Source organism: Psittacula echo, assembly GCF_963264785.1.
Source record: "Psittacula echo genome assembly, chromosome: 5".
Classification (NCBI taxonomy): Eukaryota; Metazoa; Chordata; class Aves; order Psittaciformes; family Psittacidae; genus Psittacula; species Psittacula echo.
Genome location: NC_137739.1, coordinates 26,399,625 through 26,471,713, shown reverse-complemented (window position 1 = coordinate 26,471,713; position 72,089 = coordinate 26,399,625). Strand labels below are relative to the sequence as shown.

At 40.6% G+C, this 72,089-nt stretch overlaps 1 protein-coding gene across 1 annotated transcript; it reads right to left on the bottom strand.

Annotated features, from left to right (window-relative positions):
• Positions 1-33,859: 33,859 nt before the first annotated feature.
• On the bottom strand, positions 33,860-49,793 carry RCN1 (reticulocalbin 1; the record flags this gene model as incomplete). The annotated part of the gene is made up of 6 exons (XM_080617400.1): positions 48,415-49,793; positions 39,513-39,706; positions 37,893-38,071; positions 37,306-37,366; positions 34,840-35,039; positions 33,860-33,967 (listed from the first exon to the last, which is right to left on the bottom strand). The coding sequence occupies exons 1-6, from the start codon at positions 48,621-48,623 to the stop codon at positions 33,860-33,862; spliced, it is 951 nt and encodes a 316-aa protein (XP_080473526.1). The 5' UTR covers positions 48,624-49,793.
• Between the last annotated feature and the right edge of the window lie 22,296 nt (positions 49,794-72,089).

The window sequence follows — 72,089 nt, the reverse complement described above, 5'->3', positions numbered from 1 at the left end:
CAGGACACCATGGTGTGGGGGAACACCCATGTGTGACAGCGTGATCCAAAATCTGCTGAAGTTGCTGAGAATTTCTCTTTCTCTTCCAGTATTACTTAAGCTAGGTTCTCCAGGCTGTGATTTTTGTTTGGCTTGCCAGTTGTATGTGTTTAAAATATCACCTCTTTTATTCACCTTTGCCTTGTCTGTTTGGCGCCTTTCCTAATCCTCTTATTTCTGAAAAAGTAGTTGGCATGGGCAATACTTTGAAGCACAGGAAGAAGCTTTGAGCTGTTTGTTCTCTTTCTAAAACAAATGACACAGTGGAAAAACAACATCAAGACATGAAAGGGAAGGAGGGGAGGAGGATAAGAAGGCGGTGGTAGGCAAGGGCAAAGGGAAGAAGGGGAGGGTGAGGGCCTGATGCTTGCCAGGTTCCTTGCTCCAGCCTTACCCTCCTGAAGCAGGGACCTGGGGACTTGCTCTGCTCCTGTTTTCTTCCATTTGCTGGCCTCTTGGCTCAGGATGTTTTGTCTTCTCTATATTTCAAAGCTTTGTGGTAAATAATCAATTCAAACCAGCACCAAGTCTCTCCTTCTGTAATTCTGAGAACCCATTAAATTATATTGTTGGGGGAAAACAATAGTTGTGCTAATCATGCTCTGTGCATGTGCATCTTAATTTCCCTAGAGACCTGAATATGAATTTTTACTAACATGTTAATTTTGTGTGTTAATCAGTAGCTGTAGGCCGAATGAATGGATTGACTATGTAAAACTGTTTGATATTGAAACAACTCCTTTTGACCCACTCAAATTGGCTCCATTCCCCTAAAGACGGTTAAAGTTAATTAAGCACTCAATAGGTTTATGGTGTTTAAATTAAAATATATCATTCCTCATTGTGTAGTCATCAAGCGAGGCCGGCTCCTTTTCCTTCCCCTTCCCCCGCCCCCCCGCCTGGTTAATGGCCTCACCATAGCGCGCCGCTCCGCGCCCCTCCGCGGAACGCGCAGAGCGCCGCCAGGGGGCGCCGTAGTGCCGCGCTCGCCACGCAGGGGCGGGGTCAGAGCGGCCGCGCCTCCGAAGGTGTAACACCCCTCCCCACCTTCCAACGGCCCCCCTCCTTTTGCATTCAATTCCTCTCTGCAATTAACCCTCTGTGATGAAATGCTAGAGCCCTGGGATATATGTTTACTGAGAAATAACTGAAATTATGCATGAAAAATATATAAAATAACACTTAACTCTTCCTTTTAAAAAGATGCCTTGAAAGCTGTAACAATTGATGGGCTGGCTTTCCCTCTGGGCCCTTTGAAAGGGCTGGTGGTGGCTGGGAGTTGCGATTGCTGCTTTTCAGAAGCCATGACAGTTATGTTAAGATCTCTGAAAATAATTGTATAATAGGTAGAGTGCAAAAAAATGAGATAATGGTAATTCTCCAAGGAATACACGCTTTAAATTAAAAAGCCACAGTGCTGCTGATGTGAGCATTATAGTAATGCATGTATGACACAATCCTCAAAGCTCTTTCTTCTTCCTTAAGCTATTACTTCACCTTAAGCTATATACTTCACCCTTGCAAGTGAGGGCTTTGCGGTGCCCTGCCAAGGCTGGTACAGTGCACATGGATTCCCTGTTTACTCAGAAAACAAAGAAAACGAAAATCCACAGTGCCTTTGGCAGGTTTAATTAGAAGCTGGGTGCTTGTAGCTAAATAGAGCTATTTTCATTAATATAAAAAAAGGGGGGGACGTGTGTTAAAAAAAACCCTGAATAAAAAGCCAAACAAATCAAAACAAAACAAAACAAAACAAAACAAAACAAAACAAAACAAAAAAAAAAAAAAAAAAACCAAAAAAAAAAAAACCCCAAAAAACCCCAAAACCCAAACTCTAACCTCAAAACCACCACAGCACCAAAGCAAACACAAACCAAAAAAAATCCCCAACAAACAAAGCATACTCATCCTCAACATTTCAACTGTAGTAGCATGCTTGTATGCAAGAGTTTAGAGACAGAAGCAGTACGTGTTATAGTTGTAGATATTTGATATTCTCTGAAACAGTCAAGCTTTTGTAGGACACTTTTCATAAATAATCTGCCATTTCTACGTGGGCGAAAAGACCATTTTGAGTTTGGGAAGGCTTTATATAGCTGTGCCCTTGGTGTCTGAAGCCCTGGGCATCTGCAGCAGCAGTGAAGTGCCCTTGCTACTGTGCTGCAGCCGTCTCTCAGGTGGGAATGAAGACCGCTCAGTCCTTCCTGCCCAGTTCACCACTGATGACAGCTCATCTTTTATAATACTTTGGTAAAGCTCAGGCTGTAAACCTTCTCCATGCCTGGCTTAACTGTTAGTGCTTCATGTTTAAGCAACAGAATTACACGTTGCTCTAACTGCCCTGTCATTGTTACAGAGAGGCTTGTCAAAAGCCACCCCATTTGTCAGATGCCCTTTGTAAACATAGAGGCTAAAAATGATTGTCTTCATGCTGGTCCTCCTTACCTAGAAAACATTTCTGCATTCTTCAAAAACTAGAAATGCTGTATGAAGATAGAGGAGTGATCTATCCTCTATCTAGGAGGCTAGAGAAATTATCAGCAGCTTAAATTCCCAAAGTAGCATGCCATCATAAAAGAAATTAATTGCCCTGAAGGGGAAGGAAGCATTGTCACTTGTGTCGGTCAAGTATAATACTTGCTTTCAAAATACATATTAGCTGTGTAAGAACCCACATTTGTCTATATTTTATAAATGGTAAACATGGTAATGAAAGCCTATAACATGCCTTTGTAACAATTCAGATTGATTTATCAGTCTGGGAGCCTCATGTTCTTCTCTTTACTTTTCCAAAACAGCTAACATTGTACCTTTTGTGCATGTTGGTGGATGTGCAAGAAACTCCCTAATCTTGGATGGCTCGTGTGTATATAATTTCATAAGATGAGCAGAGTGACATACTCTTGTCTGTCCCTAATCCTCTCCTCTGTGCAGAACTGTGGAGGGGAGCATTAACAGAATGTCAAAGACCGCTTTTGCGAGGCCACACCTACCAAGTACCATCTCTGTTGCAGCATATTTCTACCTTTCTGCAGTAAACTGATTCTTAGTGTTTCTTAAATATACTCCTGTTTCCCCATCTGCGCAAGCTAGGTCTGTTGAATCACTGCTGGGCAAATGAGCCAGAGGCAGGGCTATTGCAACTGCATTTTCCACTGTGAAAGCCAAGAGATGACTTCTTGCCTTCTGTACCCTTTTACAGAGAGCAGTCTGCTCCATTAAATGCTGGTGACAGGAGAGGAGGAGGTCTGTGAAATGTTACTTCCTGTTGCAACTCTATAGTTCACATTTACAGCTGTCACCACAAAAGGCAAATGACATTTTTACATGGTAAGCTTCTGCAGAAGTGCTCAGAGGGCTGATAGGTGTGCTTTACAATTCTGAATGAGGTTAGACTGACTCTGCAAGAAGAACCTAGTGTAGTGGACAAACAAAGTGGTTTTGTTTCTTAGATATCTTCAGATATGATTTTATCTACAGTGGGGATTTTATCCAGCAGGGTAGCTATGCAACTGATGCAAGTACCTGATAAACAGGGGTAAATATTCCTACAAAATGTAATCTTTCTTTTTTTTAACCTTACTATTGTACTGCTTGAAATCAGGACTAGAGCACTGGCACAGATGACATTACACAGATGCTTTATTTCTCAAGGAGTTGGTGTTCTGCAGCTCTGCCCACCATAACCTAGCTGTGAGGTCAAAAAACTTGCATCATTTTTCTTTTCTTTCCTTCATGTCTCTTCAATAGCACCAGCCCAGTTACAGTTGTTCTGCAAGCCTATATTCAGTGTCATGTTTTTCATGTAGCAAGAGTTCACCCAGATAGGAAATCTACTTTGCAGCAGCAAAATCTGCTTACCAAATTCAATAAGTGAAACTAGGGATTTCCGGAATCTCTTGAGAGCAGCTTTGTAATGTAAATGAGTTTGATTGCCACTGATAGTCGTTTGCCAGAAGACCTTGAGCATTTTGGAGATGGCACCTAAATACTATTTGGAAGGTTCACTGGCTGCAGAATCATGCCTCGCTGTTTTTCCCATGCTGAAGGACAGCTGTCTCCAGGGTACCTGCATGTGCATGGAGACATGAGCAGCTGAGTGGGCTCTGACTGGCAGAAGTCAACATGGCTCAGCAGGGACACGAGTTGTTACCTGTTGTTTCTTGCCTGCAGTTAGTCACCGTGTGAGAACCTGACACATAACTGTTGGTTAGGGGGTTTCAAAGAGAAACAATTGACTTAATAGCCTGAGGAGCACTCTGGCCAGCGGGAATAGGAGAAAGCTATGTTTTTTCTTTTTCTTGTGTTTGTTTTGTTTTGTTTTGTTTTTAAATTATTATTATTAAATTATCTTGAATCATAGTATTTAAAAGGAAATGGACTATTCTGATTTTATTGAGTATAAGCATTTTTTTTCTCTCCTTCTTTAACTTTGTGTCTAACTTGATTAAAGGGCAGTGCAACGAAGAGTTGGAGTATCACATGCAGATTTAGCCAAGGCATAGTGTAGAAACCTCATTTGCAGAGCTTGCTCTAGAGTTGACTTGGATTTACTCAGCTAATCTGCCTCTTCCTAGTGTACATCCCTGTTAAGAAGGCGTATATATATTAAGTATGCATGATATGCTGGTAGGGTCTTGTCTGCTTCAGAAATCAAACATGTAAAAATCGTAATAGCTGCGTCTGTTGTTTTAATCATGGGTTAATTAATACAGAGAAAAAGAAGATTCCTTTTTTTTTTTTTTTTCCAGCACGTCATGCAAGATGTTTTCAGAGGGGTGCCAAGCATGTTCTCATTTCTATTCAGTTCTTGTGTGAAGGTATTCTAGACGAGAGCAATCAGCATCACAGATGATACAAAAGTAGCCCTGTATTTTCTGCCTAAGAATTTTAAAAGAGCTTCCCACTGGAGGTATGCATTTAAGTTACTACAAGTGTACATATGGCCTTGAGAACATGTCATGATGCTTGCATACAGGTCTTTAACTACTACTATTTCATCCAAGAAATGTCTGCAAACTTGCTTTGATGCATGAAATACTTTCCAGATTTGGACCATTCTGGGACCCTACTCTGTGTTTTCACACATTTGTCAAGGAACAATAATATATTTGATGGATGCTGGGTGTTAACACATGTTGAGGGAAACTTTCCTCTAGCCAGAACATTTTGAATTCTGTTGTCATCGTTCTGTTCCTTCTGGATTGATGTTAATTTCCTGTGATGCTGCTGGGGCTAGAACTCAACTTTCGGTTCTTATGTAGCAAGTGAAGGAAACAACCTTGCTTATTTTGAAGTCATGCTGCCATATCATTCCAGATGACCATGAACAATCTGAGCAATTCACCACTTTTTAACTTTTATTTTCCATCTTATTTGAATATTTGTTTAAAATGTTGAGAAAGAGCAGATGATGATTGGCAACCCCCAAGGGAAAGAGGGCATCTGTAATTCAACAACAGATGATTTTTTGTTGTTTTTTCTTGTTTTCTTGCATTGTGTAACCTGTCTGTGATAACTTTTTATCTCATGGGGTTTGAATGTGTTTCTGTTGGCTTCCTCATGTCCTCTGGCATACTCTGTTCTGATAAAACATGACTTGTAATTTAGAGAAAAATTATGTAAATGAAGATGTTAAGTTCTTACCAGGGCATTGTAAACTTCAGTTTTAAAGGTCAACTTGAAGAAAACATAATCTGCTTAATGTTATACTTTTGGCATGATTTTAAGTGGCAGAATGGACAACGGTGGCACATGCATGATGATGATATTTAGCAGATAACAACAGCTTAAGCTATGTTGAGTAAAAGTGGACAATAAATTCCTCAAACACTATTAGTTTCTACTCTAAATTTGAATCTCAATATAAGCTAATTTAGCATGGTGTGAAACTAATCAGTTTAGTACCTATTGTATTACTTTATATACTGTTTCACACAAAGTGTAGTCTAGAAAGAGCTATGGCCAGCAAGGAGCATGTGATACCTCTAGTCCTGTGGTAAAATGTGTTCTCTTAGTGTGATCTTAATGAGGACTTTTTTGCTAGGAGTTTCATATTGTTGCTGAGGATCAAGCTGGCACTTTTGATATCCATGTAGAGAAGCAAAATGTGGTGTTGGTGTTGTGGTTGTCTCTTCCTGTTGCATCTCTGCTGGTGGTACCCAAGCACTAATCTGTGTCGATGTACATTTGCTTTTAGTAAGTGTAGATGTTTTATCTTTATCATTATTTTTCAAGGCTGAGAAATTTCACTGCTAGGATATTAAGGATTTTTTGGGTAGCTGGGGTCCCCCTTGAAAGCTGTGTGGAATTGTAGTTTTTTTGGATAGAGTTGCCTTGAAAGATTGTCTCTAACACCACTCTTTGCTGCCTGCCATCTGCTCTAAGGGCTGTTTCTTTTTTCAGCTATGAAATGCAGCCAATTTGGCTGCCATTCCTCAGGGTGTTGGGAGGAAGAGCTTCTCCTCAGCTGTTGCTGAGGGGAATTCCCTGCAACTCCTTAATGTCCCAGAAAGGGGTGAAAGCAGAATGAAGCCTGACAACGGACATTGCCAGGCAGAACTGTGCTCAGTGAACTCTGCCCAGTTTGGGTCAGAGTGTCTGTCAGTTCTGGGCTGAGCTATGCAGCTGAAGAAGTTGGTCTTGCGTGTGAGAGAGACACTTAGAGCTTTCTGTGTATTTCCCTTCCCCAGTTCTGGCAGAGCAGTGTTTGTTATACAGAGAAACCAGGAGCCGAGTCTCAGGTTAGATTTGAATGCCTGGATTTAGCTGTGATCTTACCATTCTATGTGAATTCTTTCAGATCCACACCAAAAGTGACAGCAAGACCTTGTAAATGAATTATTTTTCTTCTGACTTGCACTTTTCACTTAATCTGCTGTTCCTTTTTATTGCTGCATCTCAGTTGTAGGGTGTTTAGTCAGATATTCCTCCAGCTCTTTAATGGACTACTTCATCATACAGAAACTTGGAGGTGATAGCTTTTGAACTGTCCCAAGTCTGTGTCTGCACCACTCACCCACACCTCCCCTCTGCTTAGTTTACCACCTTTGAAAGGCAGAGGTACTTGTTTGAGTGACAGGACGTCTTTCCATGCTGCTGCTATTATCCCATCTTTAGTCACTGCTTGCATTCTTAAATGGTGTCTGAACGGACAAGTCATTTCCTAGAGTTTTATCTGGCTACCATTTCAACTCCAACATGGAAATTAAATAAACAAACTTGATATTTGATGATCTAATAATCAGGGTCTGACTCAGAAGTGCTCTGCCCCCAGGACTGTCTAGCCTGGAGGGAGGAAAGCAGGAATAAGTGCCAACACCATATATCCCTGTCCTGGGTTCAGCAGCAGCAGTCATTTTTTCTCCTTCTTAGTAGCTGTTGCAGCACTGTGTTTTTGACTTTCAGCCTGGGAACAGAGCTGATAACACTGACGTTTAGACTGACCAAGGACTTTGTGAATCTCATGCTCTGCCAGGGAGGAGGGGAAGCCGGGAGGAAGCAGGGACAGGACGCCTGACCCAAACTAGCCAAAGAGGTATTCCATACCACAGCACGTCATGCCCAGGATGTAGAATTGAGAGTGCCCGGAAGGGCTGGATCACTGCGGGGTGGGGGCGAGGTACCAGTTGGTGAGCGGTTGTATTCTCTTCCTTGTTATTTCCTTTATCATTATTACTATTAGTGGTAGCAGTAGTGATTTGTATTATACCTTAGTTATTAAACTGTTCTTATCTCAACCCGTGGGAGTTGCATTCTTTCAATTCTCCTCCCCACCCCTCCAGGAGCGGGGGGAGTAAGGGGGGGATTGAGAGAGAAGCTGTGTGGCTGGGCTTAAACTATGACAATCCCAGATATGTTCCCTTTGTATAATGTTATCATGATGGGAGCATGAAGGTCTTCTGCTTGAATACTAACAGATGCTAGCTGTAGTTCTGCTGACAGTACCTAACGGTATTTTACAAATACAAAATCTTTTGGTTTTTACCTGTGTCATAGTTGAACCCCAGGTGGCAACTAAGCACCATGCAGCAGCTTGTGTCAGGATGGGGGAGACAATCAGAAGAGTGAAAGTGAGAAAATATGTGGATTGAGATAAAGCCAATATAAGTGAAGAAAAAGCCATGCACAGTAGCAAACCAAACCAAGGAATTCATTCCCCACTTCCCATGGGCAGGCAGGTGTTCAGCCATCTCCAGGAGAGCAGGGCTCCATCATGTGTAACTGTTACTGGGGAAGACAAATGCCATCACTCCAAGCATGCTCCCTCATCTTCTTTCTTCCCCAAGCTCTATATGCTTAGCATGGTGCTATATAGTCTGGAACATCCCTTGGGTCAGCATGAATATACAAGTCCAAAAGCAAATCATTATAGTGGTCCTGACTGAGAAATAATGACGATGTATCTGAAGAAATACATAGAATGTTTTATGAACACAAATCTCAGAAATTTATATGGGTATATATAAAATACATCATAATCATTAAAAAGTATGTAATTATAATAAAAAATTAAGTTCTAATGAAATCTCCTGAAAATAAACCAAAAGGAATGGTGCTGCCAGGAAAAAAGAAAAATGTTCTTTGATAAAAACCAGAATGTGCAACTGACCTTAATCCTATAACTTTACACATAACAAAGTTAAAATTAGTTTGCATTGCACTGAAAAAAATAAGAGGAAGGGAGGAATGTAGCAAAGTTTCCTAAAGTGGGTTTAGATTACTAGAGTAGTAAACCCAGTGTTTATTGCTGTATGTTTGTATCGCAAGGTGGAAGCAACGTGCTTGCCATATGCTGTTCGTTTTGTAGTTTGGATTATTGCCCTTTTTCTCCCTTTGCTGGATTTTGAATTAAATTAAGAAATAGTTTTATTGTAGAGATATTCTTGATGCTGATGCTCTGTTTCTTTCTGTGTATGTACATTTACTGCTGTAACAGGTCTGACAGGGTTGTTTGAATGCTGCTGCAGTGATTAATACAAATAGCTGCTGGGAGATTATTGCAGCAAAGGCAGCACCAGCTTACACAGACAAGCGCAGTAATAGCATCCAGAAATTCCTGAGCTTTCAGCTCAGACCAGCTACCAGCTCTCCTCAAGTAAATTGCATCACATCTTGTTGCTCTTATCTTCTTTACTTAAAGAAAATAATAGTTTGTCAGTATAGTGTAAGACAGCTGCAGATGATAACCTCTACAAGCCTTTATATGGAAGAGACTATTATTATTGAACAGCTTTTTCACTATTGTGCACATCTACGTTAAGTCTTATTTGCTGAAAAAATTTCACATGACTTGAGAAATGGCTCTTATTGTCTGTTGCAAGAATTAGACTGGTATTGTTTTAGCATTAGGCTGACATTAATAACCTGGAGTGTGGCTTATACAGGGGAGCTACTGCAGACAGTGTGTAAATACGAAATAGTGGAAATAGAGCAATCCCACTATGATCAGGCGATAATCAGTGGGAACTAAAGAACAGTATATCCTGAATAGTACATCCACTATTCTGCTCATACGACAAACAATAAATCAAATATATTCCGGTCAGCTGCAGAGCAGCACAAACATCCTTTCCCAACTCCCTTTCCTTCAGCCCCCAAAATTATTTTGTACTACTACTAAATTGTATATTGTGAATCTGAACAAATACATAGTTATTCTTTTGCAAAGATGTGCAGTTTCTAATTAAATTATTTTAACCATTTCATTTCAATCAACCTACATAAATGTCAAAGATTAAAAAGGAATCTGTTCCTTCACTGTCTCTACAGAATTGTTCTTAGCAATGTAAATGATGTTTGTTCTCCTGTTACTGCATCTCCAGATAATGAGCAGTTTTATTATAGTTGAAGCATTATCCCAGCATGTATTTGAAAGAAGCATATGACAACGGAAGTAATTTTTCATTATTTTTCTTAATATCTTTAGACCATCTGATAAATATTTATACTCAGCTTTGTATAGAAATATATTCCTTTTTTCTAAATTACCCTCCACTGCAGTTGCTCTATGACTTTTTTCTTTTTATCCATCAGAAAGCTATTTTTAAGGTCATCTCAGTATTTTGCATGAACACTTTTTCTTCCTTATATTTATTAGGAATGTGTGGTATGGACAAAGGAAGCATTATTTAGTTTAGGTAATTGTAAGTTTTACTTTAGATCTATTACAGATTACAGGATTTTTTTTTTTTTTTCTTGTAATACATATCTTTGTTACTGCTGAAATTATAATTATACTCCTAGAAGCACTACTTAATGGTCTTGTTTTCAAGTAGACTGTATCAGAAAAAGAAATATCATGAGATATTTGAAAGTATTCTGTTTCTGACAAGATTTGTCACTTTTTAATTTGAGTATCCCCCCCAGCGTACAGGGTTTGTTACAATTAACTATAGAAAAAATCTTCGTTGTATTTACACATGGACTTATGATGTAGCTACCAAAAGGGCGTGAAATTTAAAAATCTCTATTTGATGATAACGTTTTCTGCAAAGAGAAACTCTGAAGCAGCAAGTTTGGCTGATCTGGGAGAGTGACTGCATCAAAATATTTTGTGCAAGTAGTAGTGTCTGCATCATTTTCAGGGGTAAGAAACGGAGAAGGAAAGATCTGAGTGCCAAACAGATGGGTGGGGGTCTCCTGTTTGACCTTATTTTTTTACACTGTCTCCTGTTTCACAACAAATTTCTAAAGATGGGACCCGTTCTCCTGATGTTGGCATTGCTTTCTTCTGCTGTTACATTTATATTGGTGATTATTAGGTGGACAACACACATGAAATACACTCTCCCCATTTTAATTTCAGACTTATCTAAAAATAGAGACTATAGTAGAAAAGCATCATGGAAGATAATGGGATGATATGCAGAAAGGAAATATCAAGCAGCAAGAGAAAGACCAGCTATATTCCGTCCACAAAATCTTCTCTCTATGTAGCACTTAGCAGTAATTATGAGGAGATAGACATTGCCCTCTAAAATCTTTACAGCTAAAATCCAGCTGTTTGTTGCTGCATCTTAATCCTTTTTGCTTTATCGGTTTCTGCAGTGACAGTATTTTAATTTAATGGGTGTTCAGTGAATTTATTTTCAGAATTGTGAATCTCCCTGTCACAGATCTTATTAATGCAAATTAAGCACGAGGATCATCTTAGTGACCAGGAAAGGGCACACTGCCGTCTGTTTCTTGTTTGTCCCTTGTTCCATGCAAAGGAGGAGTCACAAGTGATCTGGGAGATACAGAACACACATGCAGATGCATCTGGGTTTTTTCTAATTTAAGAAAGTTAAGACGTGTGTCTTCATCAATGACAATTTAAACTGTGAGGAAGATGTGCACATTTTATATATTTGTGATATTTTTCCGTATTTTCTATTCATATACCATTGATGTTTGGATAGTTTTCGAGTATTTTTGTTATCTGTTCTTCTCAAGTGGATATTAAACGTGGTCTTGCACAACTCTTGATACGTTAAAGGTAGTAAAGGTAAATACTGCCAGTTAGACCGTATTGTTGTTATTTGCAGGCATGCATTGTATCAAAGGATTGCATTATAATGAGTCATTTTTCATTTTATCATCTCTTTTCCTCTGCCAAAGTGGGCTAAATTAATACTACTGATCACTTAATGAGGATTTGAACCTCTGTTTTATTGCCAGTGATGTCAGGATTCACTTGAAGGAATTAATACGAACCCTTTCATATACTTAGTGGAAAAAAATAGTGCAATGAAAGCTACCTGGTTTTATGGTCATCTTGGTATTGAGAAGAATCTGTTATGCCTCATAACTTCTCATTTTATTGTATAGTATCCATGAGTTTGACGCGTTTGGCAAGTGTAAGAATGAATGCGGAAATGTTTCAACAGATGTCACAATTCTGCGTAGATTTGTATTTCTGCTGTTTCCTAATACTTTGTGCTCTTAACAGGACCCTTGTCCTGCCAGGAGAAAAAAATAAGTTCTGTGTGTGTGCCTCAGTGTTCACCAACATGGTGCAAGGCAGCTTTGACCTTACAGAGTGCACTTCATACCTGCAGCACACCAGGAGCTCTGTAGCAGCTGTAGACATACACAGCATGCCAAAGCCTGGATTTAAAATTCCCAACAGCTGGAACAGAACTTATTACGTTTGCCAGTGTATTTCAATGCCCTTTAACTACTGTAAAAAAACCTCCTTTTGTTGCTGTTTTCAAACAGAACACGACATCTGCTAAAGAGGTAACTATGCAAGAAAAATGAGAAAGGAGACTATTAGGCAGAAGTTTAGTGGTATAGCAACTGTAAGTCGAAGAAAGCAATCATGGTAAAAGATGGTAGAATAACTTAGCATGTATATGGATGATACTGAGTCCTGTATGAGTTATAGAAAGCAGTTAACAAATCAGTAATTTCCATGTTTACCAAAGCATGTACTTCTAGTTTGCTTCAGTGTTGCATTAAAATGATGGAAGTTTGGTAAGAGTTGTCACTTAGTTAAGTTTAAGAGAATTAGTTCTAGCAGAATTATACTGTCTCAGAAATTTGGAGATGTTGAGGTCATGTTTTGTGTGTCATGAAACTGGGGAGTTTTAGTTTGTGGGGTTTGGGGTTTTTTTTTGTTTGTTTGTTTTTGGTTTTGTTTGTTTGTTTGTTTTTCTTTTTTACAAGCAGAAAGACTTAATTTATGTTTGTTTGTGTGTGTGTTAGTTTGGTTTTGTCTTTTTTTCTTTACTGAAGTACCTAACTATAAGCTGGTGGTTCTAAGCAGTTGTATTTTGTCTACAAATTAATGCTACAAAAAGTTATTCCTTAAGACTAGAAAAGAGACTTCCGGATGCTTTTCAAAATGTGTTCATCCTCCTATTTGTGGTTAGAGGTGAAAATGGCTTTGAAAGTGCACACTTCTTAAAGGTGTATTTTTATATGTGCTTTTACTTTTGGTTGTAGGGCTGGCTGGCTTTTACCTGTACAGATTAATGGAAAAATACATGGTCAATATTCATCCAGAATTTTGATTGCAGCATATAAACTCATAAACTTCAAAATTTCAAGTAGGGATATAGATACTGGTGAATAATTTGATGCTGAAATGGTACTGTTGCACTAATGTCATATCGCTTTCCTGTCGTTGTGTGCATAAAATTTCCTTGAATAGCTGGGTATGCTTTTGATGCCTTACTGCAGCACTGTTGTATCCTGTGCCTTTTATTGCGTATTAACGTAGCCTTTGCCTCATCCAGTTGTCTGCACTTTTGGTTTTTTCAGGCCAATGTGTCTGACTCCAGAGCAAACGCTTAAGTTCTGAAATTAGTTGTAATGATCAATATTTCTCTCTTCCCTCAGTAGTTCTTAAAGAACTTTGAAAAACAAAAATAACTCCCAAAGGTGATTGAAACTTTTATTTCTTCTTGCTCAACATGAAGTTCTATAATCCTCCAGCACATTACATGGTTGTCCTGTGGCATTAGGGTATTAATACTAATGGAAAGACATAGTTATTACAAACAATTCCAAATTTCACGGTGTGTATCTTAATAGCAGAAAGGGATTTTCTCATGATTAAAAAGAAAAATGGGTGGCAAAATAAGGAAGAAATGCTTGTTACATAGGATGATCCCCTGGAGGCTTAATTACTGAAAATACAAATATGAGGTAAATGTTCAAGATGTTTACAGGTTAAACATTCCTAAGTATCTTTTAAATAAGAGTATCTGCAGCCTTGAAGCAGCTAATTGCTCAAGCATCACAGCCATTTATCCTGCCTCATTTTCCCCTGGGACCGACACTCACAACAGGATAATTCTTACCCTGATGTAAGTGTCACAGTAGGGACTCAGTGTAATTTGCTGATATGATATCAAAAATAGCATTAAGGTAATTACATTTTGCACTTGTAATGTTTCACGGGCAATAATACAACTGAAAATTACACCCTTTTTTTTTTGTTGTAGTAACCTGGCTGTCCCCCACAAGAACCGCTTCTCTTTTCCTTTTAAGGAATGGCAGAGAAGGTACTTGAAAGCTTGGGGGTGTTTTAGTGTCCTCAATGCAGAAGTGTACTCAATAATCAGAGGTAAAGAACAAACTGGAGTTAAGTATTACACTGTTTGACTTGTGGGGTGTCCTCTAAACTAAGCTGATCCATTGTATGATTTGTCTTCAGTACTGTTCTACAGCAGTTTAAATTGAAACCTTTGGTCCTCTCATTTTCTGGAGTAGGTTATTTCTTGTTGTTTGGGTGTATTTCTATTGATAAAGTTAAATCTTGTGTTGAAAAAATCTAACAGTTGCTTGAACTGTAAATTATACAGCCTTATAAGGAAGCTCAGTATTTGCAACTCTTAGGATGACCTGATGGTACTTCTGTTCTTACAGTCCAGGGTGATGAGAGTTCAGTGAAGAAGTGACAACACCAAGAAAACCAGGCATTAGTTTGTTGGGAATTGGCATCAAAATTCGGTTTTAAATTGAGCTCCTCTAGTTTACACCAGGCGACAGAATGACCCAAGTGTTCCTCAGTTCCAGGGACAAAGGAATTATCTTTTAGACTCAGGATGACCAGAGAACTTGTAAAGCTTTGTAGTAACCTGGTGGTGTATCTTGCAAATTGTTTATCTGGGAAATGCCCCAAAAGACCTGAGAAGCACTTTATTTACATGTGATATCTGATTTAGATGATATCTGATCATCTTTATAGATAATTTACAATAGATTTACCACTTTAGTCTTGCAGAAAGGATGATTGCTCATTGAATCTGTGTCCAAACAAGCAAAGAGACTGCAGAGATAGCAAATATGTGGGACTAGACCTTAAATGTGAAAAGGCACATTCGAGTATAATTTTTATTTTGCCATTGAACAGTGCTAGGGACCCTTTTTGCAGACAGACAAATGCTTGCCATTACTTTATGCTCAAAGGCAACATTGAAAGTGACCTGGAACAGGCAGGAATTGACTTTTTTCTACTAATATGATATGAAAGTTTTATCGTATTAGGAATTTTCTGTCATGGTGGATTAGTATCAGGTCATATTAATGTTCATTTTTACTAACTTACAATGAAATGTGTTAACGTGACTACACTTTGCTATCACCCAAGAAAAAAGCAAAATGATTTTATATTAATGTGATACCATAGACAGATTTCAATACCTCTGTCCCATGACAAGTAGGAAGTGCTTAAAAATAAAATAAAATATACAATGGCTGGGGAAAAGAATGTTGTGATTTTTTGATTTATTTTTTTTGTTCCCCCCCAGGGATGAACCCCCTTCCTCTGCCTTCCCAACCCCCCAGCACTATGTTCATAATTTTTAAGAGTTCCTGGCTTTTTGAAGTGATGACTTTTGAAACAATTTGGGCCTGATTTAGTAATTATGATTACTCTTGCATTTGTAGCTAAAAGTCGTTGGGAGCTGCAAATAGTGAGTAGTATGCAAAACAGCCCAAGGTGTTCCAGGCTGATTATCCCTTGACTTTCAGCAAAGCAAGTGCTGACTTCTCAAAATGGTGACCTAGAAGCCAAATAAAAAAATAAAAAAAAAAAAAATAAAAAAAAAAAAGAGGGGAAGAAAAGCCATCGTATTGTGTCCATGCTCCATTATGCACAGAATGCTGTGGCCAGAAATAATTAACAGGCACGAAGGGCGGCAGTTAGTCATTTGGCTGTATGAGTGTACCTGCAAGGTTTCTTTCATCTGGAGCCAAAATCTGATCAAAATGGCTAATATCAGAAAAGTTCAATCTTATCTGAATTATGACCAGAAAAAATGAAAAAGCTTGGTTTTAATCCTGGCTCCAAGTTTAATACAGGACAAAGTAGGTGAGTTTGGCTCCCAGATTTGAATTCAAGTAGGCTCTAATTCTGAAAGTTTGTGCTGTGGCATTCAGTTTTAACTTCTGACACAGCTAACATTCCTAAAAGCTTTGGTTTGAAATAAAAGGGGACAAAACTCTTCAAAAACTTCAGAGAGGTGATAAATTAAAATGTACTTATTTTCTGAAGTGCAGGATTTCCTCATTACATGAGATCCATGACTAAGACTGTTTCCTGCTAGAAGGTGATGAAACATGGTTACATTAGGTCAGAGGACATGTGTACTCTTTTTGGTATAGACTCTTGGTAAGTAAGGGGAGGAGAAACCCCCACCCCCTTTTTTCAGTGTGAAGGTAAAATGTGTCTTGTTCAGGTGCTATTCTAAGTAATAGAAGCGCCCTTGTGGCTGGTCTGGAATCAGTTGTCCTTTTGCTGTTTGTCATACTTGCCCTGTGTGAGTTGTGCAGGGGTGATTCTAGGACTGTGGAGCTGCAGGGCAGGGCTGGAGGTGTTGTGTGAGTTCTTGTGTTTTAACACCTGCAAATGAGAGAGGCCTTTGTGCTCCAAAGGATGGGAAGGGCAGGCAGGCACAGTGGGCTGTCAGCCAGTGTCCCAGGACTGGGCACGCTCTCTGTGGATTGAACCTCAGCGCTGCTGTCAAAGTGGGGCACAAGTTTCCCTCTGATCCAGGTTTTTCCAAATGCTTTTATGAGTAGGTCATGGCATGATTGAGCTGATCGGCGCTCAGAGGTATAAGAAAGGTGGACTCACTCCACCCAGGGAATTTGGAACCTGAAATGCTCTGCATCATTCAAAATGCTGACTTGAGTCTCCTAATCCTTGGCTCAGCACAGGGGTGATAGCCAGCTGGTAATGAATACTGGGGAGGAGGTGTGGAAAGCCAAACTGAGCTTGGTCTGCCTGAGAAAAACTCTGAAGTTTTAATGTCAGTATATTGGCAATGTGTTTACAGTCATTTAAAAACCGTCAGGTTTGACACCCTAGCCTCTTCATCCTAATGCTGGCTCCATGAGGTTCAGAAGCTTCTCATCAGAATGGCCTTGATTAAAATGGCAGCACCACTAACTGTAGATTTGGGCTTTCCATCACTAATGTCATGTTATCTCTCTCTTCAGACTTTCAGACCGATTTTTAATTTTTAAGTTTGCAAATATAAGTGATTTATAGGAAAATTCATTGCACAACCTGTCCAGGGTCATTAAATTCACCTAGGTTGAATAGCCTGACATTCACCTGGAAATAACCAAATCAGTGACATTATCTTACTGAATTTTCAGCTGCTTTGAAGTATAGAGCTTATCTTTTCTTTCTGTCTTTTTTTATTTTTTTCCTCTCAAGTATAGTGGTTAGTGGGGGGGAGACAATTTTAATTCATAAGAGGTAATTAACCAAGTCTGAAGGGTGTGCACTAATTACAGAATGCTGTATATCTCGTGTAGCTGATTGCAGCACAGGTTTCTGAATGGTAGCTATGATTTTTTCCAAACACTATTCAGTAATTTGAAATGTTATTAGGGGATTAACTTTCCATACGAAAAGCTAAACTAATACTTATTATACAGATTATAACAGCAAGTGGCCTAAGAAGCTGTGGAGGCCATTATTTTTTCAGGCTGTAGTCACTGCCAAAGTTGGAGGAGAGTGCAGGATAACCAGCCCAACTAGGGGAATATGCAGAGCACCATCCTCTGCTATTTCTCACCCCTCCCACCTATGCCAACAAGAGTCAAGCTATGGGCTCCATTTATGAACATGACTCTTCGCATAAGAGGCAGAGGAGAAGAGGTGTAGGGTTTGATGTGTGTTATATTGTTTTGCTACATTTGCAGCTATGTTCCATCTTATTGAATTTTTAGCTGTTTTGGAATGTGGTTGGCAGAAGATAACCTTTCGGAAAAGGCTAGATCGGTTTACTGTTTTGAAAAAACAGTAGTATATCTTTAAATTTTTATTTCTGTTTGATTGATACTGGATAAAGTTAGTTTTCGCAGACACTATTTTAAAACCCATTAAATTCCTTGTTTTGATTTACTCTTTATGGCGGTGTTAGCTGTTGTTTATTCTCTCTCCTTCCTCCCCAGCTTTTATGTTCCTATAGGGCCATATAGGTCTCTTTATGTGACCTCTGGTATTTGTTCAACACATGGGAAATCAAACTGGATTCTTCCAAGTATGAGGCTTCTAAAGCATATGAGACTGCCTCCAAGCTAAAAGCATGAGGCTGCAGCTAGAGCTAAGGGCTTGTAGTTACAGTAAAAACCTCCCATCCCCGGTGAAAGAGGTAACAGCCAGTGCAGACCTAATTTTAAATGAAGGCCATACCAGCTAAGAACATGGACAGTGGATGTGGGAATATGTGTACCAGTGGTGATGGAGATGGAAGCTCTTAGATTTCTCTGCTGAATAAGTTGGCACTTAAGTGTGAGGATCAGAGTGGGGGCTACAAAATGCACATTAATCGGTGGATGGAAACTCACTGTGTCCAGTTTGAGCTTCTAGGGGAAATGTAACCCTGTTTTGGAAAAGAAAGGACTAAATGATAAAGCTTGCTCATCTTTTTTTATTCAGTACCCTGGATTATTGTTCAATTCCAATACCACCTTCACACACAGCACCCTTCATCCTTCCGGAAAAGTCAAATAACCCTGCCATCCTTGTTAAAAGAAATCTTATGAAAAATGTACAAATTAAATAATATTATTTACACTGAGTTGTATTGTTTGTCTTGGAAAGTGCTTGGTCAGTCCAAGCATAATTTTGGTTAATAATTTAAAGCAGTTTTCCTTATGACATTTTTTCTCTATTTTTTTGCCCTCATTTTGGATTCTTTGATGGATCACTTAGCAGATCTCTTCCTCAGAGGACTTGCATCTTGTTTTTAACAAGTGTCCATATTATTCTATGAAAAATAAATTATCTGTTCCCCCCACCCACCTTATTCATAATTTTCCTTGCATTTCAGTGCTATTTCTGTTTGTAAAATTATTAGCCTAACACAGAGTTTGTACTGATATATGATGAAATAGCTTATTGAATGCATTTTGCACAAACTTCTCAAATACATTTGTTGTCCTAAAATTTTAATGCACGTAGTTCCCAATATGAAACTTTGGGAAATGATTCTGAACATCTCCACATCAGGCTCCTGTTGCCTCCGTTTATCTATCCTAGATGTAGGATACTTGGAGAATTTTTCCTCTAGCCACCTCTGAAACCCTTACTTGAAACACTAGTGTGCTTGTTTAAAGTGTTACCCTCGCTTGTTTTTTTAAATGATTTTTAAGCTTTCCCTACATACATTTTCAGTTTTCCCAGCTTTCCCTTGACTAATGGCATTATGATGGTCTCTTGTCCTTAAGGATGATCCTGAATTGCATGAACTTGTAAAGTGTCAGTGAAGACTTCTGTCGATTTCTCATCTTGCTTTTTTTTCTCTCTTGGGTATCTGATGTCTAGTCTGTGGGTCTCCTTTGGGCTCAGTTATAAGTAGCTGTGTATTCTTTTGCAAGAGAAGAAAGCGGCGTAAGTCACTCCCTTACTCCCTTGAATGGGCTGTTCAGGTAGGAGGGAAAATTCAAAGAAGCAGTTGCTACTGCCACTGAGCTGATAGGGAAAATGTGTTGTACCAGAAAGAAGCTGGTACACGTTAGGTCACGTTACCAGTGGATCAAGCAGTAAATTATTTTGACTGGTTATATCAGGATATGCCAATGCAGTGCTTGCATCTTTAGTTTTGTTGTCTAATCAAAATTAGAAAGCTGAGACTAAAATAGTCATGAAGTCTTTTAGGATAGAGCTCTGGCTTACATGTAAAGCCAAAGTTATGGGAAGCCTTGCAGAAAGGGTTAAGAAAGATCTATAGAACACCTAGCATATTGGTAATTTTAGATTGTTCATCTCAAACGGTTACTTTGATTAAGACAAATTGTATTGTCTAATATCTTCGATTAGACAAATTATATGAAAAACAACGATATAATAGGACTTTCAATTCAGTAGAGTTCAGTTACCATGAAAATCTTCACCTTTCATTTTTTGCATAATGGCAGAATAAGGATTCAGGTAGGTCTGTGAAAGCCACTTTGCCCCATAACCAGCCGCAAAGCAGTCATGGTGAAAGGCTGGCATGGTCTGTGCCAATTACAAGTAACATGCTGGGAGCACTCTGGAGCTGAGATGGGGAAGGACAGTGTGTGTGCAATGAGTTACAGCCCATTCTGTATCCCCTGTATCCTGGGCTGCATCAAAAGGAGCATGACCAGCAGGTCGAAGGAGGTGATCCTGCCCCTCTGCTCTGCTCTCATGAGACCTCACTTGGAGTATTGTGTGCAGTTGTGGTGTCCTCAACATAAAAAGGACATGGAACTGTTGGAACAAGTCCAGAGGAGGGCCACGAGGATGATCAGGGGCCTGGAGCACCTCCCGTATGAAGACAGGCTGAGAAAGCTGGGGCTGTTCAGCCTGGAGAAGAGAAGGCTGCATGGAGACCTCATAGCAGCCTTTCAGTATCTGAAGGGGGCCTACAGGGATGCTGGGGATGGACTCTTCATCAGGGACTGTAGTGACAGGACAAGGGGTAACGGGTTCAAACTTAAACAGCGGAAGTTTAGATTGGATCTAAGGAAGAAATTCTTTACTGTGAGGGTGGTGAGGCACTGGAATGGGTTGCTCCATCCCTGGCAGTGTTCAAGGCTGGGTTGGATGAGGCCTTGGGTGACATGGTTTAGTGTGAGGTGTCCCTGCCCATGGCAGGGAGGTTGGAACTAGATGATCTTAAGGTCTTTTCCAACCCTAACTATTCTATGATTCTATGATTCTCCATCAAAGCTCTGGAAAGACCTTAACCGCGAAATGCATACAGCTCCCAGTCATTATGCACCCACAGCTAGAATCTGTGAGAAAGGCTGTTACCTTCGCTCATGCTGAATGAAGACATGGTGCAATAACTGCACAAACCAAGTTAAGGAATTGCCCCTTAAATGTCCGCTAGTGCAGAGGTGAGGTTGGTCATGTACTGATGGCACTTCACTCAGTGATCACCTCAACTCTTTATTCAGTTTGTCTGAATGGGAGTCAAAGTATTTGCCCTTGGTGAGTGCTGTCAGTGCATAATTTACATTGATGTAAGAAAGTAATAAAAGCTAGAAAAAAGCCTTAAACCCGCCTATAGGAATATTCAGGTGTGTTACACCAGATACAGTTTTATCTTAGATTAGTTGCAAATTAATTCTTTAAATATTCCAGGTAGTCATTGTGTTTTAATTTGATGTATTTCAGTCTCATTCTGGAAAGTGAATTCTTAATTCTTGGCTTTGTCCTGATCTAAAAAAAAAAAATAATAAAGAAGGAAATTTAAAGAACTTAAACCAGGAAAAAATCTTCTCATACTGAGAGATTTTGAACTATATGATTCACTTTTGTGTTTCATTTGGTTTAGCCTTTTTCTTTTAATACTTAATCAAATCTTTCACTTTTCATATTCTATGGATGGGTTCAAAAGACATTTTGTTTATCTTACATATTGTTCCACATATCAGTCTCAAGCCATGCTGGCTTCTCTTGTCATTTTGACACTGATTTACTGGAATGAACTTATATTTTAAACTCCGTTACCATTCTTTAAATGCCTTCCATTCCACATTAACATTTCTCAACAATAGTTAGTTCTAATTAGTTTTTTCCAGCCTGTTTGCACATCTAGCACAATGCCTTCTGAATATAAACTTACTGAAGAATATCAGACATTATAAGATGTCTGATGACATCTTATAATGAGCAAGTGAGCAAGTGACTTTGCTGCTGGTAGCTCATCTATGTTCTGTGTTTGTATTCAAGTATATATGTAGCAAATAATCATTTAAAACTAATCATTTTAAAATCATAATTTTAAATTAACCATTTAAAATCTGAAGAAAAAAGGTTTAATTCTATTAGGAAATCTGCTCCAGAAACTCGGATTTTTCTTTTCAGTGACCTATAATAAGTAGAGCTTCAAAGGCTTTTGAGTGAGTAGGTCATGGATTTCTATAAGGATGTTCCAAAAGAACCTTTGTATTCTGTTGTGGTTTAACCCTAGCCGACAGCGAAGCAACACAGAGATGCTTGTTCGCTCTCCCCTGGTGGGATAAGAGAACTGGAAAGGTAAAAGTGCAAAAACTCATGAGCTGGGACAAAGGCAGTGTAATAGGTAAAGCAAAAGCCATGCACACAAGCAAAGCAAAACAAGGAATTCATTCCCCGCTTCCCATGGGCAGGCAGATGTTCAGCCATCTCCAGGAGAGCAGGGCTTCATCACACATAATGATTACTCCGGAAGACAGACACCATCACTCCCAGCATTTCCCCTTCCTTCCTCCTTCTCCTAGGTCTATATGCTAAGCATGACATCATATGGCATGGGACATCCCTTGGATCAGTTGTGGTCAGCTGTCCTGCTTGTGTCCCCTCATAGCTCCTTGTGCACCTCCAGCCTGCTCGCTGGTGGGGTGGGTGAGAGGCAGAAAAGGCCTTGGCTCTGTGTAAGCACTCCTCAGCAGGAACTGAAACATCCTTCTATGATCAACACTGTTCTCAGCACAAATCCAAAACATATCCCCATAATGATACTGTGGAAAATACAGTCAATACCAGCACACATTCCTATTGACATGTTTTGACGGCATTCTCACTGCCCTTTGATAGGTGTGTACATATTCTTGCCTTGATCATCTTGAATAGGTTTTAAATTCTTCTAGAAACAATGAAAATCTACAGTTCCAGGATATCTTTCTAGGCCTCAGTGAAAGAAATGTGCATGTATGTTAACATTTTAATTCTGCTTTAATCCAAACAGCAGAATAATTTGCTTCCTCACCTCTTTCATGTGCTACTGCACACACATTTGTTGCATGTCTTCTATAGCAGCAAAAAAAATGTACAGGGATGCTTGTTGGGTTTTTTTTTCTATCTAGGAGGATTGTTTACAGCTGAATTTATTTTAAACAGTGCCTTTGGATGTAAACGAGCATAGGTACTTTGAAAAAGAGAGAGAAAATATGTTTTTTGAGCCATACTAATTAATACTAGCTGAGTGTCGATGCATTTGCAGTATGCTGTTCTGATCTGTGTGACTGTTTTCTCTCTCCCTTTTATGCTACTTCTTTATGATTTGGTGGTCTTGAGGTATGAATTTTAGTCAAAGTTACAAGTTATAATACAACCAGTTTTGGTACAGTAACTCTTAGAAATCCAGGTTATGAGACACAGTTTCACTGTCCTAAACACGGTACCAGTGCTGAACCAAAAGATATTGCTAAAGAATTTACAGAATAAGGAAAGGAAAAGCACATGAGTGGAGGCACCACTCTGAAAAGTCAATTGGTCTATTAGAGACTTTTCTTTTCTTCTCTCTGTTTTGTCTTGCTGATAGTCACTTGGAGTTTTGTGGAGTGGAGTGTCAGCTCTGCTTTGCAGTAGTGCTTTGAGCTGAGCATGTGCAGGGGCAAGTCTGTTGTCAGGGAAAAGATATTGTAGTATTAAAGTTATGAGTAATGAGTGACTACCCAGTTAAAAGGTTTAGCTGTGTGCATAGACAGGAGAAGCCTTGTATAAAACGTAATCTGCAAGACTTCAAAGACCGCATTCCAAGAAAGGGGTTTGGATGGATGTCTAAGGGAAGTGTAACTGCAACTTGATCAAAGCAAAGTCTTACACTTTGCCTCAGTAGGTATTTACAGTAAACTTAGCACTAGTGTTCTTCATCTTTCTCAAACTTTCAAGGAGAGCAGAGCACAGAAAGCAAAACAGACTTCATCTGTGCAAATGCAAGTTTTCCAGGTGTGTTTGGAAGCAGTCGGATAGGTAAAATTCCTTTGCAGTAATATTGCTGCCTGTGTATCCCCATCTTTGTGCCTACTTATTCTACCTTAAGCCTTGATGCCAACTTCATAGCACTTAGGTGACCTAACTCCATTGTTTGTCTTCTTTTGTATCCACTAGAAGTTTAGTGAGATATGAGGATAATACATCAATAAGCATACCGTTGAAAGAAGAGGACCTTTGGATAAAAGAGCTGTGCAATCTCAGCAAGAAAACTGTCTTGCTCCATTTCTCTGTGTTATTCCATGGTATCAAAGAAATGCTTGACACTACTGTCAAATTACCTTTCTTCCCAAATAACCTGCTGGACCTGCAATTTAGGCAAAGCACTTGCATTAAAGAATCAAGCAAGGCACCATACAGTGCTCCTTAAGTGGCTACATGAATTCTGTCCATTCGTGTCCACATCCTGCAGCCTCATCCATGTGTCTTGTTATGGCTTCATTGTGCTCCTTCATGGCTGTAAGAAATACAGAGCTGCCTCTGCTGAGTGGAACTGAGCAGGCAGGTCTGTGAATCACCCATGAATAGGGACAGAATGAGTGTGGTTCTTGTGATTTGGGGCTGGTTGTTTTTATCTGAGATTGTTCCAAGTTTTACCAGGAGCAAGGTGGGATTGGGCAGAACTGAAGAGGGCACAGGAAATCTAAGGCTTTGCTTGCCCTCCCTGAGCCTGTGCAGTGGTTAGGCTGTAGCTTGCCCCTTGATTAAACTGCAAAAGTGCAAGGCTTTGCTCACAACATGGATTAAATGTGTTTTTAAATTTCTTTTTAAAACATGTCTTTGGAGATGGCATAACTGTATCTACAAAGCACATCTGAAAATCCAGCATTCAAATAAATGTAAAACATCTGATTTGCTGCTGTTCTAATCAGTGCTTGTTGACAGTGTAGCATACAGGTAGGGAAAATATAAAAATATGATGTAATACAGTGGAATGTGAAAGTATCTTCAGTTCTATTCTGAGAAGGCAGCAAAAATAGCCTGATGTCAAATACTATTTGAATATCCTTTCTTAATGTGTCTTATACACTTATTCTTTGTGAGCCCACTGATATCTTGCTTATGGCACAGAAATCTAAAAATATCTATTTTAATTTTTTTTTTTTTTTTCCCTCTAGGTGTACTGAATTAGTTTCTTCATTTTATTTTCCACTCCTTATGGTTTATGCAATGACTGATGGATGTCATTTATAGCATTACGTTGTATAAGAGAATTTGATAGCTCTGACTTAGTAGCTCACTATACTGTTTACTATATCCCTTATCTCTGCAGGAGAATAAATTCTACATAGTTTCACTTTTTGCTATTACTATCTTGCCAAATTGAGAGAAGGTGGCTGGAATAAAATCTTGCACTGGTATATCTGATCCGATAGCAATACAGGACAAGAAGCAGCACTAAGAAAGCCTTATAAAAAGCTTCTCTGTAAACCCTGACAGACTCCGCAGTGGTGAAGGCAATACTGTGTGAGGCTGAATTTTGTCACTATCATTATGCAGTAATCGTAAAGCAAGTAGACAAATAGGAGGAAAAGGCATTAGATGTCCTGCATATATGAAAATTAAGCAGCATTTTTAGCTAGATTAGTTGATCTGTACATTATAGTAGAACTGTCTTGCTATATTGTCTACAACCTTTAGCCACATCTTGGATTGCAGGCTTGAGTTACGTACTGACAATAACCACATTGTTTCCTTGACTTATTTTGACAGTTTATGTCCGGTTACTTTCAGTGATTTGCAAAGCTGACATTTCTCTTTAGTGAATCTGAAACTCTTCTGCTGTATTGCCCAGATATTTTTAACATACAAGCCAATAATGAAAAGCAGAAAAAAGATGGCTTCATTCTCACTGAGCCCAGGGAGTGGGTCTTATGGCAAACCTGAGGGGTGAAAGGAGCTGTAGTATAAATGAATATGTTTGGCCTAAGATAAGTACATTGGGCCTAAGAGAGGTATATTTATGGTCAGAGACATATTTTAATGAATTTCTCATGCTATAAATTTCACACCACTGTTTTTTACCTTAGTGGGTATTCTTCTAATATGGCAATATTATCTTTCCTTATGGTAAAGTATATCTGATTGAGTCAATTTATACTGACAGCTTTCCTAAGTTAACTTCTCTGTGAATTCCCAGTTCATTTAATATTTTTTCCCTCCTGCTTCCCACATTTGAGCTACCTTTGTTCTGTGTCTGAAAGATAGGAAGCTGATAGTTATTTTATATTTATATTTCAAGGCTACTTAATGTTTAATGAGGCTGAATATGTTGTAAAAAGCTTCAGAACACTCAGACTGGTTAATATTTCATGCTGATCTACAGAGACAGCTATATTGATCTTTCAAGCATCTGCTAAACAAGACAAGGAATAAATTAGATTTTGGTCAGTTTGATTTGGCTGGCGAGTTAAATAGCTTTTAAAACATTATCACCTTTTAAAATGTTTTGTTTCCAGTTGAATAAAGGGAATTTCAAAGGCAGTATTTCATCATGTCCTTTCTCGTTGCTCTTCATCTTGCCTGCTTTATTTCAATTGTGTCTGTGTATGTTATAAAGGGACGCAGAAATATAAATGGAGGATATTTGCGCTGCTGCTTCGTGCACCCATAATTATATCTTCTGAACTCAGAGAGCCCTTCTTGTCTCTGCATTTTGCACCTAGGTTCCCATGAATAAGCTAATGTTTATTTACATCACAATTACAAGTCTATAAAATTCTCTGAATAAGCTACAAAGCTGCACCACTAAATACAGTCTGATTTACAGTAAAACCTACTTTATACCCAGGTTATCCCAGAAGACCCAATTTAACATCTTGTATGCAAGTTTGCTTCCCTTTTACAAGCTTTGGGGAAGCAAATTTGGAAAATTGATTTCCTTGCAAAATGAGGGAAAATATCAAAATACTCATTCAGATGTCCACATAACTGTTCTGTAAACCTAATGCTAGTTCATAGCAAGGCTTTTGAAAGGTCCTTCTTATACTGAAATAATTACATAACCTTTTTGCAATGATTCAAAGTTTCCAAACTTTGCACCCAGCACATGCAGCAATTGTAGAGTTGATACAAGAGAGAAATTAAGAAGCTGAGTAGGCAGCCTTGGAATAAAGTCATGTGATTTGACTATTAGCTCAAGGTATCCTAGAACTTTAGTGGTCATGCAACTACGCTGAAGACAGAGTCATGCAGGAAACGTTTGCTAGTTTAACCAGACTCAGGTATAAATTACTGCCTTTATTGTCTCTAGGAAAACAGTACTCTGTATTTCTGCCTACCAGAAGTATACAAATACTTTTCTTGTACAGAGTTCACTTTTAAATGTTTTGGTAGTAAATTAGAATATTCTAACTCAGTACAACCCTAAATCTATCTGTTCCAGGTTAGACATATTTTTCTTTTACTAATATAGCTGGGAATAATGGAATAATACTCCTTTTAATCACTTGCATTTAGTTTCTTTGTTTAACTATACTTTGCTGCATCCAGTTTAGAGCAGACATAATAGTTTTGAAAACTTCCTTTCTTCAGCATAAAGCATTTCAAAGTTATCAGGGACTTGGGGAGGTTTGGGGGTTCCTAGAAATGTTGTGTCGGTACTGCTAATGGAATTTAAAACTTAAGGACAAAGAAAGAATACGAGATTCAGGCAAAAGAATTAATGCAAAAATCACTTAAGTGAAGAGCAGGAATAAAGAAGAGAAGCTTTTGGTTTTGTTAGATTCTTAGGATACCTCTCCAGCCACTCTCTTCGTTTCTACTGCCTGTGGGATTCACTTGCAAATTCACCTCTTAAAAAAAAACCAAAACCAACCCTCCCTGTGATTTTAAGATGTTTCACCTAAATCTTACTAACTAAAGGATTCAGGAATTCTTTTGCACTTCATTTGATGCATTCCCAGCTAGCATTCCTTTCTTTTCTGTGTCCCAGCAACCCAGGCCCTGTGAGATGCAGTGAAAGCCATGTCAGCAGAACTTCAGTTTAGCTAAATATAAAGTTGGGGGGGAGGCACTGGGAGTAATTTAGGGGGGATGTATCTACCCTGCCAATCTAGCCAATACTATTTGTGGTATGTCTGCATTATCTTACTGTTGATCTAATGGTAAAAGCCCCCCCCCGCTTTTCTTTTTTGTTTTTCCTTCCTGAACATTAAACTTACTGGCTTTTATCCATACAGAAGATATGTCCTGAAGAGTCCTGAGGAAGCCATGTTCTTGGCAGTTCAGTAATTGAAAATTAGAATGATTTTATTTTTTGTCTATGTGGCCTTGATACCAACTTAACTTGAATGGTAGTGGTGGGATTCATTGTGAACAACACAACATTCACCGTCATGCATCCAGTAACTTCCTCAGAATGCAACAACAGCCTCAGTTGGGAGAATATAGTACATGCTGGAGCAGCCTATTGAATAGCCTTTTTTTTTTTTTTTTTGCACTTTATTTTTACCTAAATCTCAGCAGTCTGCTAAGTACAAATGCAGCATCTTCAGTGACAACAGTTTCCTGGGCAGCGCTGTACTGAAACTGCTTTGAGACTGGCATTATCAACTCATCTTTCTGTGATACCATCCCACCATCCTCAAAAGCACCAAAGAGCTTTACTGGAGATTAAGGTATGTCATCAAAAGCCATATTAATTTTTCATTAGGTTTTTGTACCCCCACCGCTCCAGTAGACTTTCATTTTAAAGTTTGTCAGGCTATTCCTATGTAAAGAAAACATTTCCCACTTCATTGTGAAAGTGCCTTGATGGGTATCTAAAATCTTGTTGATATGATGAAAAATTGTCATTTTTAAGGTACATGTCTCTCATAATTACTATTCAGTATCATGCCATGACTTGTTCTATATAGCTGTTCTGGAATTTCAGGTATGTCAGGGTTTAGGACCACGAATGTGAGACCAACTACAAAACACTTAGGCAAATACTAAAACCTCAAATGGTAGCCAACCAGATCATATTTGGGCACTTTGCGATTATGAAATAAATTCTTCCACAATGACAAACATGCAGTATATGAAACTGAGCTCTAGAACTCTGTTGCCCTTACCAGAGCCAACACTTGTGCTGAAGATGAATAACCTTTAATTATCAGTAGAAACAATAATGCATATATATAATAATTGTATTCTTGCCAGAGGCTGTTGTGGTTTAGCCCCAGCTGGCAACGAAGCAACACAGAGCTGCTTGTTCACTCTTCCCTGGTGGGATAGGGGAGAAAAACAGAAGAGTAAAAGAAGGAAAACTCATGAGCTGAGATAAATACAGTTTAATAGGAAAAGCAAAAGCACACAGAAGCAAAGCAAAACAAGGAATTCATTCCCCGCTTCCCATGGCCAGGCAGGCAGTCATCTCCAGGAGAGCAGGGCTCCATCACATGCAATTTGATTACTTGGGAAGACAAATGCCATTCTTTCCCATGTCCCCACCTTTCCTCAGCTGTATATGTTGAGCATGACACTGTATTGTCTGGGACATCCGTTGGGTCAGCTGTCCTGCCTGTGTCCCCTTCCCAGCACCTTGTGCACCCCCAGCCTGCTCGCTGGTGGGGTGGGTGAGAGGCAGAAAAGGCCTTGGCTCTGTGTAAGCACTGCTCAGCAGGAACTGAAACATCCTTCTATGATCAACACTGTTCCCAGCACAAATCCAAAACACAGCCCTGCACCAGCTACTATGACAGAAATTAACTCCATCCCAGCCAAAATCAGCACATTGGTATAGTGAAGAGACACCCCTGTCAGAGATATTTTACCTTATCCTGTGGAGATAAGAGAATGCAGGTGTGAAATTGCCTGCTGTGTCATATATGTCCCCTGCACACTATTTCACACTATGGGAAAGCTGGTAACTTTTTTCTGAGGCTGCTTTGAAATCATGTTTGGAATAATCTGTCCAGCACTTGAGTTTGAGGGACATCAGTCTTACTGGTGCCTGAAAGTTACGTGGAAAATCATGCTAAGTTCTACCTTTCTAATTAGTAAATATAGTTAATATGCTTCTTGCTGGACATATTAAATGGAATATAGCACACACGAAATTGAAGTGATGAACAGAAAGGTACAGCTTATTAGTGGTGGATGTTTCCAAGTATCTGACTCCAAGCAAGTCAGGTTTTGCAAGATCTTTGGCTTCGAAATGTTTTCTGTGGCTCCTCCTCTCACCCTGTAAAACCAGCTCCATTTGCTGACGGCAACTTGCTGTCCAGGAGTGATGCAACCATAATTCAATAAAATCGCAAAGTTTATTTGAACAGACCAGTAAAACATTAGATACTGTCTTCCATGAACTAGACTTATGCGCTGTCTTTCATGAGTATGAATCAGTCTAAATTCGTAAAAAACTGATATTCAGTCATTGTAAGGAGATCAGGATCTGATAGTAGGAAGGTCATTTCTAACCTCAGACTCACCATCCTATTGTCTTGCTTGCCTCCAGGTGGCCAAGGCCTTAGTCTCTCTACATAGAGACTAGTTCTGCCATTAACTTCACTGGGATAAGGATCAACTTCTGCACTGCAAATAATAAAGCAATATACAACTATTGTACAATACTTGTGTAAGTATAATTAGATCAGGATGGGTTGTGTTCTCCTTTCCTCAGTATGTGAAGCACCTTGATTGGAACAGGAGACAAGACTTAACCTGATTGAATCATTAAATGGAAATATAAGAACAAACATGAGCCACTTAGTTCATTTCATAAATTCTAATAATTAAAACTGCATGTGCAATAATAATGGCTATTCCAGATATCCAAGTAAGAAAAATGCACCTTTGATATGTTGTGGCATAGGCATAATGAAAACATTGACTTAATGGAGGATCTATGTAATAGGAGATACCATACAGAACCTGCAGTTGGAAATATATAAACACGCTTCCCAACAGAATTTCACTACGTCACAATTCATTAAGAAAATAGGCAATAACTGACAAGATAGGCACAAAATGGATTTTCATGTTGCTGGGATGAAGTATGGCTCCCAGCAATTAATGGGTTTAGTCACATTAAGCAGATAAATAATGCTATCTGACATTACAGTATTTCACATTACACTAAAATTTTGTAACATTTGCTCATAATATGACTTGAAATATGTTACCTAGGAAAAAAATGTTATCTCTGGAACAGTCAAACCCCATTAGAAACCTTAAGCTTGAAAAATCACAATGTTAACAGTCATATCCCCTAGCAAAGGTTTGCTTTCCTTAAATAGTGTTAAATTTAAGCCCAGAAGCTCTAGTCTCTTTTGGAGTTACTCTTCCTTAGTGCATAGAGCTTGAAAGGAAAATTTAATGCACAGAATGTACTGTGCATTACTGAATGCTGGTAAGTGAAACACTATGAAGAGCTGTAGGAAGAAGAGGGTAGCATTTAGAGTGAAATCACATCAGTGATATGGATGTTCTCTAAAAATATATTTCTATATTGTGCTTTTAAAAAAAATCTCCTAATCTTATGACCCCACTACCCATTATTAATAAATAATTTAATTATTTTAAACCTCATTTTAATTGTCATTTTTGCCTTTTTCATAGCTGGATATAGTCAGAGTACCACTCTTCTTGTGTAAGAAAAGATTTTACTGTAAAATACTACAGGTTTAAATTTCCAGTTCCTGCTTTCATCAATAATTCTTCTGATTTCAGCTTTCTTATTCATGTAAGTATAGTTTAATACTGGAAAATGCCAAATATGTTCCAAACATTAGTAAAAATTGAGAACAAACACAGGAACATGATTTCTCTCACATAATGCTAATTCTATTCCAAATTGAGTGACATGGAAGAAAATGTGATTACTTGTCAAAGCTCAGATGCAATTTTGTGTTGGGACAGTATATGCAGTGGATTTGGAAGTGTCATGTTTAGCTGAAGGCAACACTTAGCGTCTCAACACCCACCTCCTACTGAATTTCAACAAGAGTTAGCAAACAACCTTCCCTTGGGCTTCAGTGAAAATCCTTCTCTTAGTATCCAGTCTGAGCTGCGGTTTTATTTGCCGGAAACAAGCTTTATTTTGAGGTTTTCTAAGGTATTGTTTCCTGGAACAGCAGATCTGAGTGCAAAGAGAGTACTGCAGTTCTGTTACTAAAATATGAAAATGTATGAAATTTCTGTATGAAAGAAATACTTAAAAAAAACCAAGACAACAAACTCCTCTCAGAATTGTTAGGATTATTGGATACAATCAACACTTCAAAATCCAAGTCATAAACAAACCACATAATCTTTTACTTGTGCCAAGATACAATTTTATTGCTTCTCGGACAACACTGCATTTAGGCATTTAACTTGAGGGTACTGGAAAAGCAAAAACAGTTCACTTATGACATTTGTCCTACTGTATGTTAATGGAAGAGGTAGGGACTTTTTGGAGACATTGATGGCAATGTCATAAGAAGTACACACCAAAGGCTTAGTAATTGTGCTATCAAGAACATGTAATCTCTGCCAGACCATAGTATCTAATTATCTTCAATTGGAAGATGTAAAATATTTCGCCACAGCTCATATATAACCTTATAAAAACGACACTGTTTATGGGTCACAGTTCTGCATTGTCTCATGATGATTTTCAAAAACTTGCTAAATTGCTGAAGTGTATCACAACCTGGGAGTCTCAAAGCTCCCCTCTGGATGGTTGTGCGATAACCAGTGTGCAATTCTGTACACCAGACTTTGATGGAACCTCTAAGTGAACACTGTTGTGGAACCCTCATCTCCCAGTATTAGTGTTCAGAACAAATTATAGTGATAGCAATAGCAAGTATGTATATTCAACTTTTTTCTAACTTTTTCTTAATGAGGTGAAGAAGAAATGGTGCTGCTGTCCAGCAGCTGTTTGCAGATGACCACCCAGTGCTGCAGAAGCTGCCAGTGACCCAGAGCTTGGGAAGTACTGGCTCTAAAGGCTTGGTGTGTGCTTTCACATCAACTCTCTATGCTACTCTGTGTTAGTGTTATTGCACCTTAATAGTATCAAAAAGAAGTACTTGTTTTATTGTGCTTGTTTCAAAACCAGTACATTTAAAACCAACCAAACTTATCTAAGTTGGGTATATAAAAATATATATGTAACCGCTCACATTATACAGTAAAAAACAAAGCACCTGTGTGGAAAGCTTACCCCTTTCTTTGGGAGGAAAGCTGTCTTCATGTAGTTGCTTCAGTAACACATACTCATACGTATATAAATATAAACCCAGAAGTTTAGCCACATAAATATGTCCTCTTATGTGGCAGAGGAGACAGAAGGCCCAGAGGGGTGATTATGTCTCATTCTTTCTCCATCACAGAACTGCTGCCATTCACACTGTGAACAAGAGTATGGCTTGGGTAAAGCGCAAAAAGCGTGAGATAAATCATGCTTCATGTAGCATAATTCCTCCCAGGAAACAGCAGACCAACAACCCACAAACAATTGCATGTTATTCTGTAGTCAGAAGGAGCAGCTGTCACTCTAAGCTCTACAACCCTTGCTGAAGAATGCTGGCACAGGTTGTTCGGTTGCATGTGCTGTCTCTGCACTTTGATGGGCGTTAGAGAAAAGGGCCAGTTGTATACATTGCACTTGTGAAGCTATGAACCAGAGAGCTGCTTGGATACCTTCTGCAGCATCTCTGACCCAAAACCAGGAGAGAAAAACTGTGGAGAAAAAGGTTGCGGCTCACGCAGGTCAAAGTATAGCTCTGAATTGTTACATGTTATAAAAAAAAGACAACTAAATAATTTAGTCTGTTTAAACATTGGGTTTCTTTCTAATCCTAGCTGCATTTCACTACAGTAACAGTGGGTATTTGAAGAAAATATATCACTATTAGAGATCCTTGCAATTATGTTTTTAGAAGTGCCTCTTCCAGCTCAGAATCTAATATAAAGAAAAGTTACCTCTTTTTTTTTATCCCAAATTAAACTGCAGTAATTAGATACAGTATTTAACCATGTGAAAAGAGTAAAAAGTTATTTCTACGCAGTTTCTGAGGTAATAAGCTGGCATGTTAAAAATATATTAATGCAAGTAATTTGTTTTTGAGTGTGTCCTTTGCCCATCTTTCCCAAAAAGAGTGGATGGACGTGCTGATTTCAGTAAAGCGGAGAAAAGGTCTGTGGCATACTGGTTGGTATACTGTATCATAGTTCATCATGGTTTCTTGTGAGGTCCTCCCCGTAATTGGTAGCTTGACTTCCAACGAACATGTTCCAGTTGTCTAGAACCTCCTCTTTTGTTAGTTTTTGATCCTGGTGGGAGGAAAATAAAATCTCTGTAAGGATATTTTCAAAGCTAAGTAAAAGACACACCAGCACAGACTTAACAAGAGCCCTGGGAAATACTGCTTCAAAGCAGCAGAATGCAGGTTCAGGAACTGTGGTGAGTGAAATTTGAACAGCAGTGGAAGAAAGAAGTCCCGCTGGCTTCACTTGGGTCAAACTGCTAATTGCGGTTCTTCGTTATTAACTTGACACCAAACAGTATATGGGTTTTCTGGTATACAGTTTTGCTCTGAGCTTTGGGTTTGCCTTCCTGACACTAAAAATGAAAATCCTCCTGTGTACTTTGCTGAAGATGGGTGCTTATATCAGCAATTTACACGCTGTCTGTGTAAGAGTGTTTTGGCTTTTCAGGTGGAGGAAGTGAATGTATTAAGCCAGTCTTTAAGCCAAAGATCTATGTTTGATTATAGAAATGGTTTGGGGGTTGGTTTTGCTATGGCCTATGTAATGTACCTTTTATTTTTCTCTTGCAGTCTAGATTAGCATAAAAAAAACCAAGACCACTCTTAAGAGTTTTTTTTACTGTGCTAAAACTTCCAAGTTTGAGATGATAAATAATTTATCTAATCCAACGGACTTCCAGAACTGATAAACTGTATTTTACTACTTTGAGATTCTAACCCTACCAACTGAAAGTGGCATTGATATATTAATGCACTAGCAATTCTAGCCTCTAAAAATGCATTTAAAGTGTATCATTAACAAAATTTATTAATAAATTCCTGCAAGCTGGTATGGTAAAAAAAAAAAAAAATCACAAAAAAAACCAAAACCAAACAAAAACCAAAACCGTAACAACTTATATATCTTTTTTTAAAGTATACTAGAACTCTAAGTACCTTGTCTACATCTGATTCATAGACCAAGTGCCTGGCTTCAGCCAGTGCATGATCATAGTCTTGTGGGAGAATCCAGTGCTGAATTTCCTCTTTGTCCATCTTTCCATCCTTGTTGATGTCACGAAAATCTGCAAACTGTTCACGCTCTGTAATCACCCAGTCAGGCTCTGGTCCACCTTCTTCATTTGCAAACATATCAGCTGGAGAGCAAATAAAAGGTCTTGCTCAAGTCATATTTAATTTGCAAATTATTCACAAACTAAAGGTATTTACACAGTGTTCCTCAGAATACTAAACTTTTTCACTCTTTGCACAATGTTTCTTTGCACAGAAAATGAAATGTGGGTCTAAATAGATTAGCTGTGTTTATCTTCTCTCAGGCAGGTTTCTTCACTGCTTTTGTCCTGTTTTTAGAGAGATCTTTGTAAGAGAAATTAATTTTGAGTAGATGAGTCCTCTTTTAAAACATGCTGCAGTATACCCTAGTAGAAGGTATTCTACTGAAAAAGACCTGGAGAAGTCACAAATCAGTGGTGCGTTCTGTGTCGTGGACTGGTACCTTGGGATGGTGGTGTACCATCTGTGACACAGGATGCAGAGGTTACATGAGCTGCTCTGATCAGTCCTATGCTGTATCTTGTGCTCAGTCTGTGAGGCATTAAGCTGTGGCAACAGTGAGCTCTGTGGCTGAGTGCTGGATTGAGGTGTACAGGGGGCTCCTGGAGCTAGAGAAACCACAGGAAAAGCACAAGGCCCCGCCAGGCAGCTCTCACTAGAGAGGCTGATGCAGCTTGGGCATCGTCATGACCAGTCACGGGAGATTTCAACTGGCCTGGGGTTATGAGCAGGGTGTACAAACAGGTATCGAGAGGGCACCACACTTGGTGCAGAAGGGCACATGAAAAGGGCCATGCACCCTGCTTGTGTATGTCCACAACCCAGGGAAGTGCTCTAGGTCTCTGGCATCATGGTGTTAAAACTAGAGTTTATGCAGAGAAAGCCTCTGAGGTGTCTGATGCTCCACCCAGGTGAAGATATTTACCAAAGAAGAGATTTAGTTTTCTCTTTGTTTTTTAACCCCAACTTCATCAAAAAAGATTACATCTGAAAAGGGGAAGTAGGAGTATCTAAAGCATTGAATTCCTCAATTCATGACGAAAACTTCAGACAACATATTCACTTTCTTTTTTCATTTTTTAAAGTGCAAATTATATTGTTTATTTGAAGCAACTGACATGTCCTGTCAATTTGATTTTTATCATCCTTGCCAGTGTGGGGTGATCGTGACTAGAACATTCTATGTTCCTATCTATAGAAGACATGAAAAAACTGCATTCACATGGTAACAAATGTTGACAACTACCTTATAATTATATGTAGGTAATGTCACTGAATGAACTGAAATTACTGAGGAAATTATGCTGCTCTGTTATTTCAGTCATAAATGAATAGCATTCACATTCTGAGGCTAAATATAATTTACAAGGAATAGAACCCCCTGCCATTAATTAACGTGTGTATATTGTTCCTGATTATATGGGAAATGATCTTTATAGCACCATCAGAAACAGACTCACCTTGAGTTTGCATTCATGCTTTCCTAGTGCTACCTTCTTCATTTAAAACCCACCAAAATGAGTGCAGTGGGAGAAGGTAGCTTCTGGTATCAGCATAATGATTCAAAAATGATAAAACATATTCTGTACTGCTGATATCTAGTCCTGCTTCTGTTCTGCCTTCATACATCCAAGTGCAAGAGAGCAGTTGACTGTCTCCTGTGACTGAGGTTTGCGCAAATTAACTGTGACTGATCTGCTGTTGATGTTTCCAATTTTGTGCTCCTTCTGCCACTGAAGTAATGCATAGCCAACTTTCACACACTTCACAACTTCTCTAAGAATCTTAAATCTTGGTGCTGGTTTTGCACAGTTCATTTTGAATGCATCTTCTATTTCCCTAAGAAACATAATGGCATCACTGCTAGAGGAGTATTAGGTTTTGCTTACAATTACACTAGGAAAACAACTAGTAGAAAAAAGGTCAATTTTGTGTTCTGCAATGTGTGCTTCCAAGCTATTTTGCATAGTCAGGTACCATTCAAACTGGGAAGAGATTAACTCACTCTCTGATCCTCCTGCATTTCTAAACAATGCCTTCAAAAAGCTGTCAATATGGTCATGTGTACAGAGAATATTCCCGTCATGAAAAGTATTGTATTCCAGAGCCTCTTAGCCAAATTACACAATAGTAAGAGGAGAATTTTATGCTGTAATGTGTGAGCAACCTTTTGCTGGTGACACGGCTATCTCCCTAAAATAAAGTTAAAACTTTCTGGGTTGGATGGTTGGTTTAAAACAACTGAACTGAAGCACAGAAACGTATATCTTTGTGTAATACTGCTGTACATTGGAGAGAAGATGGACAAAGGGACTGGAGATTATATAAGAAACAAATCTTAACACTTACCAATGTACTCATCTTGATCCACAAAACCATCCTCATTTTTGTCTATGTCTTCTAAGGTTTCCTGGAAAACAGTTTTGCACCAACATAATTAAGAGAATTTAGAATTCTGGCTACTCGTGCCTTCGATCATTTAATGTTTTGAGGCCTTGACCTGCCCTTGTACAGAGGCAAATGTACTCTTTCTGACTGCAGTGTGACTGTTGTTTATGCAATGAATATACAAATACTCTTTCATGCTGAAAAAATTTCCTGCACGAATGAACTGGACACTATGCTTAACTTTAAGTTAAATGCAGATACAAGCATCAAACACTTTGCTGCCGCATTTCAGCAAAGCCTTCCTTTTATTCTGGTTTAAGTTGGTGCTGTTTCTTGAATCCATTTAGGAGCTATTTAAGGGCATTTAACAAGTCCTACTGAGAGCTCTAAATCAAGTGAATTTGAGGAAAGGCATCCCTTTCTGTTCCACACTTAGCTGTTACGTGTGTGTCCCTTTCTGAACCCTGTATGGAAAGATTAGATAAAGACTTCATAGCTCATCCAAAAAATAAAAGCAAAAATAATGGTATTTGTTTTGTTCTGCTTACTAAGACAACAATGTTTTTCATATGCTCAAACTCTTCTGGGTGAAGGAAAGCTGTGAATTCTTCACGAGTTGCAGCTAAGTCTCCATCCAGATCTGCAGTTTTGAATCGTCTTTCATCTCTGGGCAGCATTTTCTTAAAGCTGTGCTGATCAGTTGCATCTTGGAATTCTTCTGGATTTTCTGCAAATTCATCAAGACAATCTCAAAAGTGTGTTCCTTTTAAAACATATTACCACAGTGAAGCACACAATTTGCTGTTAAAGTCTAGAAATACAAAGGTTTGTTGTCAGAATAGCTGCCATGTTAAAATGGAACATCTCTTTCCTGTGAAGTTTTAAATTCAGGAGCTGAGTACCTGGTTTGATTTCTAAAGGTGATTTAGTAGAATAGGTAAATCCTTGACTGTCTTCTGCTGCAATCCAGGATAATGGATTTTGCAGTATTGTATATTGCCCTTCATAGATTTGGGTGGTTTTTTTTCTTTCTAATCTGCTTTTATAAGTACTGCTTAGGCAGTATTTGGGGCAGATTTCATTCATACAAGCTTTATTCTTCTTAAAAGTTGGTATGATCTAAACAACTTTTCAGTTTCAAAAAGCAAGCAAACTAAAGAAAAGTGGTTTCACAAGGTGGAAGACTTTATAGTTTTTTTTAAATAGGATCACTAAACTGATTTTAAACATGAAAAGGACTCATAACAATTTCACAATTCACATGTTGGAAGACAAATGTAGTTGAAAAAGACTAGGCCAGGAATTACAACTGGAATTTTAAGTGTGCATAAAACACAAGCCCATAATGTAGTAGCTGATCTCCAAATCTTGGGGATTATAGAGAGCAAAGACAAAGGGCTGAGAAGGGCTCCCAGGCATACTGCCACAGGGATCACGCATTAAATATTTCATGAATGTAATAAGCTCCTCTTTAAGGTAGTCTTTGGAACTACTACTGCTACTGGAAGCTTATTCCAGAAACTGACTCTATGGTAAATAGATATTTTCTTCTATTTCCAGTAAGTATAAATGGTCAATTAATACTTATTTGTTTTTCTGTCAGCACTGCCCTTTAGTGATCTCTTCTCCTCCTTCATTAACTTACAAAAAGCAAAGGGAACATATGGGGGGTGAACAAAAGATTCAGGTACATTTTTAATGTGCTTCTTTTGCCTGATTTGTTAAGGATTTTCATTTGCAGTCTTAAGTACGTTATTCTGCAAGAACTATGTTAATCGATAACTTTGCTATAGCTTAGACCCAGCCTAAATTTTTAGCATCTAGACTCTTTAAGAAAGACTGAATTAACAAATACTGATTAATTACACAATGTATTATTTTAAATTATCATCTTTAATATTAAAAAGTAATATATTTCTAATTGGAGGAGACTTTAATTCAGCTTTGTCAGTACATTTAATAATCCCTCTACAAAACCTTCCACGTACTGGTGACTCGTGGAAATGGCTGCAACAACTAGGAAGTGCTTTTGACCTCTATCTATAATATTTAATGCAATGTTAAAAAGTCCTAAATGTGACACCAAACTCCTGTTGACTGTAAGGCATGAAATCATGCTTTATGATCTCAACAGTCTTCGAGCATATAATCTGAAAACATTATTTTACCTAGATAATAACCGTATGTAGCTTGTTTGTATTCTTCCCAGGCAATTTTATCGTCCTTATTGAGATCGTAGTCTTTCCAAACTTTAGCCACATTTTCATAGATATATCGTTTCTGTACCCGTTTAATCCAGTTCTTTAATTCCTCTGTTGTGAGATAGCCATCTTTGTTGTCATCTATTCTATCCACAATCTTCCTGTAAAAAAAAGACCAGCATCCTTAACCATTGACAGAACAACAAACTGCAGGTCAGCCCAATTTTACTAATCTTTAGCTGGCCCCAATTTTCTACAAAAAAAGAAAGGAGTGCCCCAAACTTATAAAGCTGCCCTACCGGCTAAGACTTTTTTGCATTTTACAGATTATCTTAAGGGACATGTCTCTATTCTTTATTCAATATTGCTATGAATAATTGAAATGGAACTTGCATGATCAAAGTTAGTGAACAAAGTACCTCACATAATACTTGGATTTAGGTTGTATCTACTAACTTAAGGGGATCTGCTCTTAACTGTCAGTAGGGACTGGCCATGCTGGGCTCAGAGTAGGAGACAACAACTTCATCTCTGCAGAAAGCCTGTATTTGAGCTTGCTGGAGGCAATTAGGGCAAAAATCTAGGATTTTTAGGACATTTGCAGTTTCTCCTGTGGCTTGACAGCAGATTGACACTAGAGTGGAGTGAGTTACATGACTGTATAATGAGCCATTGTCCTGTGTAAAGCTGCTAGCCTCAAGTCCTGTTGAAATCAGTAGGAGTGAAAGGTACTGGTGTACTCCCAAGGAAACTTCCACAGTTTCTGAAAAAAGTCTGCACAAAGCTGCAGGTAAAACAGACAAGGAAAAGCTATGTTAACAAACAGTCAGCATTCTCCTCTAACATTTAGGTTCTCTGCAATGAATCTCTCAAGGGCTGCTTGTAATTGCTAACTACCACCAGTTTGGGTTTGAGCATGTAACTGGCTTCTCTTCCAGCTACAGTGGTAGACTAGGTGATAAAAACTTTGTCTAAAACAGGAATACAGCTTTAATCCCACAACTTGCAGACAAACTTGTCATAGTGTTACTATATTCTGGGCACTGGCCTGTGGGAAGCTATGTATGCTGCTCTTGGATCTGGGGCAGATTTCCGGCAATTCAACAGAAGCAGGAGCTGACTTCTCTGAATCCTGACTTGAGAGTCACATGTGAGCTCCCTAAACCTCCAGGCAGCCACAGGACACAGGGAGAAGTTCTGCACTTTTAAGAATTTATTACAATTCAATGCCTTGGTTCTCCACAAAGAAATCAACCCTGGCCAACTGGAACTGCTCAACTAGTGAAAAGATGTCTTTCCAAAGCCTTAGTTATGACAGTGGCAAGTAGAATCAATTAACAACCGTAGTTTCTGCTGAACTTCCAGCAATCACGTGTGAGTCTAACAGAATCAGACTGAATTCATAACTATGCTATTTCTGAGCTAAAAGGGGAAAAAGGGGCTGCTGAATTTGCTTTCTGAAGTAGTAAAGTATGAATCAACTGACTGGGAAACCTATATTGGGCAAGTCTCATGGGGAATTGACTGCCAAGGGTCACTTTCACTGAACAATGGACTGTATTTGTCAATATATTTGCCCAACAATGAATTTAATTGGTTTTGCTGATATTTCTATTGCTAAATGTATTACTTATAATAAATTATTCTGTTAGTAGCTCTTTGGTATTTTTAAAGTTAAAGAAGTCAGGACTGTTTACCAAAAAATGTCTCATATATCTTCCTTTTCACCCGTTTTTATAGGTCTGTGTGAAGTATTTCACTCTGCTTTCCAGTTGAAGATGGAGACCAAAAATTAGTCTTGCCTACAGGTATATCCATACTATTGATAATATTGCTGAGGTGAGTATCTCGAGAGAAGACACCTTCAACACCTGAGCGGGGGGAAGCTCAGCGTCCAGGAGCCTCTACCCAGAGCGGCGACAGCCACCGAGGGAGCCTCAAGTCCTCGGCAGGCCTTGCCCAGGAGCCGGCAGCTCAGCTGACGCGAGCAGGGACTCACAGGGGGCGGAGCCAGGAGGAGCGGCACCAGCCCTGACTGGGTAAAAACCTGCCCAGGGAGCGCGGCGAACAGGGCGGGTCGAGGCAGTTTGCGCGGGCGGGCGAGCGGGATGGTTCGCACTCGCCGTATGACCAGGGCCCGGTCTGGGAGCTCTGCTCCGGCTGCCTCGGCGGTGGCCAGCGTAGGCACCCAGACAGAGCCGATGAGAGGGGAGGCTGCAGTGCAGAGCTCGGAGTGTAGAGAGTGCCTGCACTGGTCTGGTGAGGGAACGGTGCCCAATGGGCAGGGCTGCACTCGGTGCTCCCTGGTGGAGGTCCTCCTGCAGCAGGGGCTGAGCTGCGGGATGCTGTCAATAGGCTGCAAGATGTCAGGGAAGCTGAGAGGAAGCAGGACTGCCTCCTCCAGGCCCAAACTGTCCAGGGGCCTCAAGCACCCATCGTAGCTCATGGAGGGAAGAAGGAGGCCGTTAATCCAGGAAGCTGGGAAACAGCAACAAAAAGAAACCACAAAAAAAGGAGGAAGAGGACAATTAAAAGCAAGGGGCTTCCACCTAAATCTGCTGTCCCCACCCAGAACCGCTTTGCTGTCCTGCAGGGGCTGATGAGGAAACACACTCACACCAGAAACAACGGGCTGGGGCACTGCTAAAGAAGATCTCTGCTGGTGCTGCCAGGAAAAAGAGACAGGTCATAGTGGTAGGGGACTGTACTTTGAAAGGGACAGAGGCACTCATCTGTCGGCCTGACCCAGTCTCAAGGGCGGTGTGTTGCCTACCAGGGGCACAGATCAGGGATGCTGCAGAGAGGCTGCCTGCTCTAGTGAGACCCACGGACTATTCACCACTTCTGGTGATCCATGTGGGTGCTAGTGATGTTGATAGCAGTAGCCTGGAGAACATAAAGAAGGACTACAGAGCCCTGGGAGAGGTGGTTAGGGGCTCTGGAGCTCAGATTGTCTGTTCATCAATTCTCCAGGATACAGGGGAGGACCCCAAAAAGGCTAGGAGGATTGGCCAGGTTAATAAATGGTTAAAAGGGTGGTGCCATAGTCAGGGGTTTGAGTGTTTTGAATACGGGACCCAAGTTTGTAGGCCAGGTCTACTGGGGGCTGGTGGAGCTGCTCTGATAAAGAAGGGGAAGAGTGGTTTTGGTAGGAGGCTTGCCAGGCTGGTCAAGGATGCTTTAAACTAAAAGTGTTGGGGGAGGGGGGCATCGTTCCATCCCAACACACCCAGTCAGTTGCCAGCACCTACAATAAATGCTCAGAGCGATGCAGAGATATTCCAGCCACTCCAGCCAATGAGCCGGCTTCATTTGGAGCTCGGCTCAGATGCCTCTATACAAATGCCCATACCACGGGGAACAAACAAGAGGAATTAGAGATATGTGCACATCTACGGGGGTATGATATAATAGGCATCACAGAAACATGGTGGGATGGCTCCTACGACTGGAGTGTTGGAATGGTAGGTTACAGGCTCTTTAGAAAAGACAGGTCTGGCAGGCGAGGAGGGAGAGTTGCTATTTATGTTAGGGATAGGCTGGAGAGTATGGAACTCTGTCTGAGGACAGGTAATCAGTTAACAGAGAGTTTGTGGGTCAGGGTTAAAGGGAGAACAGCTACAGGGGACATTATTGTGGGGATCTGCTACAGACCACCTGATCAAGAGGATCTGTGGATGAAGCACTCTATAGACAGATAGGAACAGCCTCATGCTCGCAGGCCCTTGTTCTCATGGGGGACTTCAACCACCCTCACATCTGTTGGAGCGACAGTACGGCCGGGCACAAGCAATCCAGGAGGTTCCTTGATTGTGTGGAAGACAACTTCCTTCTGCAAGTAATAGAGAAGCCGACAGGGAGAGGTGCCATGCTTGACCTCGTGCTCACCAACAGGGAAGGGCTGGTTGGAAATGTGATGCTCCAGGGCAGCCTTGGTTGTAGCAATCATGAGGTGGTCAAGTTCGAGATCCTCAGGACAGTGAGAAGAGTGTGCAGCAAGCTCACTGCCCTGGACTTCAAGAGAGCAAACTGGCCTCTTCAGGAACCTGCTTAGTAAGGTTCCATGGGTTATAGCCCTAGAGGGCAGGGGGGCCCAAGAATGTTGGTTGATATTCAAGGATCACCTGCTGCAAGCTCACTGCCCTGGACTTCAAGAGAGCAAACTGGCCTCTTCAGGAACCTGCTTAGTAAGGTTCCATGGGTTATAGCCCTAGAGGGCAGGGGGGCCCAAGAATGTTGGTTGATATTCAAGGATCACCTGCTACAAGCTCAGGAGTGTTGCATCCCAACTAGAAGGAAGTGCAGCAGGAGGGCCAGGAGACCTCCTTGGATGGATAAGCAGCTGCTGAGGAAAATTCAAAGGAAAAAGGAGGCTTATAAAAGGTGGAAGTAGGGACAGGTGACCTGGGAAGAATACAGAGATGTTGTCCGGGAAGCTTGGGACCAAGTGAGGAAGGCTAAGGCCCAGTTAGAATTGAACTTGGCTAGGGATGTGAAAGATAACAGGAAGGGATTTTATAGGTACATTGCGAATAAAAGACAGACTAGGGACAACGTGGACCCTCTCCGGAAGCTATCAGGAGAACTGGCTACCCTGGATTTGGAGAAGGCTGAGGTTCTTAATGACTTCTTTGCCTCGGTCTTCACTGGCAAATGATCTGACCACATCACCCAAGTCTTAGAAGGCAGATGCAGGGACTGTGAGAATGAAGACCTTGGGCCCACTGTACGAGGGGATCTGGTTCAAGACCATCTTAAGAACCTGAATGTGGACAAGTCCATGGGACCTAATGAAATCCATCTGCGGGTCCTGAAGGAGCTGGCGAATGAAGTTGCTAAGCCACTGGCCATCATATTTGAAAAATCATGGCAGTCAGGTGAAGTTCCCGACAACTGGAAAAAGGGAAATATAACCCCCATTTTCAAGAAGGGGAAAATGGATGACCCGTGGAATTACAGACCAGTCAGTCTCACCTCTGTGCCTGGCAAGATCTTGAAGCAGATTCTCCCGGAAGGCATGCTAAGGCACATGAAAAACAACAAGGTGTTTGGTGATAGCCAGCATGGCTTCACTAAGGGGAAATCCTGCCTGACCAATTTGGTGGCCTTCTATGATGGGGCTACAGAACTGATGGATAGGGGTAGAGCAGTTGATGTCATCTACCTGGACTTGTGCAAAGCCTTTGACACTGTCCCACATGACATCCTTGTCTCTAAATTGGAGAGACATCAATTTGATGGGTGGGCCACTTGGTAGACAAAGAACTGGCTGGATGGCCACATACAAAGAGTTGTGGTCAATGGCTCAGTGTCTGGCTGGAGACCAGTAACGAGTGGTGTCCCTCAGGGATCGCTGTTGGGACCGGTCTTGTTCAACATCTTTGTCGGTGACATGGACAGTGGGATTGAGTGCGCCCTCAGCAAGTTTGCTGATGACACCAAGCTGTGTGGTTTAGTTGATACGCTGGAGGGAAGGGATGCCATCCAGAGGGACCTTGACATGCTTGTGAGGTGGGCAGATGCCAACCTTATGAAGTTTAACCATGCCAAGTGCAAGGTCCTACACCTGGGTCGGAGCAATCCCAGGCACAGCTACAGGTTGGGTATTGGACTTGGGGGTGTTGGTTGATGAGAAAATGAACATGAGCTGGCAGTGTGTGCTCGCAGCCCAGAAAGCCAACCATATCTTGAGCTGCATCAAAAGGAGCATGACCAGCAGGTCAAAGGAGGTGATCCTGCCCCTCTTCTCTCGTGAGACCTCACTTGGAGTATTGTGCGCAGTTGTGGTGTCCTCAACATAAAAAGGACATGGAACTGTTGGAACAAGTCCAGAGGAGGGCCACGAGGATGATCAGGAGACTGGAGCACCTCCCGTATGAAGACAGGCTGAGAAAGTTGAGGCTGTTCAGCCTGGAGAAGAGAAGGCTGCGTGGAGACCTCATAGCAGCCTTCCAGTATCTGAAAGAGGGCTATACAGATGCTGGGGATGGACTCTTCATTGAGGACTGTAGTGACAGGACAAGGGGTAACAGGTTCAAACTTAAACAGCGGAAGTTTAGATTGGATATAAGGAGGAAGTTCTTTACTGAGAGGGTGGTGAGGCACTGGAATGGGTTGCCCATGGAAGCTGTGAATGCTCCATCCCTGGTGGTGTTCAAGGCCAGGTTGGACAGAGCCTTAGGTGACATGGTTTAGTGTGAGGTGTCCCTGCCCATGGCAGGGGGGTTGGAACTGGATGATCTTAAGGTCCTTTCCAACCCTAACTATTCTATGATTCTATGATAAGATGATATTTGGACTGTGGACTTCGCTTTTTATACTGATAGTCACCTGTAAAATAGCTCAGGCTTATTCTAAGCTTTGTAGTGGAGCTCATGTGCATTGATCAGACTGAAAAGCCTTAGTGCTTTTTTTTTAAATAGTTAATTCTTGAATACAGCAAAAATTCAAGGAGCATGTTAACAGATATAAAATTCCAGCTCATACATAGGAATTGACATGCTCAAGTGTGTAATACCTGCAAGCTTACTTTCTCCCTTTAAATGAGGTGGGGTTACAGTCAGTATTAGTATCCAAATCATAATAAAGAAGCTAGAGGGTAGGCACATGCAACAGGTACATGCAACTGCTGCTACAGAGATTGCAGCTGCCAGACTGCAAAGACCTCTGGTGATGAAAGACAGCTGGGGCAAGGAAATCATTGCTACAAAGTGGCTAGAAAAGGAAGGCTTCTCCTTTGCACCTGATGTGAGTACAGCTGCCTGTTAATTATAAACTCTGGCCTTAGCCTGTGTACAAACCAGAGACATTTATATTTACGTATCACATATTTATATCGTGAGGATCTGTAACAATCTTGTATTCTCTGAAAATGACAGGCACACCAGAAATGGCAGGGAGAAAGTTCAGAGGACTGCAGCCCCACTCCCCTTCTCCTTATCCCATCTCCAGCCTTTTAACGCAGTCCTTGGATGCTGCACCAGGATTGTCATGCTTCTTGAAAGCCGAAAGAGTTGTGGTGCTGCACATTAGGTGGGCAAAATGCAATTCTTCCCTTGTCAAATGACCCAGTGTGGCAGGGCAGGGAGAAGGGATGGCCTGTCATGTAATTTGTCATAAGGGCAGGAGCACTCCCAGGTCAGTACACATGTAGACCCATTTTAAAAAGGCATGTCCATTTTAGTGATATGCTTTATGAGAATGTAAGTCATAGATCATGTATGCTCATTTCTGATAACCACTTTACCTGTTTACTTACTGAGATACATGTGAACAGCAGTGATGGCTTTCAGAGCATCAAGAGGTTAGTCAGTGGTATAATAGTGATACTGCACTAACAGCTTATGGTGGAACTAGACAGACATCAAATAAGTACCACTCCCTATGGAAGGGAAGTGAAGGCAAAGGTAATCTTAGTGAAAGCATGCAGGTGTTTTAAACAATTTTCTTGTTAGTAACTATATAAAGGAATTTTCTTTAACTACTGTTAAACTTGGTTTTAACTAGTGTTTAGATGCACAGAGGAGAGAAGCAGTAAAATAAGGCGACTGTTGCATGGACCCTACTCTTGGTGTGAAGTGCAGCATGGAAGCACGAGCAACACTGTAAGTCATGGAAAAGCTATTGGAAGGTAGCTTCAAGTGGACTTGTAAACGGAGCTATAAAAGAGGAATAGTTTAAACTTGATTCACACTAATATGGTCCAGGCAGGTGACCCAGAGGCAAGAAGCTGCAGCAGCAAAGCCCTTCAGCAGTGGGTGAGGTCTGTCCCACACTGAGCACAGCACCACATACAGCAGCTCCCTCCACAAAGCTTATTGCTGTAGGACCAGAAAAGGCAGGAGAGAAAAATATGGAAGTGATGAATTGTTGGTTGCTTGTCTGTAAAATCAGCAGGTGTGAAAGAAGTCTAACTGAAGAGATACCACTGACTGTACAGTAATGAGACCTGGACAGGCTAGAGAGTTGGGTGGAGAGGAACTTAAACTGAACAAAGGCAAGTGTAGGGTCCTGCACCTAGGGAGGAATAACCCCATGCAGCAGTACAGGTATGGGGTTGGCCAGCAGGAAGGCTGCTCGGTGGAGAAGGACCTGGGTGTCCTGGTGGACAGCTTAACCATGACCCAGCCATGTATCCTTGTGGACAAGAAAGCTAATAGTGTTCTGGGGTTCATTAAGAAGAATGTGTCCAGCAGGTTGAGGGAGGTTATCCACCCAGTCTGCTCTTGTGAGGCTGCATCTGGAGTACTGTGTCTGGTTCTGGGCTCACCAGTTCAAGAAAGACAAGGAACTGCTGGAGAGGGTTCAGTGGAGCGCTATGCAGATTAGGAGACTGGAGCATCTCAATGAGGAAAGGCTGAGAGCTAGGCCTATTTAGTCTGGAGATAACCGAGAACGGATCTTACCAATGCATGCAAATATCTTAAGGGTGGGTGTCAGGAGGATGGGGCCAGGCTCTTTTTGGTGGTGCTCAGTGGGCAGAAACTCAAATTCAGAAACTTCCATGTCAATATGAGGAAAAACTTCTTTACTTTAAGGGTGGCACTGGAACGGGCTGCCGAGAGAGTTTGTGGAAACTCCTCTGGAGATATTCACAACTCGCCTGCACACATTCCTGTGTAACCTGCTCTAGGTGACCCTGCTTTAGCAGGGGTGTTGACTAGATGATCTCCAGAGGTCCCTTTTACCCATTCTGCGCTACAAGGACCCACTCCACGAGCCCCTCCTGACGGTAAGGGGCCAGTCTCGGCCGGGGCAGGGCCTTCCCCCTACACTTCCACCGCTCTCCTTTCGCCGAGGGGACGACGGCTCCTTCCCCGCCGCGCCCACCCCCTGCTGCCACGTTTCCGCAGGCCGCCGCGGCTCTTACCCCAGCCTCTCCCGGCTCTCCTCCGGGCTGAGCTGGTCGAAGCTCCGCGCCTCCTCCTTGCCCAGGAAGGCCTCGTGGTCGTACTGGAAGCCCGGCCGGTCTTCGTGCTGCCGCGCCCGCTCCTGCCGCGCTGTCGGTTTGCCCAGGCCTCCCGGCAGCAGCGGCAGCAGCGCCAATACTAGACACCACCGTACCCCGCCAGCCCCCATGCCCCGCCGAGTACCCACCAGCCCTCACCTCCCCGCTGCCCGGCGCCCGCCGAGCCCAGCTCCGCCCCACCCCGCCGCTCCCAAGCCCCGCTCCTCCCCTGGCCGGTCAGCGGCGCCGACGCGATTGGGCAGCGGCCGCCGGCAGCGGGGCCCGGCCCGGCCCGACGCCACGTCTGCAGAGCTGCGAGAGCCGCCCAACGGCCGCCGAGGGGCCCAGAGCCTCGTCCGGTGGCGCCGGAGAGCCCCCTCCGGCACAACTAGGTGAGGAGCTTAAGAGACCCTTTCCGCTCGTTCCTCACTGTAGCGTTCTGAGCTTATACTGTTAAGAACCGTGTCAGCGCAACCAGCCGATCATTCATTCCTGGTCCTCTGCTATCCGGTGTAGTTTGTTCACCCAGACTATAACATTTGAATTGGAAGAGACCTTAAGGATCGTCTGCTTCCACCCGCCTGTCAGGTTGATGGTTTCTGCTGTCATCCGAAATTGGTTAGAGAAGGACTAAAGTATGATTTATTTTTTGTTTTCAAGGCAAGTAACAATAAGGATACAAGTAAAAAAAAAAAAAAAAAGAAAAAGAAAAGAAAATAAACCAAACCAACCAAACAAACCAAAACCAGCACTGCTGTGGCTCTGTCTTGAGTGTTACAGCAAGCTGATACCTAAAACAAAGAAAAAAAAAAAAAAAAAAAAATGTAGAGGATTGGCAGCACTCTCGTAGAGGGTATTTGTTGTAACAGGGTCACTACTACTCTAAGGGAAGTGAATTCAAGATGCTGAGGATTGGAGGAAAAAGAAAGCCCAAACCATTTAGCAGAGAAAAAGATCCAGTTTTTTCCTTAAATCATAATTTATCTTCTTCAGCTTGAGTAAATTACTTCTAGACAGAGGTAATTGACGTTTGCACCTAGTATGTGAGTGGCATGAAAATAGATGCTGATCATACCGGCTGTGTCTGAGTTTACAAAGCTAGTGAGAGGCTATGCAATTTACATTTCTTTTTTTATTAGGCATATACCTGTAAAAGTTTTCATTAACATATTCAAGAATCTCATGATTCAGATACAGCTCTTTTCTATCACTCAGTCTTCTAATGCTCCTCTCGGTGGTTCTTACCTCCATATTAGACAGTTTCTAATATTATTCCAGAGGCAAGGCTGTGCCAAGGTGCTGACTTTTTACCTTCTTTATCCACCTGGTGGTGGAGTGTGCTGCTAGTTAAGAGATAAGCCGTTTGTGTGGGTAACAGGTATATTTTACTGCCCATTGTGTTGTAATCAGTGTTGTAATCAATCATCACCTTGATGTTTGATCTGAATAACAGAGGAATATGAAGTTATTTGTGTGATGTGTGAAATGAATCTGCATGTTCTGTTGTCAGAACAAGTTGGAGTTGTATCTATGAGAAAAGCTGCAGTGATGGCAATGCAGAACGAGTGAATTGCATACATGGTCATTCACTTGAAAGCCTCCAGACATGGGCAGGCAGATGTCTGGAAGCCTCCAGATATTTCCTCATAGATACGTGTTCTGGCTGTTGGAACTGCCCTGTGTTTAGGCTCAAGTGTGCGTGAGACCTGAAATATGATCTTATGAAAGATGGAAACCTTAATGTTCTGATCCCTCCAGACTTGGTTTGGGACAACTGATAATAACAATAAAAGTTTGATTGATTCAATATAATTTTTTTATGGAAAAAGAAAGGTACTGCAGTTACTTGTCCTTAGAGGCCTGAGGTCTCAGATTTTGATGCTGAGAATAGACTGTGTTCAGCCAAAACACTTGTTGGTCTGGTCAGTCTTAGTGTTGCCAGATATTTGTTATCACTCAGTTTAGTGTTTACAGACTATTCCTTTGGGCTGTTGTGGCTTCATTAAACACCTTGAACTTTCAATCCTTTGTGGAAAGTCATGCCTTTTACTCCTTTTACTCAGTTCACAAAATGGTAGAAGTTTTCTCTTAAATCCTTTGTCCACAACACTCGTTTCTTAAAATACTAATTTTCTCTGAAATATTAGTATTTTCTATTTTAGCAGTATTGCTATGAACATCTCTGCTGAGAGAAATCTACTGCTACTGAACGATTAATATTAATTAGGTTTAGAGTTTAAGGTGCTACTTTTGTAATCGACACTTCTTCCAGTAATGTGCCTGAGTTTTATACACACAGGATTTCTTTGAAAGATTGCAAAATACCAGGTCTGCAACGTTGACAGTGTTTTTTAGCAATACATTTAAGCAGCAGCAGGCATGCTGGGTAGTTTATAAGCTTTTAATGAAACGCTGGCAGATATTAGGGGTTTATGGGCTGGAAAACAGTGCAAATCAAAGAGCTTTGCTTACTGTTTATAGCATTTTTCCCCTGAATCTAACAATATTTATCTCACTTTTTCCATCTTGCATTTTGCTCTTTACATATTTACTTTGCCTTTTGCTGATAGATTTACAGTCAACGAATTATTTTATATGAAATATACTTACAGCTACAATATGCCTGTCATCATGTTGGTCCAGTTACCTGGATAGAGCCTGAGATCATAGAATCATAGAATAGTTTAGGTTGAAAAGGACCTTAAGATCATTTAGTTCCAAACCCCCTGCCATGGGCAGGGACACCTCATGCTAGACCATGTTACCCAAGGTTCTGTCCAGCCTGGCCTTGAACACTGCCGAGGATGGAGCATTTACTGCTTCTTTGAGCAGCCTGTTCCAGTGCCTCAGCCCCTCACAGTGAAGAACTTCTTCCTTATGTCTAACCTGAAGTTCCTCTGTTTTGGTTTGAATCCATTACCCCTTGTCCTATAACTACAGTCCCTGATGAAGAATTCCTCTAACTTGTTTCATATCCTTCTTTGTCTTCAGTTTGCATTTATTCTACTGAGGGTGTATTTATATCTTGCATCTTTAGTCAGTATTTCTGAACATCATTCACTGTGCCTTTCCTGTGACCGTGTAAATGATCCCTTAGGGATGCCATGTTTTATGACTGCCTGCTGCCTAATACCTGTCTTCTCATGCTTTCAGTAGCAAAACTGTTCTCAAACATTACCATCTCTACCTATTTTTTTAGTCCTATCTTCTCAAATAGTCAAAATACTTGATGGCATCATACTGTAGCTTTCTAAGGTAGGATCTTTGTGTACTCTTACTTACATTTGAAGTCCATATTAAAACTAGAATGAGATTCAGACCTAAAGACTGAGTCAAAGCCTGGTTTGAAAGGATATGGTGAAAGTAAGAGTGATGTAGCACCTAGCAGTTCTTGGAGTGTCAATATATATTTGATTAAATAGCCTGCAAAACTGCTTGAAATCTTCTGCCTTGTCTAAAGGCATCCCTACAGCATCCCTAACCATCACACAAAGACACACATATCCTGGTGTTGATACTTCTGTCCTTTGCAAAATCCATGTGTTTGTTTCCTGCTTACATGCAATACCTTATGGAGCTTGGCTGCATTTACAGAAAGATCCCTGTGTAAATACATAAAGCACTAATATACTCACTGGGTTTCTCATCAGCGAATCAAGTACATTCCAGGGTCTCATGTAGCTGTGATTGATAGTCCTCTGGGGGAACCTGGAGGAATGAGCGAGTGGATTTAGGTCAGCAGTTCAGACTCTTATGATGGCACATCATTATCAGGGTATGATAGTTTTCTGGGGCTGGATGCTGAAACACAAGTGAGCTTAACTTATGTTAAAAGCTTAACTTAGCGGTGGGGGTAGGAAGGTACCATCATTCCTAGTGTGACGGACTGCCTGGTTTCCCAGGGAGAACCGTGGAAGTCTAGGTCTAGGACTAGAGCCTATTTCAGCACTGACAAAATGTATTGTGCAGCTCAGGAAGAATGGTGATCTTTGATAATTCTGTTATTGTTAAAGATACATAGTAAAGATAAATGTCTGTGAGAAGCATATGACTTCCAAGTAAACAGAAGAATTTGTTTTTCAGAGCAGCTACAAGAGGAAAATATAACCATTTCCCTCCTCAATTTTACTATACTTTCTAAATCCAGAGTAACTAAATTATAATATTCTTCTGTACACAGAACATATGGTTAGTTTGGATGGATATGAGACTAATTTATGTCACTTCAAATTAAACTATAGAAGCCTATGTTGTATTTTCCAGATTTATATTTTACATTCCAGTTAGTTTGATATACTTTACTCAGAGCATGGCAACTGCAATATTTTTTAAAACCCTGTCTTTTCCTTAGGGCACAGAACACCTTCATCAAAGTTGCTGGAAAATTTCCATTGACAACAATAGACTGCAGCTCAAGCTGTTTGTATACAGTGCTGCTGTATTGTACTGAAAATGTAATTGTAGCAGGATTTCTGAATGAGCTTTTTATGTCTAATATATTTTGAATGATCTAGCATGAGGTACCCTGTATTTGTACTTCCATACAGGTTTTGCCAGTTGTTAATTGCTCACTTCAGCTTGGGTGTATAAATGCAGAGTCTTAGCTCCTGTGAGAAAATCAAAGAGATCAGAGCACAGTCAGATCCCAGCCTGCAAATAGCAGCAGAAACGTTGCAGGAGAGGGAACTAGGGAACTTTCAGAGACCTGCTCACGCTCTCCCCTCTTTTCCTCGCCTCTCCGGATGGGAAAGGGAGGAGAATAGAAAGAATATAAGAGATAGGTTGAGATAAGAGCAGTCCAATAACTAAAGTATAATACTACTACTAATGAAAATAATAATAATGATAAGGGAAATAACAAGGGGAGAGAATACAACTGCTCACCTCCTGCCGACCGATACCCAGCCCAACCCAAGCAGCAATCTGGGCCTTCTGGGTAACTCCCCCCAGTTTCTATATTGGGCATGATGTGCTGTGGTATGGAATACCTCTTTGGCTAGTTCGGGTCAGGTGTCCTGTCTGTGCTTCCTCCCGACTTCCCATGCCCCTCCTCACTGGCAGAGCATGAGACTGAAAAAGTCCTTCATCGAAGTAACCAGTACTTAGCAGCAAATTGGTGTATCAGCGCTCTACTCAGACTAAAGGCAAACCACAGCACTGCACCAGCTACTAGGAAGGAAAAAAATAACAGTTACAGCTGAAACCAGGAGAGTGTGATGTACCACTTCTCTTGCTTTGTACCTTTCTCATCTAACTGCACTGTAAACTCTTTGAGGAGGGGATTTTTCTACTGTTTCTACTGATTAGTTTCTGTTTACTACCACTGGTTACTGTTTCTACTGATTTTTTCCCTGGACCTGTGCAGTCTCTGGCTCACTTGGGCATGGGCTGAGTTGGCCCTTAAGGTGTGAGTGTAGTTAACAAGAATTTTAGATCACTTGGAAGCAGTCTTGAAGGTTTTCTCCTATCAGGAATCTTTGTGATTAGTGGTTTTTTCAAACATTTACATTTTCAAGTGTATAAAAAGATCCTTTGCTTCTGACAGCGTGAATCCATGCGCTGTATGTGCAATTTGCCCTGGTAATTACTTATGTATGGTGATAACCATAGCAACATCCCAGGTAGATAATGTCATGCAAATTACTGCAGCTCCAGGGGTGGAAGATGTTAATACAAGTAAGTACTCGCACCCCTGGTCTTCAACATTTTGCAGTGACTCTCCCTTCTCCTCCCCCATACACATTGTTTTTAAATCTCCTTTCCTCACTATGATCAGGAAGGAAAAGAAAACCCCTTGTTATGTTTCTCTATTGGTATTCACACAGAGGGAGGGGGAGGGTGGTCCTTCGATGTTTCTGTCCTGGATAATTTTGTATGCACAGTCGAAATTCCACAGTGTGTGTAGGGTATAAAAGTCTAGAGACTTGGATACAGTGCAGGACTGTGTTGTGCTTAAACCCGCATTTGTAAATGCATTTCTCGCATTTGTAAACACGGAGTGTGAGTATGTGGGGGTGGAATTGTAGCCACAGATGTTTGGACTGAGGTGTAAACCTCCTCAAATCATTTACAGAGGATGTGGGAGAGCAGCTTTGTTTCTTAAAGCAGACACACTGTAGCTGAATACTTATCAGGGCCCGTGCACTGGTGCTGAAATGAAAGTGGAGAAGGAGCTGGTAATAGTTATCATTTGCTTGGTTATCAACAAGAGAATAAAAAAATTGATATGAATGCTGATCTGCATATACACTAGTCCTTGTTTAACCTTAGAACTTTGAGGTAGAGTCTTTTGTTAAAGATAAAAAAAGCAAGCAAGCAAGAAAACTGTTGAAGTAAAGGTTTTGTTCTTGTGGTAAAGAATGAAATTGTTACTGAATTCTTTTTGATTTGTGGTCAAATAATGGGAATGTAGGTCTTAGTCCTGAAATCAGTGCTGGAATTACTGATTACTGAAGGCTGTACTGCCCCAGCCATTAAATGAGGAGATACCCTCATAAAAAGAGAGTGGAGGTTTGAGGAGAGTCAGACTATGCAGCCAGCCACAGGCACATATGTAGTCAGATCCCAGTTTATAAGGAAGGTGTTCCCAAAGCAAGTTGAGCTATGCATTAGGCCAACACTGAACTGTCTTCATCATAAAAACATGGACTTTCTCAAACAGAACCATGATGGAGAGTGGAAACAAAATGATTGAAGTCACTGAGCAACTTTATTTATGCTAGAGGTAGTAGATGTGGAAAGTGTTAATTAATTGGAGATTAAAATACTGCCAATCCTTATCCCTTGGTATCTGTAGAGGGGTGTTTGCTACTCTTACAGGTCTGCCTACAGATCCCAGACTGTAAGGTTTAGTCTTCTCCCTTCTAATTTCTCTGTGAATTAGCAATTGAATACTTTGCCCAGTAGTAGTACTGACAGCACTGTTCAGCTGTGTCAGCCAGCTAAGAACAGCTATTGATGGCAGTGGAATTTGAAAGGTGCCGATGTCCAGGTAATCCAGGTTGTGGTTGAACCTTGCAACAGTGCTTGGAGCTACAGACATCCCTGATTTATGCTGGAGGTTTTTTAGAAACATCTGCTAGGATCCCTATGAAAACCAACCTGCACTAGAAAGAAATATATAAAGTTAGGCTTTTTATCGTGTGACAGAAACTACTGAGCCTAATTGTCTGCAGGAGTTTTTGCCTGTCTGCCTATTTTGCATATAATGGACACTTCATCATTTCAATATTCAGCATGTGATTGTCTGAGGATGGTCTCTCCTTAGCTCCATTAACAGATTGAAGGGAATAGTAGATGCCTTGCAATTATAGCGATAGCCAAGCTGGGGTCCTAGCAAATTAAATACACACTCTCTTCAAAATGAAATTCATAACAGCAACACTGCAAGACCTCCTGAAACTGTCTTCATTGGCCAGTGTCTTTGACCATTATCTCAGCCAGACAAAACACTTGGCTGTGTTTATGCAGTCCTTTGATTTCCATGGCTAGGATGTGTTCTTCAGGGCTGAACTGATCTCTTTCTATGTAAATTCAAGGGACAGTGGGGATCATCACTGGCATATTTGTTTGTTTCCCTCTGATCTTGGAGAGCATGTGTCTTGATGGTTTTGATTTAATATTTTTATTCACAGAGTGAGGTATTATTAACACTGGATTAAAAATGAAAAGGCTGCAAGTAACCTAGGAATGTCTGAGAAATGGTGTTAGCTGTTAATGAAACTCATAGCCCAGTAGCACAGGCGTTCAATTGGAGATCTTAAAAGTTCATCACAGAAACTGCTGACATTGCAAAGCTTCCCTCAGAGCTGCAGTATCATTTCAAACAGGGAAAAGGGTGTGCATGAGAAAAGACCTGCCTACGTTAATGCTATATGTGGGGTTAATGTTGGATTTAATAATTCTGGTTGCCTGCTATAGCAAGGGTGTTGCTTTCCTCCCTGCGCTACATAATCTCCACATATTAATTTGCTTCTAGCTAACAAGACTAAAGGATCCTGCCTTTAGTGGTGAAAACTCACTATGTTAGCCAGCTGTGCATTTAGTGTTTGACAAGTGGGTTTATTTTATCAGAAAGCAGAGGAAATAATAACATCAAATCCATATGTCAAAAAAGCATGTGTGTTTAATAAATAATATCTGATGTACATGATTTTATTTACTGTCTCTTCTCCTCACTTTTTCCGCCTCACCAGTTGCTCACCTTTGCTAGTTCATGACATGATGTTCAAGAAAACATTGCTTTATCACATGCAGCAGACATCAACAGAAAGAAATTGTCTTGTCATTTATAAAAACTGTAAACCCAACCCTACAATAAGCCCTGGTTTTGGCCACAGTCTCTGCCTCCTGGGTGCAGAAGTGAAACCACATCCACAGCTCTCATCTGTGGATCATTTTTAACCTAGAGTTAAAATCTCCATGTACAAAGGTTAAGTGTGGATATGGCTTGTCATGGGGCTCAGAGATGCATAAAGGCTGTAGCTGCAGAGCAGCCTGGAATATAGGTGTCCAGGAGATGGGGGAACACAGCTTTCTTTCCAAGCTCTTTCGTAGGGTATCATTAGCTGGCAAGCTTTTAGTTAAGACTGATCATTTTGTGTCTGTTATGCCAGGACAAAAACGTCAGAAGAAGCCCTGATAAAAGTTTGCTCCTCGAAACACCTGTGGATTCCTCAGTTACACCTGCAGATTTCTGAAAGGCTGGCATCTTTTCTGAGCATTGGTGGCTCTGTGATACACATTCCAGTGCCTGCCTCTGGGTTCTTCCTATCTCTCAGCCTTCAGACCTGCTGGTGATTTTCCTGCTTGGATTAAAGTCTCGTTTTAAAAAATACTGGGGTTTAACAAAATCACTTGCAGTTCTAAAGCCAGCTATAGCAGAGGTGCTACAGGCTCACACCTCTGGGGTTTGGAGCATAAGTGAGAAAAACCAGAAAGGCTCATCCCCCAATAGACAATTTGGCTTACAACCTGAAGGGGGAAAATGTCTTTATACTTCAACATTTTTTACTGATAACGTATAGCATAATTACCCACTGAAATTAAGCTCCTGTAGAACAGAGGTATAGCAGCTGCAAAGAGATCTGCGCAGTAACCACTGAAATCAGCTGGAGGCATTTTAGTACCTTTAGTGAGTTTAGTTTGTCAACAGTGCAAAACAATGTTGCTGCGTCTTTTAGGAGAGGAAGTGCAGCATGCTGTAAGCAATACGAATTCCTTTTGCTCTTTTTTGGATCACTAATTTTTATTTATCACACAACCATCGTAAACTGCACACGACCTTAAATGCAGGCATAATGTACGCTACTAGGATAATAGAGGAGCTATGCTCTTTTAACCAGATAGATGAACTAGAAATAGGCATATTGAATGAGTTCTCCTCAGTGGAATGTTCACATTCCTTATTTTTCCAGATCTTTAAATTCTAACTTGTCTGTTAAGAATACAAAAAGTGTAGTTACACTAAAATGTGCTCAAAAGGGACAACACATCAACTAAATGTCATCAGACAATGACATATGAATGTCCAAATATTTGGTTAAAGACTTTCGTATAGGGCATTGCACTCTGTACCTTTCCTTAGTTTTGTTGTAGGTTGGCTGTTTGGAATTTGCAAACTGTTCAACCAGAATACATAACAATTTAAGTTTTGAATGGGTATAGATAGCACTCATGTAAGAAGAGTCAGCTGCTTAAATATATTAATTAAGGGAAATCTACATTCCCAATTATTGCCCTGTTTTGTCACTGTCAAGGCTGCAGCACACCAGTTCCTCGCTGATCTCAAGTTTAGTGAACTAGATATGCAAAGCCAAAACATCTGTAGAAAAATTAAGTAGTACCAGGATTGTGAAGCGAATAGGAGGTTATTTTAACAAGCTGAGTTATGAACTGAAAGTAGCTATAGTACACAGTTGTAAATGTCAGTGAACCAGACAAGCTAATTCTTTGCATGTGAAGTAATGTTGGAATGCATATTACATGTGGATTATGTTTAAATATAAATATGGGATTACCTTTTAGGTTGTGAAACAGAATTATATAGGAAACAAACATTACACCTAGGGTCTTCTGTGATTGAAAACTGTTGTGTCAAATATGGTTAGCTTAGTAGGGTTGATGGGCTTTTTTCAAGGTTCCTAGGATTTTCTGCCAAGCATTAATAATTATTTAACAACTAATAGGGCAAGTCCAGAAATATAATAGCTTTTATGTTGAAATTAACATCAAGTGATCTGTAGACATCTGCTAAGCAAGCCAAATGTGGTCTGTGTGCTCTATGTTTTGCCTCACTGCCTCAAAATAACAAGCAGTGCTTATATTTGGAGAAGCAGTTTTCCTTGGTGGAGTGGAAAAAAAAAATGCTCTGATAGAAAATCAGAGAAAATCAGGTAGAAAATCCTAACTTGCACTGTTAGTTGTGTGATGAACATTAAATAGCCCTACAAATTTAAATAATGCTCGATGTTGAGATTTCTCATGCTTATTGTGGTTCAGAGGAAAATCAAAGACCTTTATATTTTGAAAGAAAACAAAATATTGCCCAATATATTCTAGCCTGTTGCAGCCTTCTGGGGCCCATAAGTGTGAGAGTCTGGGCTCAGACTTTTAATTTTTAAGACTTTTAATTTTTTTTCCCCAAAATGACCAGAAGGATGAGGGAAGCATAAGAAAAGCCACAGCATCAAGGAAGCCTGAAAAATATCCAAGTAGCAAATACACTTTCCAAGCAGATACTCGCTGTTGCCTTGCAGAGATCTGCATTCTGTGTGTAAGTGTTTGAGTTATGTGGATGCCAGAACAGAAACTGTACTTCCTTTGCTTGGGAGCACCACTGTTGGCATGGTTTGTTTGCTTTCCTGGCTATTGCAGTTCATCTGCTTTCAAGGCAAACCATTCAATCTTTGGCATCTTCTCCAGGGGTCTTGGCCTTTCCTCTGTTTTGAAAGTATTAGAAAGAGGTTGAATTGCTGAGCGGGGGACGTAATCTTTGTGAGGCCAAGTCTAAAGATGTAAGCTAGCTGAAAGGACTGCACTGGCAATTTACCTTGTACTATGCAGGAATGAATGAGAGACTGGTATTCATTGTGCTTATGTATGCTCAAGTTCTTTATCCATTTTTAGATCTATTAACACAATAAGATTAAGCCAACTTGACTTTCTTGAATGACCAAAGCAATAAATGGCAGAGCCTCAACAACAGACCCCATAAATGTGTACTACCACCAGCAGCATGACTAACACCGGACCTGATATCCTGTGGGGTTTGGCAGTGACACAGAAGATGCTGCTCTGAACAAGCTGGATTCCCTTTCATACAGGAGTCTTGGCACTGACCTCCAGTAAGCTGGCTCAGGCTTTTATAGGGGTAGTAAAGACTGGACTCAGTGTCTCTGCCCCAGGCTTTCCTGAATATAGGAGTGCAGCCTGAGGCTGCTGTGGGTCAAACTGCCAGGAGTCCCTGGGAATTTGTCTGCCAGCTGGGTTAGCCAGAACACACAGTGCTCCAGCCAAAGTCAACTTCCCCCTGTGAGAGCAACCACAGCAAGGAAATGTCAGACACTGCCTGGACCAGTTCACAAACCACAGCTCACCCTTCCCAGCAGGGATTTCCTAAGTGGCAGCAATCTCTGCCCTGTGCTGGCAACTCTGGAGCACAGAGTTAGAGGAATAGGACAAAGCGTGACGGGGGGAGAGCTGTGGCATTGGCAAATCCAGACTTCTTCACAAGAGACCAGGTTTTGACTCTGCCATTTTTCTCTGCTACTTCAAAGCACAAATGCTGAGAAGGAAGAAATCCCGTTTACGAAGGGGCCTTCTTGGATTTCTATATTGGAGCAGTATACAAGGGAGATAGGATGTCCTGTGGCATTAATACTGTGTATTTTTGTCCATGGGTGAGGCTGCTTGTAGTTCAGCACAGCTAGAGAGAGCAATATCCAAGGTGGATGGAGAGAGAGGACCACCTGTTGTTTGGATATTTGAGCTTTGACTTCTGCAGGGACTAAGCATGGAACTTTATTCTAGTTGGTGTAGTTGGGCTTCCTTGCAGGCATTTGTCTGATGTGGGTGAGGAAGTTTCCCTGTGCCATATGGTTTTGGCTTTCTGTAGGAAATGTGAATTGCCAATTCCAAATTGCAGAATGTAAAAACTCCTGGGCTGTGTTGAGGGTGTGTAGCAGCCCATTCAGCTTTACTCAGCTGATTAAGTTACTGCTTTAGTACAAAATGCATGGCAAAGCAGTCATTTCTATGCATGTTTTACAGAGGCACATTATTGCATTTTAGCACTTGACATTGAGAGTAATTTACACACAGCCACTGCTTTGTCTTCCATGAAAAACAAACCCTCTACAAGCAGATGCAAAAAGTCTACTAAAGTTTTCATGTTATTAATGTTCATGGCACTTGTTGTAGTGCTGCCTGTTAATTACCACATTGAAAAGTGTGTCCTTTTGTGAGGGACAGGAGTCTACTTGGAATGATGCTTCTTGAAAAAATATGTTGACACTAATTCGGTGTTGCTGCATCACAAAAGATTTGTGGGCCTGACTCTCTCTTAAGCAAAGTGCAAAGTCATGACTAAGCCTGCTGAAGAAAGTAAAATTTGCCTGGTCTAAAAATGGCTTTGGGGAAGAATCAGACCCTCTGATTTCAAAGGCTTCTCTCACACCCAGTGCAAGACAAGTCAGTGAGGAAACAGGCCATGTGTTGGAGGGGACACATTTGCTAAACTTGCGAGGCAGGGACTGACCAAAAAAAAGTGTATGAAACCTGAACCTCTGTCTTTAGCACTTATCATTGTTCAGACAGCAGTTTCTTCCTCCTCTCCCTGTGGAGTACCTCTATTGTAGCCAGACACTTTACTGGGAGTGCAAAAATTGCTTTCTTTTGTCTGTTTTCCCTCTGAAGGTGACTCCAACTGCTTGTTTCTTCCTTTGACTGCCCTCATCTGGAATGGACTGCTTCCATCTGGCCATTAGTCTTGGAGGGCAGACACAGGGACTGTGAGAATGAAGACCTTGGGCCCACTGTACAAGGGGATCTGGGTCGAGGCCATCTTAAGAACCTGAATGTGGACAAGTCCATGAGACCTGATGAAATCCATCCGCGGGTCCTGAAGGAGCTGGCGAATGAAGTTGCTAAGCCACTGGCCATCATATTTGAAAAATCATGGCAGTCAGGTGAAGTTCCCGACAACTGGAAAAAGGGAAATATAACCCCCATTTTCAAGAAGGGGAAAATGGATGACCCGTGGAATTACAGACCAGTCAGTCTCACCTCTGTGCCTGGCAAGATCTTGGAGCAGATTCTCCCGGAAGGCATGCTAAGGCACATGAAAAACAAGGAGGTGGTTGGTGACAGCCAGCATGGCTTCACTAAGGGGAAATCCTGCCTGATCAATTTGGTGGCCTTCTATAATGGGGCTACAGAACTGATGGATAGGGGTAGAGCAGTTGATGTCATCTACCTGGACTTGTGCAAAGCCTTTGACACTGTCCCACATGACATCCTTGTCTCTAAATTGGAGAGACATCAATTTGATGGGTGGACCACTTGGTAGACAAAGAACTGGCTGGATGGCCACATACAAAGAGTTGTGGTCAAGGCTCAATGTCTGACTGGAGACCAGTAACGAGTGGTGTCCCTCAGGGATCGCTGTTGGGACCGGTCTTGTTCAACATCTTTGTCGGTGACATGGACAGTGGGATTGAGTGCGCCCTCAGCAAGTTTGCCGATGACACCAAGCTGTGTGGTTTAGTTGTTACACTGGAGGGAAGGGATGCCATCCAGAGGGACCTTGACACGCTTGTGAGGTGGGCAGATGCCAACCTTATGAAGTTTAACCATGCCAAGTGCAAGGTCCTACACCTGGGTCGGAGCAATCCCAGGCACAGCTACAGGTTGGGCAGAGGAGAGATTCAGAGCAGCTCTGCAGAGAAGGACTTGGGGGTGTTGGTTGATGAGAAAATGAACATGAGCCGGCTTCAGTGTGCGCTCACAGCCCAGAAAGCCAACTGTATCCTGGGCTGCATCAAAAGGAGCATGACCGGCAGGTCAAAGGAGGTGATCCTGCCCCTCTACTCTTCTCTCGTGAGACCTCACTTGGAGTATTGTGTGCAGTTGTGGTGTCCTCAACATAAAAAGGACATGGAACTGTTGGAACAAGTCCAGAGGAGGGCCACGAGGATGATCAGGAGACTGGAGCACCTCCCGTATGAAGACAGGCTGAGAAAGTTGAGGCTGTTCAGCCTGGAGAAGAGAAGGCTGCGTGGAGACCTCATAGCAGCCTTCCAGTATCTGAAAGAGGGCTATAGGGATGCTGGGGATGGACTCTTCATTGAGGACTGTAGTGACAGGACAAGGGGTAACGGGTTCAAACTTAAACAGCGGAAGTTTAGATTGGATATAAGGAGGAAGTTCTTTACTGAGAGGGTGGTGAGGCACTGGAATGGGTTGCCCATGGAAGCTGTGAATGCTCCATCCCTGGTGGTGTTCAAGGCCAGGTTGGACAGAGCCTTAGGTGACATGGTTTAGTGTGAGGTGCCCCTGCCCATGGCAGGGGAGTTGGAACTGGATGGTCTTAAGGTCCTTTCCAACCCTAACTATTCTGTGATTCCATGCTATATTTCTTGAGCTCACTGATCATCAGGGAACTGTGCATGGCACTACACACAGGAGTATCACACAGGTGATGAAAGGTGAGGAAAGGTAGGATCACTGAGTGAAAAAAGGTCAGGAGAGTCCTTAACTTTGGCACCAAGCCCTCTTACTCTTCCTGTTCCACACACCCCCATGCTGTCCTGCTGTGGCTGGCTGGCTGGGCCTGTAAGAGGTGCTGTGCACTTGCTAGGAAGCAGCTTTGCCTACCTCAGTGGTGTCTGAGTCATGGCCAGCCCCACACCTTGTTTAGCATCTTTTGGTTCTGTATGCTGCTCTTCAAAGAGTAGAATTATTATGTTCTCTAAAAAAATTACAGTTTACGCTGTCTTTTATGCATCTGTCTCTCACTGTGATCAGGAACTTTCTTTTGATTTGGGGCTGTCTTTATCTCCGTAGGTCTACCAGCAAAATGAAGGTGTGATTGTAGCATGTTGGCCTGTCTTAATTTAACCGGCAGAGGTAACAGTAGCAGTGAGAATGCAGCAGCACTGGCTAGCAACCAAGTTATAAAAGTCTCCAGAGACCTTGTGTGTGTATCTCAAGGTATGTTGACACTGCAGCAACTGCTGCTTGCAGGGATACCCTGAGATAGCTGTTAACAATTTCACAATGAATTGTTACTTAGCAATGAGTGAAATAACTGCCATAGTGTTTATTTTGCTTCTTGGGTGAGTTTTGCAGCTTGTCCTGAGTACCACACTGCTCTGGATGGGATGCAGCTGTTCTAGCAAATAGGAAACAGTGACAGTGGTTTGGATGAGTGGTGTAAATATTCATCCAGACACATCATCAGCACATACAGAGTAAATGCTATGAGATTAAAGCTAGAAAAAGAGACAAAGAGAATACTGGCTTCTACGTAGAGCAGTTTTGTGGCTGGCATGTCAGAGGAGGGATGGGGACAAAGTGATGCTTTCACTCCAGTGCTCGACGTATAAGCCCATGCCAGAAAAATGATGACCAGGACTGTTAAAACTTTCCCATGGTGCCTGATTCTGGAAGAAGGAAAGCACTGGAAGAGACTGTCATGCTGCAGAACAACCTGCTACTGACCTGAAAATGGTAGAGCATGAAAACTGGACTTCAGACCCCAACCACAGATATACAGATATTACCTGCCACAGACTGATCTCTGAGTTTCTCATGTTTTACCCTGTGGTATAGCTTGTGTAAGCTGTCAGACTAATGAAGGTCCACAGAGCTGAACTGAATATCTGGACTCTGCAAAGTCAGCCAGTACTTCTCCTCACTGACCTGTGCCTGCTTGATGGAGTCTAGAATTTGGATCTATCATCCTTGCAGGTAGTTTTTGGATGCTAAATCCAGCACCACCTGTGTGTGGCTATTCCCTGTCCTGAAAAAGGGCTCAGTTTCCTGTTCAGTCCAGCAGAATTGGACCTTTGGATTTAAAAATAATCTATCTTTCAGCTAACAAGATTTGTCCTCAGAACTTCTTCTTGCATTCTACTTTGAACATGATTCCTATGTGCTGCTGACTTTGTTAGGGTAATGGGAATGATCTGCTCATGGAGTTGACCATATATTATACATAGCTGGCTTTGATCTGCAGTATGTGTTCTAAATGAGATGCACTGAAAATTTTTAGAAGTCATTCAGGTGTGCTCCTCAACTGGTGTAGACTCACTTTGTACCTTTGCCACTGAAGATCCAGACTTGGATCTTCTGGCCTTGATCCAGACTTGGGACAATCTATAGCCTGTATCTTTCTGGACCAGTCATACACAGAAAAGCGCCCTGGAGTTTTGATAAACCTTGCAGAGGCCAACAGGAAAGATGAAATAATTCATCTGAAAATCAGGCCCTTTGTGTCACTTTGTGAATCGGAGACTTCTATTTTCTACAGGTAAGTTTGAAATGCCAGATATTCCCGTTTCTGACGATCCCGGCAAGGCTGAAACGCCAGCGCAGATTCCCCAAGCAAAGGTTGGTACTGCAGTAGCCCCACCTGCTGTTGGATAGGAAGGAAGCGGCTTGATCCTTTAATGCACTTCGATTATGGGGGACAAGCGAGTCCCTTCAAATTACACTCTCTCTTATCACCCTAATTCACCCTTGCATTCTTCCTTTTACATCCGTATGTCCTTATGCTTGTCATGTCTTACGTTGATTCCAAGGGGGTAGGAAGTATATCATATCTCTATTTATAAAACACTAAGTAAATTTACGCATAATCTAAGCGCTTTATAGTAATAACCTGGATCTTTTGCTTTCATCAGCATTTGATTTCAAGAATTCTCTGTGAATCTGAATGAGAAAAAGTACAAAGGCAAAGGTATAATTAGGGTTCCTGAGGTGGTTTTATTCTAATCTGAGGAGGGTGACTTTATAGTGGTTGTGGTTTTTTGTTGTGGTTTTGTTTTGTTTTGTTTTTTTCTTTTTAGAAATGAGAGCACCATAAAGAGGTCTGCCTAGAATAAGAAAGAAAATAAATATGAGGCTTTTTAATTGACCAATACTCATAAAAAGGATACAGTGTTAAATGATGTACTAAGAGTCTTTTCCTTAAATTGAACTGCTGCTTTTAGGAGTATGAGATGTGCTTTTGGAGCAGAAAAAGACTTATGTCTGAAGGGTTTCCTTTTTTATATCATTTATATATTTTAGGGACAAATTCTGCAAGGTGCTTCAGTTCATGCCTGTTTTCAATAACAATTCTGTTTGAGTCAACATGAATGTTGCTGAATCAGGATCTAGACCATCAACTTTTCTTCCCCTAGAATAAACCTACAGTTAAATCACTATATCCCCAAGTATGTTATTTTAGAAGAATCTGGCCTGCAGTGTGACACATTACTTTGCATTTGGGATTACACAGGGACTCAATCCAGCAAAATTGGGTTCTGTAATGATATTTGTTTATGAGGATTCTTTAGACTCAGATATTAGAAATGTGAAATTGAAAGTGCATGAATGTATGTGGTGTTCTTCCTGCTTGTAGGATAGGATATGTAAACGTAGAAGTAGAGTGAAAAGGTGTTGTTATTTAGTTTGTGAGAGTGTGAGGGTTCAGGATAGTTGCTAGAATTTAATTTGTTACTAAACAAGTGGAACTAAAGTTCTGGTGTTATCGGAGATGAACAGAGCTTCTTCCAAGATACATACTCTGAAAAGTCAGCAAAATTGGCTTCAGATGACATTGTGAAACCTGGGTATTTGTGACATAGCATGTGCTTTACACCTGGGCTTATAGAATTCTTATTTAAAATCTGCTATTAAGCCTCAGTATGTCATTCTAATAGGCTGATATGATAGCTAATAGACAGCATTGAGCATCTGCTTATTTCTTGCGTATTGAGAGCTGGATACATCAGTGAAACAAGATTTTTAAAGTGAGTAAAACAAAAAATGCTTTAGCACAGATTCTTAACAGATAACAAAGGTATTTATTTATTCATGTATATAATACACTTTCTCTCAAAAGCTAGTTTAGGCCTTAATTTTTAAGAGGATGTTTGGATTTCTTGGATGGGTAAATGTGTTTGCTTGTATTTCTGCCTAATCTGCTTTGTGCCTGTGTAAAGCCAGCAGGGAGAGCACACCACTTTTTGATATTCTCAGAAGGGGTGAATGTACCTTGCTTTGAAGATGAGAGAGGCACAATAGTGGTTCATAACACCACATGCAGGTTCTCCATAGAGGTTACACTTCACCCTGAAAGGCCTTAAAATGTCACTGCTGCTACAAAGTGTAGTGATTGCAGAAGCTCAGTGCATGACATACACAGTAAAGAGGAGAGAGGACAGTGTCACTGCTGCATTTGAAATATAAGTTTGTTAGATTATATATATTATGTTTCACTGCAAGATACTAAGAAGCTGGAAGTTGCTTTATTTGTTTTCTTAGTGCAAGGCAGTTTTGTAGGTAACTCTGATGCCAGAGTCATTGCAGTGTTGTGTTAACAAGTAAGAATTCGTCCTGACTTTACCTTATAGGCAAGATAATCCTTCCCTTTCTAGGAATACTAGTATTCATTTACCCTGGAATCCAGCAGCACCCAGGCTGAGACATCTGGTAACAACATCTGTGTGGCAACTAAGTGTTCTGGTGTCTGTGGTATTCCTATGTGTGCTCAAAGTAGATTCAGATGCTGGAAAATTACAACAGGAATTCAAGTATGTTTTTCCTGAGGAATTCAGTAGGCAAGCAGCTCGTCTGTTATTGTACTTTGGTTTGCAAATAGTGGAGTAAAGGCTGATGAACAGGAATCTGGACCTATGAACGATAAAAATATGACAGCCTTTGTGTAAAGTATTGTTACTGTTAGGTACAAGTCATAAACAAATCAGGCGTTTGAAGTGATTGATTAATCTTTTCTTAAAATGTTTGTTAATAACATGATGACTCTTCATATACATGGCAGTTTAAAACTGTATGATCTTGTCTGTGCATGGGCTCCAGTCAGTCTGCTCACTCAAGAATGGGGCAAAGAAAGTATATAGAGAGGTATTTTATTGTTTACTCAGGATTTTAGCTAAGTATGTTTGAAAAGCCTGAGTTAGCCAACTCTCTGAATATCCCTAGAGTACATGACTGAGGTAAGGTTTGCAAGGGGATGTTATTAGTTTGTTAAATATACTGCTAGAGTTGGAAAAATAATCCCATAACATTCTGGGCATATAAAATATCCTTAGGGCATTTCAGAGGGATTGATGGCAGCATTTGCTATTTGAAAGCTCAGTGGATATGAACTTATGTCTGTTTGGCTCAATTACTGTGCTGTGAGCAGTGTAATTTAAATATTGTGTGTTTCCGGAAGGTTAACGTTGCTGGTACACTTCATGCTCTTCACTGTAAAAATCAAACACTTTAAAAACAAGTGACAGTCTTCTGTTTGCCACTATGCAGTCAGTGAAACTCTTCTGTTAAGATTGAAATTTCTAAGGCTAAAACCATTTGTTTTAGTTAGTCTCACATTGAATTTGTTAGTCTCACATGAAACAAATGCAGAAATGACTCTGTAAACTGGTGGTAAGGGGTAGGCAGCACACCAACCAAGTTGTGGGCTAAATTTGCTTAATAGTACTTTCTGTAAGGGGAAAGGCTGTGATCTGAATGTAAAATTGCCCATGGTCATGTATTTAGAAACACTTGTCAAAGTTCTTCTATCACTGGGACAGATGCAGAGTCGTGGCACAAAGTCATAAATTCTAGATTTTTTTCTCAGAGCTGGAGTGCTGCCATTTCAATTGTGGCAATATCCCACATTCCACCTACAGCAGCTACAGGTTTACTAGCAATGAGTACTCCCTATGTTAGTGTCTTGAGATCAGAATCCATTGACATGATCATAACAGTATGCTTCTTCTCCAGGTATCCTTATACAAATTACTGAAAGGCAAGGTAAGTTGTGGAGTTGGTATAAATATATCTATACAGCAGTGTTAGCCCATTTTCAGTGAGGGAGAGCACAGGCAACATAGACAACTGGTTGTGAAGCTGGTCATTACATAGAGAATTCACCTAAGCTCTTCTTGCAATGATTTGTTCTTATAGCTGTACTCTAGGATACAATATCAGTCTTCAGTTTTATCAGAATTTAAAGTAAAGCTTATTTTGTGCTATTTAATTTTAGATATTATTACTGGTTTCTTTGCAAACTTTTTGGAAGTCCAGCTGCGATATAGCAGACTTCACAGAATGGCTGTATATATTTAGGTTATCTTCTTGACTTCCAATCACTTCAATTAAGTGACCTATGACTTTTATGTTAGAGGACATTGCAAAGATGCACCTGCCAGATTTATTTCTGTTTCTACATTGTTGAAAGAGGTTTGGAAGTTTGATCTAAGTGTATTCCTGAAAATTGAGATGTTCTTCTGAATCTTTCCAATTTGCTGGAGGAATATTGTGGTGTTTGTTTTGCTCAGGACAGCTCAGGGGTTTAAATGTCCTTTTGAGACTTAACCACCTCTTATTTTTGGATTCAAAATATAAAACCCAGGTTATGAGCACCTCTATGGGAATTTCTAGTGAACTCAACAAAAGTCTTGTATGAAATGTGTGTTGTCACATGCTGTGTTGTCTTCTGGGCAGACCAAAAATATCACACATCAACATTTCTCATGGAATAGCTCTATTTTTGACTCAATATCATGTGAGCAGAAGCTGGACGTGACATAGAATGCAAGTGAATATCAAATATGAGCAGGAAGAAATCTTTCTTTACCCATTTATGGAGTGGCCATTTGTCAGCATCTGGTAAGTACATATCTGTTTTAAGTAGAACAACATTTGAAATGTGCCACTCGTATGTGATTTGAGTCCGAAATGTAGCTTGTAGTTATGAGTCTGTCTTTAGCATATTACTATATGCTGCCCCAAAGCCTTTGGGTCATGTATACTTATATCAGATTTAATTTTCTTTTAGTTGTAGTATTAATTCAGGAGTTGTTACAGTTTGCTTAAAAATATCAATGTGATTTTCCTTTGCATTTTGCAAACCTCATAATTCTGATCTTGGTGGTGCATCAAAGTGGAAAAAAAAACCAAAACCAAAACAAAACCAAAATGGTCTTTGACTTTAACAAAAATATTTAAAGATCAAAAGAAAAAGATCAAACACTGTCAAGATCAAAGTATATTTTGTGTTCCAAAGTCCTGATTCAGCAAAGCATGTAAAAAAGAATTTCAAACACAGTGAGCTTTGGTGGCAGCCACTGAACATGGTTACATTTACTGCTGTGATTGTTGCTTCTCAAAAATCCCAACAAAACAAAACACTTGCCCACAAACAAGTCATCAAAAATACTGTAATCATTCTTCAGTTTCACATCCTCAGTCAGTATTTCTTACACAGTTTGCATTATTCATTATTATTTGCTTTAATCTGAAGGACTTAAAGTTTTAAAAGTTCCTGTATTAACGTATCTGCTTCTCTTGGTAAATGCACTTAGCTGGTGAGAAATAGCTTGTCCATGTCCTAGTAATCTTTTAGTCACATATGCTTTATGCAATAGACATACTCAGTGCTCTTCCTCCTTCTCCGTCACCAAGAATCTTAGAATATATGTGCTGACACCAAATAAAGCGGTACTTCTTTATTTTCTTAATGGAAAATGCCTGGTAAGACACTCTGATTCCCTACATCTCTCTCTGTTTTTCAAGCAGACCAGTGTTACAAGAGAACTTTCAGCCAGACAAATGTTTTCTGGCAATAGCGCTTTCTGTTTTCATAATACCCGTCTTCTAAGGGTCTAAAATGCTTTACAGCAGTAATAAATTAAGCCTTACAACATTCTATGTGGTAGGTGACTATTATATCCATTTTATGAGTGCCAGACTTCATGGAATAACCTGCATTCAGCACACTATGAGCAGCCATTGGGGGTTTCATCCTAGAATGATCATGCTGTCTACGACTGAGTCTACAAAAGAGGTATCTACATGGCAAAGCATTAGGACTTTTAGGAGCAGTGTTTATCTTTGGGCCTTGTTCACGGACCTTTGAAAAATAAGTTTGTGAAGAAAGCTGTGATTAGACACTAAGAAAAGTCTTGGAAAGAGTTCAAGATAAATCCCTAATAAATGATGGAGTGGAGGTTCAGCAGTATGGGAATAAAGCTAGTGTGGAAGAAGGTCTGGGGAATCAAAGGAAAGGTTTTTAGAGTAGAGGAGCCGTGATCACATGTTCTTAGCTGCAATTCAAAATGTGTAGGCAAGTCTGGCCTCCCTGTAATACTTCAGCTGAGATAAAAGGAAGTCGTGACTATTGTTAACAACACTCATTCAAAACCTAAAACCTAAATAACTATAGGCAGCTCTACTAACTCAGTTTTTAAATCAGTGGAAGAACTGAGCTACATCTCTGCGCAGTTAAATGACAAACCAGACTTGGTTATATTTGTGTCTGAAATAGGTACCTGACTGATGGCACCTCCCAAGCCCATGCAGGTGTGCTAAACCTCTTAGGATCTCTCTTGCTTAAGTGTTTGAAGTCTCTTCAGAGTCTGCATTGATAATGACCACTTAGTTTTGAGAACACACTGAATCATGGAAGCAACTGTGACACCAAACATGTAAATTCTCAATCTTGTGGCCTGGAGTTACAGCACAGGTGATCTAACTTGGTGGCCAGCCATTAAGTCCTGGGAAGCTGACTGGTGCATTCAGAGGGAAAGGTGGCCAGTTCATTTGGAAAGAACAACACAATTTGCAAAAGTCAGCATATGTACGTATGTATATACCTCTCAAAGTGGGGAGATTCTTGTGCAGAGTGCATAGAAGGAGAGGAATAGAAAAACTTAGTTTTAAAATTAAGCTCAGTCATTGTATGGAATACAATCATACTTTCATACAGGAACAACCTCATTATTCTATTGAGATGAAACAAGGAATACAGGCACCAAGGAATATCTTCTGTTCTGAAATATTCATAAGTTTTTTTGTTTTCTTTTTCCACTGACACAAACAGTCAAGAAGCAGCCTGGAGGAAATGTCCTTCTCTCCTGGAAAATGAGTTGGTAATTTATTCACATAAAGCCATGTAGTCATTTTGAATTAGCACATTGTGGAATCTACTAATAAAAGGAAGTCAGTTTACATTTTAAACAACCTTTAATATTTGTAAAAGTAAATATCCCTTAATTTCTCAACAATTTAGATGTAATGGAAATTGTCAGAAATTTTAATTTCTCCCCGTTTAGCTCACTCACAATGGCTGTCAAACAGTCAAGTGATATGACGTAAAGTACCGCTAATCGTTTCAGCACAAGACAGTACTTCAAAGGTAAGGCAAAGGATGTGCAGACACTAATGAAATTTTATTATCAGAACATAGAATTAGAATTGTGACAAGAGACAATGGTGGCAGTGACATGCAGCTAGAATGTTAAGCTTCTGAAATCTCCAAGCTGAGTGTCACAGACAAAAATAGCTAGAGCTACAGACTTCTTAATAGTCTTAAATGAATG